Here is a 72,089-nt window from a genome sequence, read left to right on the forward strand (position 1 = left end):
ACTGGATTAGGTGCAGCATTGATGCAAGAAGGACGTCCAGTGGCGTTTGCCAGTAGAGCCCTAACTGATACAGAGACAAGGTATGCACAAATTGAAAAAGAACTATTAGCAGTAGTCTTTGGTTTGCAAAGATTTCATGTGTATACCTATGGAAGACCAGTAAGTGTGCAATCAGACCACAAACCACTTGAGATCATCACTACAAAACCACTCCATCTAGCACCAAAGAGATTGCAGAGGATGTTAGTGAGAATGCACACTTATGATGTGGTAATCAGATACAAGCCAGGAAAAGAGATGTACTTGGCAGATACCCTAAGCAGAGCCTATCTTCAGAGTGGCAAGACTGATGAAATGAGGGAGCTAGAGACTGTCAACTTAGCAATGCACATCCCAGTTTCACAGCCTTTGCTTACTGAGATCAGAGAAGCAACTAAGAGGGATGAGACTATGCAGAGACTACAAGAGATTATCAAGCAAGGTTGGCCCAATGACAAGAAGGATGTGGAGCTAGACTTAGTCTCATATTTCCATGTTAGAGACGAGCTGAGTACAGAGAATGACCTCATATTCAGAGGAGAGAGATTGGTCATTCCAAAAGCCATGAGACGAGAGATGACGTTACAGATTCATGATTCCCACATTGGTGTAAATGGATGCCTGAGAAGAGCAAGGGAATGCATGTATTGGCCAGGCATGAGTAGCCAATTGAAAGACTTTGTGCAGAATTGTGAGACGTGCCAAGAATATGGTAAAGAACAACCCAAGGAAACACTAAAACCCCATGATGTGCCAGAGAGACCCTGGGCAAAGGTTGGTGCAGACCTATTTCAGCTGGATGGACGCCACTACTTAATTACTGTGGATTACTTCTCAGGCTATTGGGAAGTCGACTATCTGGAGAAGACACTGGCCACCAATGTTATTAGTAAACTCAAGGGCCAGTTTGCACGATTCGGGATTCCGGATCAACTTGTCACAGACAATGGACCACAGTTTACTGCAGACGAGTTCAAGAGGTTTGCAAGGAAGTGGCAGTTTGAACATACAACATCGTCTCCCCATTACCCTCAAAGCAATGGGAAGGCGGAAAGCAGTGTGAAAGTTGCAAAATCTCTGCTGAAGAAGGCTAAGACAGCAGGAAGTGATCCATACCTCAGCCTTCTGGCATTTCGTAACACACCAACACCTGGTATGGGAAGCAGTCCGATACAGAGAATAATGAACAGGAGAACTAGGACTGTGCTACCAACTACCAAGAGGCTGCTCAAACCTGAGATACAAAAGAAGGTTGGAGAGGAGATGAGAGCAGCCAAGGAGAGGCAAGCATGTTACTACAACCGAGGAGCCAGAGATCTGACACCCCTGAAAATAGGTGACCATGTTCGTCTGAAATCAGCAGGGGGTCCAAAAAAGTCCTGGATGAGAGCAGTAGTGGTAAGCTTTGCTGCAGAACCTAGATCCTACAATGTCCTTACCCAAGATGGCGTTACTTATCGACGAAATCGACGCCATCTCAGAAAAGTTAGCAAAACAACTGATAATGCTAACAATGAACTAGACGACCTGGTGATTTCTCAACCCGAGCGAGAGATTCAGCCTGTGGCCCCCCCACAGGACCCTAACGAACATCAGGCCCAGACGACTAGATCAGGAAGGCGTATTCAACGACCTCGTTATCTGGACGATTATGTGACCAGATAGAACTTATAAATTCCGGACATAGCTAATAGAGTGGGAAACAACCAAAAGTTCTAAAGTTTGAAATGTCCACCCAAGTGTGGAAATACTTTTATTTGTATTATTTTTTAATTTGACGCAAATTTTGGCATGACAGGTTAAAAAAAAAAAAAAAAGAAAGCAGAAAGAAAAATAGATTGGCTACTCTGAAAGTATTTGATCTATCATATTTTGCAGGTTTTCATAATACATGTGTTACTATGAGGTAGATTGAGATAGTTGATATAACCATTATGTAGACAAAGACAACTTTCACAGCACATTTACAGAGATGCTGATGAGATATACACTATTTGACCAAATTTGTTATTTCCAGAATTTTTTTTTTCCAACTCATGTCGGATTCACAAATGCTGCCCTTGGATTATTCATACAGTAGGACAACATCTTGTACAAAAAAAATAAAAAAAAAATAAAAGTGCAGCAATTTTGACGATTTTTGAGGCAACCTGTGATTAGTTTTGTTCTCTTTCATTTCACTGAGGAAAGGATGATGTACTTAATTAGTTACATGAGTGAAGTGACCAAGCAGTTTGTTTATTGATATGTATTGATGACATGTTATATATGTTCAGTAGAGTTAGTTTTTAATTGTTATGTTTTAGAAAAGAGTTAGTATTGTTTGGGTAGCCAATCTAAAGCCTTTGAACAAACATACACAAAACAAACGACAAAAGAAAGTAATAAATCGGATATATCTTTAATAGAATTTTTGGTGGTCGCCCGGATGATTTCCCAATCACATCATAGATGTTTCGGAATCGACTGGAATAACACAGGAGTTTGATATAAAATGAAAGCATAATCCGTTCAAGTATGGGACTGTCGCAGATATACAAGACGAATGGAAGGATCAAAGAACTGTGATGAACTTTTATAAACTGTGACTTCCTGAAGTGATTTGGATTTGGATGGACTCCGTTTAGAAGAAGGACTCTGTTTAAACAATGGACTAATTAAATTTTGTAAACAAAGGGGGATGTTATGGAATAGCGCCATCTGTGGCGAGATACCAGAGAGTGTAACAAGATGGAATCCAGTAAATGGCTGAACCCAAATGTATTATTAGTTTGAAGCCTCCGTTATTTAGGTTGATACTGTAGTGAAGTTGATAGTAGGAGTAGAAGAGACGACAAGACAAAACATATATGTTTACCCACCTAGAACATGCAAAACGTTTACTAGTAACTAGTGACTATACTACTAGACCGATTTTTACTCAAACCCCTTTCCAATACAGAAATAACAAGAGAACATTCACCTAAGAATAGAAATCCTCATTTGTTCTGATAAATATCAAGAGTATCAGTACAAAATGTAAACAGTGTCAGTATAAAATGTAATTTGAAATTAACAGAAATGTCAAAGAAAATCGGTTATTCAATCTGCTCAGATCAAAGAATAATACTCTCAGTACTGCTAAAGTTATATAATTGTTGGCCGTGTACTCCATTCACCGTCCAATTGAAACATAGGACCTATATATAATATTATATTCCACTTGTTAACATTATATTTTCCAATCCGTTTGGGATTTAGTGGCTTAAGTGTTGCAAGCAATATAAAAACAACAGTTAAAATCAGACGCTTCTCATACATTTGTCACAGTGCAGAGTGCTTCCCTTCATGCAAGAAGAATTCACAACTCTTATTCATATTTTGTTTCTTAGCCTTTAATAAACAAGAGCGGCTTTTGTTAGGAATAGAGTTATGGAGTGCTCAGCTCGTGAAGCTTACGAATTACTCATTAAAATATTGACGAATTGCCTACGTGCCCCCTACTAAAACATGTTACAAAAGTCGCTATAGGACAGAACATATTTTTTGTCTCGCCTTCATAGCAGAGCGAGACAATAATTGGTGCCTCTTTTTGACGATGGGGACGGCGTCAACACTGAAATCTTAACCAAAGTTAAGTTTTTGAAATGTCATAGTTCATGAAACTTGGAAACAAGGGTAATAAAGTATTGCGGAATATCCTGACTACGTTTGTTTAAGGTAACATGACCAAGGTCAAAGGTAATTTAGGGTCATTGCAGGCCTGGCCGCCTGGGTCAATGAACTTAGAAAATGTTGGGAGAATCAACATCGAAATTAAAAACTAGAATAAGATATTCCAAAGCGTGTGTAAGATTAAAGCTAATCTCCCACATTAGATGTATTCAATTTAAAAAAAATACAATATAACAAATGTACGTCGTATTATATAAACTAGCAGATACACCCGTGTATGTGACAAGTTCGATGGTATAAGTAACATTGAGATGTTTTCTATCATGTAGTGTGTATACTTATAAAGTGTTTTGAATTGGAAACATGCGCTAAATGTAAATATTTATTTTTATATCAATATATGAATTAAGTAATTTGAATTTATTTGGCGTTATTGTGTTTATGTATTTAGCTTGTATGTAGATTTAGTTGTATGTGAAATAATATGTAGAGTTTATGGAGTTTTGAAACTTTTGGAAACCTACTTGAAGTAGATCTGATTTAGTTGATTTGGGATTGTGGGGGCCTAACTTAAAAATAACATTACCTGCGGTTGATACGGCGTGCTATGCATTTTTCTTTAGTGTTTTAGATCAACTTGACCCCCCCCCCCCCCCCCCCCGTAGGGATAGTAATTTTTAGTTTGCTTGTGAAAGAAATATGCACCAGTCGGTGACTGGCCGTTTTCTTTGGGGACTTCTCATTTAACAGCATTTTACCTAGACCAATTGAGAGTTCCCTCATTAACTGGTTCACATGCAAAGTACAAAATTAATGAAGTTAACTTTCTTCCGGTTCATCAGTTTCTACAGGGGCCGCGGCAGTGATGATTTTGCAGTGTACAAAGAAAACGTCGAATCCAATCTCGTTTGGAAAATGACCCCAAAAGCCGTTACAGAAATAGATTACTTGACTCTGTGAAATCATTAAGTCTAAAATATTTTTATGCATGTTTTTATTATGTATGTAATGGAAATGTTAATTATACATCATTAAAAATGTTTTGACCTTGTTGGCGAATAACGGCTCTTTTTTTTGGGGGGGGGGGGTTGATATTCGGTTGGCAAGCAAATCCACAGAGTGACACACGAAATGTTGACTTGCGCACAAAACTTGTCTTTCTTTTTGGTAAATGTCAAATATCATAGAGTCTATGTCAACTATTGTATGAGAAGGCCCCAAAGCAGAGTAGGAAATACACTGGAATTCAGCTCTAAGGCCGATTTTTTAGCTCCCCACATGAACTAAATAAATAGATCTAGCCCCCAAATAACAAAATAGCCGTCAGTCAATTATCCTCATAGCCTAGGGTTCAATGTATAACATACTGACATCACTAAGGTCGAAATACATTCATGACAATGGTGGTCAACTGGTCATGAGCTTTGAGCCATAATTCAAATGAAACAAATATTCAATTTGGCATAACTGAACATTTTTTGCCGTGAAATGTTTATTTTCCAACGATTCATCGAATAGGTAGGGAATCAAATATGTTTCATGCAACTTTTTCTCGACCGTGCGTCATTCATATTTTACGAAGAGGGTCTCATAATTATGAAAAAAAAAAGAAATGGATGTTTCAGTTATGAACTTTGATTGAATGGATAGCAGTAAAAGCCAGAAAAATCGTAAAATTGCACGAGCAAACGAAAATTTGGTAACACCATTTCCATTGTTCTAACTCAGTCATGCGTATTTTATGACCATTGATATATTTTGATTTATACATCACATGAAGAAAAATTATGATTATGGCAGCAAAAACTTTCACCGAATTACGGTTTCGTTTTTTTTCTGGGGATTCACTATATTCTAACTTCTCAATGAGACATCAAATTATCAATCGATGCAGTGGCGTACTGTGGATCACGGCATTGGGGGGCACCAGCAAAAATCTTGAGTCACTTAGTAAGCGCGCGAAGCGCGCCCAGTCGCCAGGTATACTGACCTAATAGAGACATTTTAAGGACAGTGCCATTAGACGGATATGTCTCTCACTGGTCAAATAATGCGAGCGCGAAGCGCGAGCTTAAATATTTGATATTCTGACCTAAAAGGGGACATTATAATTAATCTTTTGTAATCATGATGCGTACCTGTCTCGCTAAATAATGCGAGCGCGAAGCGCGAGCTGAAATTTTTGTAAATATTGACCCCCAAACAGGAAGATTTTAAGGACTATATTTTAGGAATTCATTAAGAGTATACACATCTCACCATAGTCATCTAACGCGAGTGCCAATAAGCGCTTGCTGATTTGTTAGAATTACATCTAAACATGCACATAAAGCACTTGTAATCAAGATTAACATATACCCATCTCACCAATCAAATCTTGCGAGCGCAAAGCGCGAGCTGAAAATTTAGGAAATTCAGACCTGAAGAGGGGCATTTTAAGGCTTGTTTGTAGGAATTCATGAAGACCATACGTAGTTCACTAACCAAATGATGCGAGCGCGAAGCGCGAGCTGAAGATTTTTGATATTCAGATTAGAAAAGGGGACATTTTAAGGACTGATTCTAGGAATTCATGGAGAGCAGACATATTTCACCAATCCACTTCTGCGAACGTAAGCACGGACAGGGAATGTTTCATATTAAGACCTTAAAATGGGGCAATCACTTTAAGTAGTCATGAAAAAGGAGCATACTATTGTACATAAAACAACAATAACTCGAAGTGCGAGGAAATATATTTGGCAGTTTGGTGTATATTGACTTTAAAACGGGAGGTTATAGTATAACAGGATTATATATCTCGGTAAACAGACAATGCGAGCACCAGGAACAATGAAGACATAGGCCCTGAGCAAATTATGTTTCATAAAGTTATGAAAAAAAATTCTTATGTAATATAACATAACATAATTATGATATAATATAACATTATAATGAACAATAATGTCTTTTTCCTTTCTCCCTCTTTTTCTCCTTTTCCCATTTTTTTATTTTTATTTTTTTATTTTATTTTATTTATTTATTATTATTATTATTTTTTTTTTTTTTTTGGGGGGGGGTCAGCCGATTGGGGGGGGGGGGGGGTGGGTGCACGTGCCCCCATGCCCCCCCCCCCCGTAGTCGAACATCTATTTGGCCTCCATAGGTCGAACATGAATTTGGCGCCCCCAGTTGGAACATCAAATTGGCGCCCCTAGTTCGAATATAAATTCGGCGCCCCCTATAGTTCAAACATCAATGTGGTGCCCCTAGTTCGAACATCATTTCGGCGCCCTCCTAGTTCGAATATCAATTCGGCGCCCCTACATGTACGCCCAACATCAATTTGGCGCCCCTAGTTCGAATATCAATATGGCGCCCCTACATGTAGGTCGATCATCAATTCGCCCCCCCCCCCCCCGTTCGAACATCAATTCGGCCCCCATTTCGAACATCATTTTGGCATCCATTCGAACTCAATTTGCCTTCCCTAGTTCGAATATCATTTCGTCCCCCCCCCCTAGCTCGAGTATCAATTTGGCGCCCCCTAGTTCGAACATCAATTAGGCGCCCCCCCTAGTTTGGGTATCAATTTGGCGCCCCCTCCCCTAGCTCGAACATCGATTTGCCCCCCCCCCCCTCCCCAGTTCGAGTATCAATTTGGCACCCCCAGTTCGAACATCATTTTAACATCCCTTCGAACAACAATTTGGCGCCCCTAGTTCGAATATTATTTCGTCCCCCACCCCTAGCCCGAGTCTCAATTTGGCGCCCCCTAGTTCCAACATCAATTCGGCGCCCCTACGTCGAACATCAGTTCCCCCCCCCCCCCCGTTCGAACATCAATTCGGCCCCCAGTCCGAACATCATTTTGACGTTCCTTCGAACATCATTTCGGCGCCCTATTGGTTCAAACATCATTTTCTTTCCTCCTCTTCCTTTTTTTTCTTCTTCTCGTCCTTCCCCCTCTTCCTCTTCCCTTTTCTTTCCCCCCTCCTTTCTCTCTCTTTTTTCTTCTCTTCTTTCTTCCCTCTTTCTCTCTCTCCTTTTTTCTTCTTTTCCCCTCTTCCTCTCTCTTCCCCCTCTTCTTTCCCCGCTTCCTCTTTTTTCTTCCCGCTCCCCCTCCCTTTTTCTTCTCTTTCACCCTCTTCCTCCTTTTTCTCTTTCTTTCCCCTCTTCTTCTCCTTGTTTTTTCTTTTCTTTTTTCTCTTCCTTTCTTTCCCCTCTCCTTTTTCTTCTCTTCTTTCCTCCCTCTTCCTCTCTTTCCTTTTTTCCTTTTCTTTTCCCCTCTTTCTCTTTTTTCTTCCCCCTCTCCCCCCTCTCCCTCTCCTCCCTTTTCTTTTCTTCTCTTCCTCTTTTTTCTCCTTTTCTTTCCTCTTTTTCCTCTCTCTCTTTTTCTACTCTTCCTTTCCACTTTTCCCCTCTCTCTCTCTCTCTTTCTCCTTTTCCTTTCCCTCTCTTTTTCCTTCTCTTTCTTTCCCCTTTTCCTTTCCCTTTTCCTTCCCTTCCTTCCCCCTCTTCCCTTTTTCTTCTTTTCTTTCCCCCTTTCCTCCCTCTTTTTTATCCTCTTCTTCCTTCCCCCTCTTCCTCTCTCTTTCCCCCCCTTTTTTTCCCTTTCTCTCTCTTCTCTTCTTTCCTCCTCCTTCCTCTCTCTTTTTTTTCTCCTTTTCCTTTCCTTTTCTCCCCTCTCCTCCTTTTCTTTCCCCCTTTTCCTCTCTCTTTTTTCTTCCCTTCTTCCCTCCTCTTCCTTTCTTCTTTTTCTTCTTTTCTTTCCCCTCTTCCCCTCTTTTTTCTCTTTCTTTCCCTCTCTTCTTTTTTTTTTAGCCGAAGAAGGGGGGGGGGGGGGTGCCAAGGCACCCTGGCCCCCCCCCCCATGGATCCGCGCCTGCAAACAAGTACCTAATTTAAAAAGAGGTAGGTATACAATTCGTGTCGTATTAAATAAAAAAAGTACAATTTTTTTTTTATCAAATTCTATTAAACTTCATTTATAGAGTGACCTATTACAATTAGCCTCCCACTCAAACAAAATTTATAAATGGAAGAGAGGAGCGCTAGCAAAAGTTTTTCGATGTACTGACCTGAAAGCAAGGCATTATAGGCCTACCTTCAAACAAAATTCATCAGTGCGAGTGCGAAGCACGTGCGAATTTTTTTTTGGACCTAACAACAAGCCATTTCAAGCTCTTTATTTCTTTAAATACCTTTAAGAAACATTTCGAAGTAATCATTACCCCCTACATTAAAACATGCAACTAATTTGTTTCTACATCGTGCCCTGAAAAAAAAAATTATTAGCCACCTTTTTGTATCTGAATCCTCACAACCGCGTAGCATGGATTTAATTTTGGAGGGGGAGTTTTCCCCCTCCCGCGCGGAGCGCTAAGTATTTGATATCTCATCAAATTTGAATCAAAAGAAGACGTCTCTTATACCCTTATCAACTCGAATTAATTTGACTTGCTGTGATTAAAAACAAAACCTGTTTTCAAAAGAAAAGATGAGCGCCCTTAAAATGGGAAAAGATTGAGGAATTCAAAATAATTTCTCTTACCGCGCAAAGCGCGAAAGCTAAGACGTTTATAAAAATAAAAATTGAGAACAGAAGTGGTATAGAATGCATACCTTAGTCACATCAGATTTGATTGTAAAAACTTTAGCCACATTAATTTCTTTAACTCGCAAACATAGTAGATGCGGGTATATGCAGGGAGGAAATATTTTTTCCCGCGAATTGCTTGAAGCTCTGAATTTTAGAAATTTCTTTGAAACTTTAACCTGCTCTAATTTTGATATTTCTATAAATAATACGAAGAAAAATTTTGCTCAAAATGTGAAAGGGATGATGCCCGGATGATGCAAGCTTGAAGAGGGACTTTTCCTTTCCCATGCACGCGAAGCGTGGAAACTTCTGTGAGTTATTTTGGAAGGAAAAAATTGTGTAATTTCGCTCATAATATTAGGCGCTTCCTTTTGTATAATTAAGAAACTTCTGTGATATTCAAAATTTCAAATCAATGGCGCAAAACAGGACAGGAGATTTAAAAAATACTTCTCATACTCTTTAGACCCATGTGTACTTTATAATTTCTGGCAAGAATGTGATTCCCATGGCCGGGAAGGAGAAAAACGGAGTAGTAAAAAAAGGTGTGAGAAACAAAGGGGAGAGGCAATTTTGATATTTTCACGCGCGGAGCGCGGAAGCTAAATTTTGTATGAAGAGAGAGAACATCTCGTTTAGGTCTTTATTCTTTTGACAAAAAAAAAAAAATAAAGCTATACCCTTCTTCCCTTTTCTCACTTCACTTTTTCTTTTTCTCCCTTTTCCCTTTTTTTTTTTTTTTCGGGGGCGTTTTTTTTTTTTTTTTTTTTTTTTTTTTTTTTTTGGGGGGGGGGGGAGCGACCGCTCCCACCGCCCGCTCCCCCTGGCTACGCGCCTGAATCCTCATATCAGTGATAACAAAAATGATATAATCATGAGAGCGTGAAGCACGAGCTGATTTTTCCCTCTACAATGACAGGAACTGGGCTTTTGGAGCTCTTCCAAATTTCTGTCGGCAAATGCGTCACTCTTTTCCTCCTTTTCTCCTTTCCTTTCTCTTCTGCTTTCCTTTTCCTTGGTTATAACATGGAATGGGCATGCATATATATAAATATATATGTATGCATGCACATATGCAAGCACACACTCGATCGGACCTATGGCTATACCCCGCATATATATATATATATAAAACGAGAAATTTGATTGGCCATTCCAACATCTGTGTTAAAAGTTACGAACCGTTGCGTACGTTATGACACAACCATACGTACGTTATGACACAACCACGCGTACGTTATGACAGAACCACGCGTACGTTGTGACAGAACCACGCGTACGTAATGACTATAATAATATGGTGGGCCGTTCCCGCCAAAACGCATGCCAAAACCATACGTGTGCAAGCCAGAACGTACGCATGGTTCTTTCATAACGTACGCGTGGATCTGTCATAACGTACGTATGGTCTTGACAGAACGTACGTATGGACATTTTCTATTATACTTCTATGACATTCTTAACGTACGTATGGTTTTGACATAACGTACGCGTGGTTCTGTCATTACGTACGCGTGGTTCTGTCATTACGTACGCGTGGTTCTGTCATTGCGTAAGCGTGGTTCTGTCATTATGCATGCTTAATATAGTCATTACGTACGCGTGGTTCTGTCATAACGTACGCGTGGTTCTGTCATAACGTACGCGTGGTTGTGTCATAACGTACGCGTGGTTGTGTCATAACGTACGTATGGTTGTGTCATAACGTACGCAACGGTTCGTAACTTTTAACACAGATGTTGGAATGGCCAATCAAATTTCTCGTTTTATATATATATATATATATATATATATATATATATATATGCGGGGTATAGCCATAGGTCCGATCGAGTGTGTGCTTGCATATGTGCATGCATACATATATATTTATATATATGCATGCCCATTCCATGTTATAACCAAGGAAAAGGAAAGAAGAAGAGAAAGGAAAGGAGAAAAGGAGTAAAAGAGTGACGCATTTGCCGACAGAAATTTGGAAGAGCTTCAAAAGCCCAGTTCCTGTCATTGTAGAGGGAAAAATCAGCTCGTGCTTCACGCTCTCACGATTATATCATTTTTTATCACTGATATGAGGATTCAGGCGCGTAGCCAGGGGGAGGGGGCGGTGGGAGCGGTCGCCCCCCCCCCAAAAAAAAAAAAAAAAATGCCCCCGAAAATAAAAAAAGAGAAAGGGAACAGGGAGAAAAAGAAAAAGTGAGGTGAGAAAAGGGAAGAAGGGTATAGCTTTATTGTTTTTTTTTCTTTCTTTTTTTGTCAAAAGAATAAAGACCTAAACGAGATGTTCTCTCTCTTCATACAAAATTTTGTACCGCGCTCTGCGCGTGAAAATATCAAAATTGCCTCTCCCCTTTGTTTCTCACACCTTTTTTTACTACTCAGTTTTTCTCCTTCCCCGCCATGGGAATCACATTGCCAGAAATTATAAAGTACACATGGGTCTAAAGAGTATGAGAAGTATTTTTTTAATCTCCTGTCCTGTTTTGCGCCATTGATTTGAAATTTTGAATATCACAGAAGTTTCTTAATTATACAAAAGGAAGCGCCTAATATTATAAGCGAAATTACACAATTTTTTTCTTCCAAAATAACTCACTGAAGTTTCCACGCTTCGCGTGCATGGGAAAGGAAAAGTCCCTCTTCAAGCTTGCATCATCCGGGCATCATCACTTTCACATTCTGAGCTACATTTTTCTTCGTATTATTTATAGAAATATCAAAATTAGAGCAGGTTAAAGTTTCAAAGAAATTTCTAAAATTCAGAGCTTCAAGCAATTCGCGGGAAAAAATATTTCCTCCCTGCATAAACCCGCATCTACTATGTTTGCGAGTTAAAGAAATTAATGTGGCTAAAGTTTTTACAATCAAATCTGATGTGACTAAGGTAGGCATTTTATACCACTTCTGTTCTCAATTTTTATTTTTATAAACGTCTTAGCTTTCGCGCTTTGCGCGGTAAGAGAAATTATTTTGAATTCCTCAATCTTTTCCCATTTTAAGGGCGCTCATCTTTTCTTTTAAAAAACAGGTTTTGTTTTTAATCACATCAAGTCAAATTAATTCGAGTTGATAAGGGTATAAGAGACGTCTTCTTTTGATTCAAATTTGATGAGATATCAAATACTTAGCGCTCCGCGCGGGAGGGGGAAAACTCCCCCTCCAAAATTAAATCCAGGCTACGCGGTTGTGAGGATTCAGATACAAAAAGGTGGCTAATAATTTTTTTTTCAGGGCACGATGTAGAAACAAATTAGTTGCATGTTTTAATGTAGGGGGTAATGATTACTTCGAAATGTTTCTTAAAGGTATTTAAAGAAATAAAGAGCTTGAAATGGCTTGTTTTTAGGTCCAAAAAAAAAATCGCACGCGCTTCGCACTTGCACTGATGAATTTTGTTTGAAGGGAGGCCTATAATGCCTTGCTTTCAGGTCAGTACATCGAAAAACTTTTGCTAGCGCTCCTCTCTTCCATTTATACATTTTGTTTGAGGGGGAGTCTAATTGTAATAGGTCACTCTATAAATGAAGTTTAATAGAATTTGATAAAAAAATAATTGTACTTTTTTTATTTAATACGACACGAATTTTATACCTACCTCTTTTTAAATTAGGTATCTGTTTGCAGGCGCGGATCCATGGGGAGGGCCAAGGGGGCCTTGCCCCCCCCCCCCTCCTTCGGCAAAAAAAAGAAGAGAGGGAAAGAAAGAGGGAAAAGAGGGAAAGAGGGGAAAGAAAAGAAGAAAAAGAAGAAAGGAAGATGACGGAAGAAGGGAAGAAAAAAGAGAGGAAAAGGGGGAAAAGAAAAAGAGGAGAGGGGAGAAAAGGAAAGGAAAAGGAGAAAAAAAGAGAGAGGAAGGAGGAGGAAAGAAGAGAAGAGAGAGAAAGGGGAAAAGAAGGGGGGAAAGAGAGAGGAAGAGGGGGAAGGAAGAAGAGGGGAAAAAAGAGGGAGGAAAGGGGGAAAGAAAAGAAGAAAAAGGGAAGAGGGGAAGGAAGGGAAGGAAAAGGGAGAGGAAAAGGGGAAAGAAAGAGAAGGAAAAAGAGAGGGAAAGGAAAAGGAGAAAAAGAGAGAGAGAGGGGAAGAGGGGAAAGGAAGAGTAGAAAAAGAGAGAGAGGAAAAAGAGGAAAGAAAAGGAGAAAAAAGAGGAAGAGAAGAAAAGAAAAGGGAGGAGAGGGAGAGGGGGGAGAGGGGGAAGAAAAAAGAGAAAGAGGGGAAAAGAAAAGGAAAAAAGGAAAGAGAGGAAGAGGGAGGAAAGAAGAGAAGAAAAAGGAGAGGGGAAAGAAAGGAAGAGAAGAAAGAAAAGAAAAAAAGGAGAAGATGAGGGGAAAGAAAGAGAAAAAGGAGGAAGAGGGTAAAAGAGAAGAAAAGGGAGGGGGAGGGGGAAGAAAAAAGAGGAAGTGGGGAAAGAAGAGGGGGGAAGAGAGAGGAAGAGGGGAAAAGGAGAAAAAAAAGAGAAAGAGGGAAGAAAGAAGAGAAGAAAAAAGAGAGAGAAAGGGGGAAAAGAAAAGGGAAGAGGAAGAGGGGGAAGGACGAGAAGAAGAAAAAAAAGGAAGAGGAGGAAAGAAAATGATGTTTGAACCAAAAGGAAGCCGAAATGATGTTCGAAGGAATGTCAAAATGATGTTTGGACTGGGGGCCGAAATGATGTTCGAACGGGGGGGGGGGGGGGGGGGGGAACTGATGTTCGACGTAGGGGCGCCGAATTGATGTTGGAACTAGGGGGCGCCAAATTGATGTTGGAACTAGGGGGCGCCAAATTGAGACTCGGGCTAGGGGTGGGGGGCGAAATAATATTCGAACTAGGGGCGCTAAATTGTTGTTCGAAGGGATGTTAAAATGATGTTCGAACTGGGGGCGCCAAATTGATACTCGAACTGGGGGGGGGGGCGAATCGATGTTCGAGCTAGGGGGGCGCCAAATTGATACTCGAGCTAGGGGGGGGGGCGAAATGATATTCGAACTAGGGAAGGCAAATTGAGTTCGAAGGGATGCCAAAATGATGTTCGAACTGGGGGCCGAATTGATGTTCGAACGGGGGGGGGGGGGGGTGTGCGAAATGATGATCGACCTACATGTAGGGGTGCCGAATTGATACTCGAACTAGGGGGGGGGGCGTCGAATTGATGTTCGAACTAGGGGCACCACATTGATGTTTGAACTATAGGGGGCGCCGAATTGATATTCGAACTAGGGGCGCCAATTTGATGTTCCAACTGGGGGCGCCAAATTGATGTTCGACCTATGGAGGCCAAATAGATGTTCGACTACGGGGGGGGGGGCATGGGGGCACGTGCATGAATTCCTAGAATCAGTCCTTAAAATGTCCCTTTTTCTAATTTGAATATCAAAAATCTTCAGCTCGCGCTTCGCGCTCGCATCATTTGGTTAGTGAACTACGTATGGTCTTCATGAATTCCTACAAACAAGCCTTAAAATGCCCCTCTTCAGGTCTGAATTTTCTAAATTTTCAGCTTGCGCTTTGCGCTCGCAAGATTTGATTGGTGAGATGGGTATATGTTAATCATGATTACAAGTGCTATATGTGCATGTTTAGATGTAATTCTAACAAATCAGCAAGCGCTTATTGGCACTCGCGTTAGATGACTATGGTGAGATGTGTATACTCTTAATGAATTCCTAAAATATAGTCCTTAAAATCTTCCTGTTTGGGGGTCAATATTTACAAAAATTTCAGCTCGCGCTTCGCGCTCGCATTATTTAGCGAGACAGGTACGCATCATGATTACAAAAGATTAATTATAATGTCCCCTTTTAGGTCTGAATATCAAAAATTTAAGCTCGCGCTTCGCGTTCGCATTATTTGACCAGTGAGAGACATATCCGCCTAATGGCACTGTCCTTAAAATGTCTCTATTAGGTCAGTATACCTGGCAACTGGGCGCGCTTCGCGCGCTTACTAAGTGACTCAAGATTTTTGCTGGTGCCCCCCAATGCCGTGACCCACGGTACGCCACTGCATCGATTGATAATTTGATGTCTCATTGAGAAGTTAGAATATAGTGAATCCCCAGAAAAAAACGAAACCGTAATTCGGTGAAAGTTTTTGCTGCCATAATCATAATTTTTCTTCATCTGATATATAAATCAAAATATATCAATGGTCATAAAACACGCATGACTGAGTTAGAACAATGGAAATGGTGTTACCAAATTTTCGTTTGCTCGTGCAATTTTACGATTTTTCTGGCTTTTACTGCTATCCATTCAATCAAAGTTCATAACTGAAACATCCATTTCTTCTTTTTTTTCATAATTATGAGACCCTCTTCGTAAAATATGAATGACGCACGGTCGAGAAAAAGTTGCATGAAACATATTTGATTCCCTACCTATTCGATGAATCGTTGGAAAAGAAACATTCCACGGCAAAAAATGTTCAGTTATGCCAAATTGAATATTTTTTTCATTTGAATTATGGCTCAAAGCTCATGACCAGTTGACCACCATAGTCATGAATGTATTTCGACCTTAGTGATGTCAGTATGTTATACATTGAACCCTAGGCTATGAGGATAATTGACTGACGGCTATTTTGTTATTTGGGGGCTAGATCTATTTATTTAGTTCATGTGGGGAGCTAAAAAATCGGCCTTAGAGCTGAATTCCAGTGTATTTCATACTCTGCTTTGGGGCCTTCTCATACAATAGTTGCCATAGACTCTATGATATTTGACATTTACCAAAAAAGAAAGACTGGCAAATTTTGTGCGCAAGTCAACATTTCGTGTGTCACTCTGTGGATTTTGCTTGCCAACCAAATATCAACCCCCCCCCCCAAAAAAAAAAAGAGCCGTTATTCGCCAACAAGGTCAAAACATTTCTATTGATGTATAATTAACATTTCCATTACATACATAATAAAAACATGCATAAAAACATTTTAGACTTAATGATTTCACAGAGTCAAGTAATCTATTTCTATAACGGCTTTTGGGGTCATTTTCCAAACGATATTGGATTCGACGTTTTCTTTGTACACTGCAAAATCATCACTGCCGCGGTCCTGTAGAAACTGATGAACCGGAAGAAAGTTAACTTCATTAATTTTGTACTTTGCATGTGAACCAGTTATTGAGGGAACTCTCAATTGGTCTAGGTAAAATACTGTTAAATGAGAAGTCCCCAAAGAAAACGGCCAGTCACCGACTGGTGCATATTTCTTTCACAAGCAAACTAAAAATTACTATCCCTACGGGGGGGGGGGGTCAAGTTGATCTAAAACACTAAAGAAAAATGCTTAGCACGCCGTATCAACCGCAGGTAATGTTATTTTTAAGTTAGGCCCCCACAATCCCAAATCAACTAAATTAGATCTACTTCAAGTAGGTTTCCAAAAGTTTCAAAACTCCATAAATTCTACATATTATTTCACATACAACTAAATCTACATACAAGCTAAATACATAAACACAATAACGCCAAATAAATTCAAATTACTTAATTCATATATTGATGTAAAAATAAATATTTACATTTAGCGCATGTTTCCAATTCAAAACACTTTATAAGTATATACACTACATGATATAAAACATCTCAATGTTACTTATACCATCGAACTTGTCACATACACGGTGTATCTGCTAGTTTATATAATACGACGTACATTTGTTATATTGTATTTTTTTAAATTGAATACATCTAATGTGGGAGATTAGCTTTAATCTTACACACGCTTTGGAATATCTTATTCTAGTTTTTAATTTCGATGTTCATTCTCCCAACATTTTCTAAGTTCATTGACCCAGGCGGCCAGGCCTGCAATGACCCTAAATTACCTTTGACCTTGGTCATGTTACCTTAAACAAACGTAGTCAGGATATTCCGCTATACTTTATTACCCTTGTTTCCAAGTTTCATGAACTATGACATTTCACAAACTTAACTTTGGTTAAGATTTCAGTGTTGACGCCGTCCCCATCGTCAAAAAGAGGCGCCAATTATTGTCTCGCTCTGCTATGTAGGCGAGACAAAAATATGTTCTGTCCTATAGCGACTTTTGTAACATGTTTTAGTAGGGGGCACGTAGGCAATTCGTCAATATTTTAATGAGTAATTCGTGAGCTTCACGAGCTGAGCACTCCATAACTCTATTCCTAACAAAAGCCGCTCTTGTTTATTAAAGGCTAAGAAACAAAATATGAATAAGAGTTGTGAATTCTTCTTGCATGAAGGGAAGCACTCTGCACTTTGACAAATGTATGAGAAGCGTCTGATTTTAACTGTTGTTTTTATATTGCTTGCAACACTTAAGCCACTAATCCCAAACGGATTGGAAAATATAATGTTAACAAGTGGAATATAATATTATATATAGGTCCTATGTTTCAATTGGACGGTGAATGGAGTACACGGCCAACAATTATATAACTTTAGCAGTACTGAGAGTATTATTCTTTGATCTGAGCAGATTGAATAACCGATTTTCTTTGACATTTCTGTTAATTTCAAATTACATTTTATACTGACACTGTTTACATTTTGTACCGATACTCTTGATATTTATCAGAACAAATGAGGATTTCTATTCTTAGGTGAATGTTCTCTTGTTATTTCTGTATTGGAAAGCGCTTTGAGTAAAAATCGGTCTAGTAGTATAGTCACTAGTTACTAGTAAACGTTTTGCATGTTCTAGGTGGGTAGACATTCATACCACAACGCATATCATATTCTGAAATAGGATGTGCAGTATACCAACATGTGAACTTAATTATATATGGATATATTAATAATATATTATTTACAGAAATGTTGAAGTTTACTTGCAATATATAAAGGAATAAATGAAAATTTCATTGTAATGGTGAAAGTTTCGGATGCGTTTTTAATTTTTTTGACGAATCGTCAAATACTCAAATAACTGAAATAACTCTATGGTTTATATCGTTCCTATATTTTTGTTTCAAGTAGTAATGCGTAAAAGACAGCTAGATACAGTTGATGATACGACACCTTTTCGTTTCCAACCTACAGTGGGAAATCACGTTGTAATTTTTTAAAACGAATTCCATTGAAAATATTACGTGGATTTACTCAGGCCTAAACTGCATTGCTATCATTTACATGTATTGTTACATCTTGAAATAGTTGATATATACAAGATACACGGGACCTTGGAATTCATGTTTCACGTGTATTGTATGCAAGGGTGTCGATCGGTATTCTTGGTTGGGGGGGGGGGGGGGCGAGTGATTGACACAAATATTCTTGTGGATGGGGATCTTTCAATATTACCCCCACTAAAATCACAAGTTGTGACATTTGGGAGTGGTTGATATGCATGGTGTTCTTGGAAATTCCTTCATTGTTGCAGTGTACTGTATTTATATAATTAAAAAAAAAATTAAATTTGTGTTACAAGTATTAAGCCCAGTGGCGTACCGTGGGTCATGGCATTGGGGGGCACCAGCAAAAATTTTGAGTCACTTAGTGAGCGCGCAAGTTGCCAGGTATACTGACCTAATATACATTTTAAGGACAGTGCCATATATTAAACAGATATGTATCTCACTGATGAAATAATGCGAGCGCGAAGCGCGAGCTTAAAATTTTTGATATTCGGACGTAAAAAGGGACATTATAATCAACTTTTTGTAATCATGATACGTACCTGTCTCGCTAAACAATGCGAGCGCGAAGCGCGAGCTGAATTTTTTTTACCCCAAACAGGGAGATTTTAAGGACTATATTTAAGGAATCCACTACATATCTCACCACAGTCATCTAATGCGAGTGCTAAGCGCTTGCTGATTTTGTTAGAATTACACATGAAGCACTTGAAGTCATTGTAATCATGATTATTAACATACGCAACTCAATAATCAAATATTGCGAGCGCGAAGCGCGAGTTGAAAATTTAGGAAATTCAGACATGAAAAGGGGCATTCTAAAGCTTGTTTGTAGGAATTCACTAAGACCATACGTATTTCATTAAAGACCCAGACCGGACTAAAAAAAGAAATTGACAAATTATATACCAATCGAAAGCTTATAAGCTACTAAATACAGCAATGTATGCTTTATGCATTTTCACAGCTTCCCAGCTGAGTATTTGCTTAAGAATATTCCAATTATCGGGCTTCGAACCCGGCTTAGAAAATGTGCTTTATTGTGCTTTTCACCTGCCTCGAGACCGTGACGTCACGTTGTGTAAGAAGCGTCGTGATTCCATAGGTTTGTACACAGAAAAACTGGGTGATTTCTTTGCTTTCCAGATAACGCATTTCATTCTCTTTACTTCTATCACAGAGGGATATCACATATATTTTTTCCCACTAGCTTGAATTTATGAAATCTACAGTTTTTATCTAGTTTTTGCCATATTTTATTTCCTGCTTATTTGGCGCAGATTTCAATTCTATCTGCATTTAAATTATGTATAACAACTTTTCCTGACATAGCACTTTAGGCCCAATAAGAACCAAACAAAGAAATCACAAAAAAGGTAGTGAATAGTTGTAGGTTTACATCAATTTGAACAGTGAGTAATTTTAAGTGCCATTTTCATCTGGAAACGAAAAGAAAATGGATTCATAACATGGAAATGGAAGAAAATACCCAATGCTTTTGTACACAAGCCTATGGAATCACGACCCTCCAGACACAACGTGACGTCATCATTTCCAGGCGACGTGGGGGTGCTAAATCGAAGCGTACTTTGGAGGAGAAGTTTCTTAAATTTTTATTCAATATTTTTAAGAAATGGAAGGAAATATTTGTAATATTTTTGGTATATTTGTATTCTATGAATAATTGCCTTTCTTTTGATATATGATTGTTTTTACACCGGTCATGGTCTTTAACCAAAAGATGCGAGCGCGAAGCGCGACCTGAAAATGTTTTATATTGAGATCAGAAAAAGGGATATTTTAAGGACTGATTCTAGGAATTCATGGAGAGCAGACATATCTCACTAATGCGAACATAAGCACGGACAAGAAATATTTTATATTAAGACCTTAAAATGTGGCAATCACTTTAAGTAGTCATGAAAAGAAGCATACTATTGCACATAAAATAATAATTCGAAGTGCGAGGAAGTATAGTGAAAACAGGAGGTTTTAGTACCACAGGATTATATATCTCGTTAAAGTTAAACAGACAATGTGAGCACCAGGAACAATGAAGGCATGGGCCCTGAACAAATTATGTTTCATAAAGTTATGAAAAAAAATGCGTCTTATGTAATTATAACAGAATTATAGTACAATATAACATCATAATGAACAATAATTTCTTCTTTCCCATTACATTTCCCTTCCTCTCTCCCTCTTTTTCTCCTTTTCCTCGTTTTTTTTTGTCAGCCGATTGGGTGGGCATGTGCCCCCCATGCCCCCCGTAGTTACCCCACTGAGTGAGCCTATTCTAAACTCATACGAAATAAAAAATTACAAAAATTGTCTGGACCATGTACAAAGTGATCTGTTTATTGAGCATGATGCATACAACTTCCCTCTTAAATCTAACCCCACTGGCAATATCTCTTTTCTTCGTTAATGCATGGTGACAAACATCATGCACTTGGATGTGGGGAGGGGTAAATCTGAGAAAAGTTGTTTGTACTTTTTCAAGATCTACCCTCTAGGATTTACGTCCATGGAGGTTTCCCTGTTTATCTTGCCACCCTTTTCCACCCGTTTATTTTCCACCCTTTTGAATTAATTGATTTCTTAAAATTAATTTATTCACCACTGGTGGGATGGAACACCCTATCAACAAAAGTTTTTTTTTCGTCGGGGTCCATTTATGTCATGTGTTAAAAAATATCATACACCGGTACATAAACATATCATTCTTTTTCATTTTGAACCTCCACCTATCTGTTTAAAAGTCCTGGAAAAGAATGTTTTTATTTAATATCAATATACACAAATTGCGAGGGAAACAAACTGATTGATGACATACTATAATCATCACTATAATCACCATTATCAAACTTTTCATATTTTCATCATCATTATTACAATTTTTCTACCCTGAATTATTGGGGGGGGGGGGATGATAATACAGGTCATCCCCCACTTGAAATATTGGGGGGATATATCCCCCCATCCCCCCGTGATCGATACCCATGATTGTATGAAAGAGATAGATAAGAACCTATCGTCCAAAATGATGCGAACTTAAGAGCATCATATTTATATAGACATTGCCAATAAAGTATATTTTTTACAGCATATTTATCTTTAGTATCTTGTATTTGTTTATTTACACCGTTTACACGCATTCTGTTTCTTTTGAAAATATATTTGGAGTATATACAATTTGAGCAAGATTATAAGATACATTTCATACATAACCTTTTGATACTTGATATGATTGTTGCAAGAGCGGAAGATCCAATGTTTGTTGAATAGGATTGACAAGACAACTCACTGTTTTGAATGGATTTCAAGCGAATAACACAAGATTATATAATATATCCAAACACTTACAGATCTAAAGTAGGCAGTGCACTCCCAATCAGTAAATGCTGAGTGCTGACTACTGATCTCATGCAGAATATGCAAGTTAGTTATTGCACAACCAGTGTTCATACGCGGCGATACAGGGGCGTCATCCCCGTAAGATTGTTCAAGCCCTATAACAAAACGTAGAAAAGAAAAAAATGGGGGTACCCAGAAGAACGAAGTATGCCTATACAATGCAAGATAGGTTTCTGTGTGAAGTAACTAGACATTACCCATTCGGCAATGGGAGTCAATATTTTTGGCACGATTATTACTTGACTTGAAATTAGGGCCCCCTAAGAAATCCTGGATCCGCGCCTGGCTCCCGCTCACATAATTCTAGCAGGGTCTATTCTGATGAGAAAATAAACGAGATTGGAAGCATCAAATGGTTAAAATAGAAATCGCTCGCGCTTCGCGCTCGCATTGATTCTTTTTAAAAGTGATATTACATTTATTCATGAACACATCATTATGAAACCATTATTAAATTCCCTCTTCTTCATGTGCCTATGAAATAAAATAGTTTAACATGCATTTAAGGCACTTATGATTGCCTGGGGGGAGGGAGGGGAAGGGGCCGCCATTTTTCCGAAAAGTACACAGGGGCGCCAAAATCAGGTCGAATTTGGGCCCCCCCCCCCCCCTCCCTACGAAATCCTGGATCCGCGCCTGCCTGTTTGCCCCCAAATTATAGTTGTTTAGTAATGAGCTGAAAAGCGGGAGAAGTTGCCTATGTTGAGGTGACGACAGAAATTGATATATAGATTTTACCAGACCAGAAGTTGTGCGATCAATTTGAAAAAAGAAGAAGATAACTTCATATAATTCGGACTAACCTTACCCTAATTCCATGGAGCTATAAAACATGTCTAATTCCATGCCCTAATGTATACATTTGAACTTTAACTGGCAAGAAAAACATATACCTGAGGTGGAAACATAGGGTTAGAGAAAGGGTAATGGGATACAAAGGAGAACTGCAATATTATATTTAACTGCGCGCAGCGCGGAAGCAAAATTCATATATATAAATTTAGAGCAAGAATGAAGGAGTTTTTTTTTGAGAAAAAAAAGAATAAAAGGAAAAACCCGCAAAGCTACGTTTCTTCCCTTTCCTCCCTTCTCTTTCCCTTTTCTCCTCTCTTTTTCCCTTTTTTTTCTTTTTTGGGGGGCGACCGCTCCCCCTGGCTACGCGCCTGCACTTGAGAAGGGGCTATGAGTTACAGCTCCCTATGCTTTGCTGCCAAGAAATACAGTATTTCATTTTGAGTGAAACCTAGAGCAGTGTGCAGAGTATTACATGTAGTTTGTCCCTCTCCGTGTGCGTGGCCACGACTAGAAGTACATTGTATCATAATAAAGGAAAAGGTAATATATTTATCAGAAGAAATAAGGTTACTAATTAGAGAGGAAAAGGGGAAAGGGGCACAGGTCAACATAGGTCACTTATCAGAAGTGAAAAGGGGCACTCATCACAAGAGATGACAAGGCAGTGGCGTAGCTAGAATTTTTTTCCTGGGGGGCACTGGGGGTCCTTGCTTTTTCAGGGGGGCACCATTTTTTCCGGTGTGTGTCACAAGGGCGGGTCCGACTTTCGCCAATAGGGGACGGGGCCCGAAATTATCTTCACCAATATTTTCCCCGATCAGTCACTTCTTAGTTTTATTCTTATAAAACAACATAAACATGAAATAATCTCATAAGCCTTTACTTTCATGTATTTTGTGCTGAAAATTTAATATTCTGGGCAATGTTATGTATGATCCTGAACAAGATACGTATGTAACTAGATGATTACTGCGAACGCCAAGCGCGAGCAGACATTTGTATTTACTGTTCTAGCATTATCGAAAAGGGACCTGTTATTTAAAGGACTGCTTACAGTTACCCACGAAGACGGTATATATTTCAATAATGGGAGCGCGAAGCGCGAGCAATTTTGTTGTGACATTCCGACCTAAAAAATGGTCATTCTCAGCACTTTTTGTATCAATAAATGGGATAGGTATGTAACCAAACAATTGATGCGAGCGCGAAAGGAAGAAAATTGAGATTTTAGACCTAAAGCGGGACAATCTATTCATATTTTATAAATCATAGACAGGATATAGTTAATTGGGTATCATTAGTATTGCGATCGTGAAGCGTGAGCAGACAACTTGTTGATATTCTGATGTGAAACTGGATAATTTAAGTACATTTTAAATAAAGAACATGCAGGCTATGGCGCATGTTTTAGTTTTAGACCTAGAATCTGGGCATTCTGAATACATTTGTTTAATTGAACTATATGGAATACACGTAGACAATAGGAACTTGGCAAACCAAACAATGTGACCACGCAGCGTGAGCTTAAAATGGTGATATGTCGACCATAAAACGGACATTTTACAGAGCACTTAAATTTGTAAATGAAAAAAATGAAAAATGAAAAAAATGAAAGCTCGATGTCCGAGCTAAAATATGTTTTGTATATTGACTTCAAAACTCGCTCCATATCAGCCTATTGAGCAAGATATGAATCTCATTGAACAGATAATTCTGGCGCGAAGCGCAAGCAAAAATTTAATATAGTAACATGATTTTTTTTGGCAAGTCTTCCCCTCATATTATTTTATTCACTCGTCCTCCTCTTATTTTCCTCTTCTTATTTTCTCTTCTGTCTTTCTCCTTTTTCCTGTTCTTCTTTCTCCCTTTTTTCTCCCTTTTTTGTTGCTCTGCCAATTTTTTTTAGGGGGGCACCTGGGGGGGCACACCAAATCTCAGGGCCCCCCCCCCCCCCCCCCCTGTAGCTACGCCACTGTGACAAGGGGCAATTATAAGAGCTAATGAGGCACTATTATCAAAGGTGGAAAGGTAGTTTGTACTTGAAAAGGGGCCCTCCCCAAGCATGAAAAGGCACTATTATCAAAGGTGGAAAGGTAGTTTGTACTTGAAAAGGGGCCCTCCCCAAGCATGAAAAGGCACTATTATCAAAGGTGGAAAGGTAGTTTGTACTTGAAAAGGGGCCCTCCCCAAGCATGAAAAGGCACACTTATCAGAATGGAAAAGGGGCACTCATTTCAAAGGAATAGAAGGGGCTCTTGATGCGAATAACTGAAAGGGACACTTGTCAAAGGAAAAGTGTCACTTTAAGCTTTAAATATGGGCATTTATGAGAGTTGAAAAGGGTATCATGCTGAGAAATGGAATATAAGCTATTACAAAAAGAAAAAGGGCACATAGAAAGGAAACGGCTAGGACACGTGTCAAAATCATGGGCGTATCCGAAGGCATCCTGCTAACAGCTTCGTTGAATCCCCGTTGCAAACGAGCAAGCATGCTCAGCAGGTTGCAATTGAAAGAATGGCGGGATCGAATTCAGCTTCATACGTTCAATTATACAACAAGCTTTCTCATTGGTTGTATGACTGTTGTACTAAAATGTACTGAATTACGTACGCGTGGTATTCTCATTACGCACGCATGGTTATGGCATAACGTACGCGTGGTTCTGTCATAACATACGCGTTGTTTTGGCTTAACGTACGCGTGGTTCTGTCATTACGTACGCGTGGTTTGGTCTATGAGTTGATTATTTTACCGGGAACCACGCGTACGTAATGACATAACCACGCGTACGTAATGACAGAACCACGCGTACGTTATGTCAAAACCATACGTACGTTAAGAATGTCATAGAAGTATAATAGAAAATGTCCATACGTACGTTCTGTCAAGACCATACGTACGTTATGACAGATCCACGCGTACGTTATGAAAGAACCATGCGTACGTTCTGGCTTGCACACGTATGGTTTTAGCATGCGTTTTGGCGGGAACGGCCCACCATATAATAAGCATGCACAATGGTATGGAAGGCCGATAGTGCCAAAAACGTGAACTACCATACCGTCATACGTATGCTCAAAAAAGAGTACGTGTTCTTTGTTAAGAGCACGTGTTCTCCGTTAAGAGTACGTGTGCTCTAATGGACCAATCAGCGAGCTCGATTTGGGTTTTATGCACGCGTATGCTTTTACCATACGTCAGCTGGTAGCATACGTATGAGCTGAGAACGCGTATGCTAATATCTCACGTCAGCTAAAAGCATACGTATGCTCAGTCCATTCTGATATTCGTTCTTATCACTTTGACCAATCACATGGAGCCTTTCATTGAAGTTTGGAAGCGCGATTGCTAGTGCGCAATGTATGTATGATAATGCATATATGCACATACTACTTAATAGCGATCTATTATTGTTAAAAGAGAAAATTGCGAGGGAGCAAAGCGACCGAGCGGGGGGGGGGGTGGTCTGGGAGGAGGGTGTCCCACAGAAGGGAAAATTTTGCATTGTATCTAAAAAATAAAAAAAAAAACAAGATTTCTGGTGCATATTTGTGATGTGATTATGTGGTGTGTGATGTACTACTCAATAGTGGAGGTATTGTTAAAAGAGAAAATTGCGAGGGAGCAAAGCGACCGAGCGGGGGGGGGGTCTGGGAGGAGGGTGTCCCACAGAAGGGAAAATTTTGCATTGTATCTAAAAAAAAAAAAAAAAAACAAGATTTCTGGTGCATATTTGTGATGTGATTATGTGGTGTGTGATGTACTACTCAATAGTGGAAGTATTGTTAAAAGAGAAAATTGTGAGGGAGCAAAGCGAGCGGGGGGGGGGTGTCCCACAACAGGGAAAATTTTGCATTGTATCTCAAAAACAAGATTTCTGGTGTATATTTGTGATGTGATTATGTGGTGTGTGATGTACTATTCAATAGTGGAAGTATTGTTAAAAGAGAAAATTGCGAGGGAGCAAAACGACCCGAGCGGGGGGGGGGGGGTGGTCTGGGAGGGGGGGGGGTGTCCCACAGCAGGGAAAATTTTGCATTGTATTTCAAAAACAAGATTTCTGGTGCACATTTGTGATGTGATTATGCGGTGTGTTAAGTACTACTCAAGAGTGGAAATTATCTGTAAAAAAAAAACAAATTGCAAGGGAGCAAAGCTACCAAGCGTAGGAGTGTGTGCAGGAGACGGTGTCCCCATTATGCAGGGGCAGGGAAAAATAATTTTGGCGTATCAACAATAAACCTGTTTGAACCATGTTTGTGCTGTGATTATATTGATATGAATTATGACATACTCTGTAAAGCGGGAATTGTTGGAAGAAAAAAATATGAGGGAGCGAAGGGACCGGGTGGGTGAGTTTCTGGGAGAAGAGGTCCCTCTCCCAGAGCAGGGGAATATTTTGTTGTCAGAAAAACATGCTTTCTGTGCATATTTTGTGTTGTAATTATGTGGTGTGTGATGTACTCCTGAAAAGAAGATATTATCGTTGAAAGAGAACATTGCCAGGGAGCAGAGTGAGTGTCTGGGAAGGGGTGTTCCCATCTCAGGGCAGGGAAAATTTTGCATTTGGGGTCTCAATAAAAGTTTTCTGATGCATGTTTGTACTGCGTCTTTGTGTGCGAATGGAATACTCCAGAATAGCAGAAATTTATTCCCGTTAACCAACAGCACAAGTAGTCAGTTTTATTGGGGGTATATTAGGCAAGAATCCATGCAATTTACTTAAATGTGCGAACGAGCGAAGCGAGCGAGCGCTTCGCAAAGTATAAATAGCCATGTCTAGTAAGGAAATGAAATGACGATTGAGAGACACAGAGAGTACATATAAGCCATGCAGTTTTCCGGAATGGAATATAAGTTGTGGATATTGTAATAAAGCATGACTTTAAAGTGGTATAATAAATGATCAATTTTTAGCAGATTAAGGACTGTTAAACTGCAATGCGACCGGGGGAAGAAATGTGGGCATTTCCCCTCCCAGGTCTGATAGAGATTCGGAGGATTTTTGGATATCAAAAGCAAGAGTTATAGGGAAAGCATGTTAATCTAAAATTACATTATGTCCTCGTGAACATTTCCTGCATATAAAAGTTAAATACAATGTCACAACTTGAAGAGAATGTACGAGTGCTAGAGAATGGAGGGAGCAAGCTTTGAAAATTGTATATTTAAAATATTTATATATATAGTTAAGTGTTTTTCCTTTATTTCATAAACAAGGGATTAGTGTGATATGGTATTGATTATTTGAGTTTATTTTGGCACCGACAAAAGCGCTACCCCTTCTTGCAAAATCCCCAAAGTAGTTTTGTGTACGGTGAGTGGGTACGGGCGTACGAGCACACCTTTGTGGAGGAGGGGGGGGGGGCGGGAGGGCTTAACAATATCAATGTTGCCAGAATATCAGCCTTTTAGATTTTGTTAAGAGCAAGTGAGAAAAGTTGGTTATAAAAGCGTATGAATATTAATATCTATTATTTCAAGTGTATATTGCGAGATGAGTAGAAACTATACTTTTTGTTTTTAAAATAATATATTTTCATTATACTTTGTTGTGAATTACTAACACTATTGAATAGAAAAAAAAAACGTTTGTTGATGTATAGACTTAAATCGAGACGAAATTATTCTTACCTACTTGAGAGCTGAAAATAGTCAAGTGAAAATAGTTAGGAAATATCTTTCTTTACTGTGGGTTAATGTATTTAGGACATTTCGAGAAAGGTTTGCCAATGCAATATATACATGATATAGTTGTATACAAATTACTGATCAAAACACCAATTATCAACCGATCTAACTATATCTTCACTATGGGTTATCTACTACATTTCGAGAAAAGCTTACCAATCCACAATCAGTTGTATGCACATTATTCATCTAAGAACTAAGTATCAACCGATCTGAATAAATGCTTAATATTTTTAAACTGATCGAAATCTTTGCAGTTTTTTTTTTAGTTCATTATCATGGTGATGGGGAGGGTGATTTTAATGCACAAACAATCATGTAATGTTATAATCAAATAATTTTGTCAGCATAAACGAAATTAAATGTAAAAAAACCCGACTCTATATGCAGTTCATATTTGTGATTTACAACTGATTTTATTGGACATGTAGGACTGATGGTAACAGACGAAGGGGGGGGGGGGGTGAGAAGATAAAGGGAAAAGAGAGGGGGTGGCAAAGTGGAGGGGAGTGAAAGATTTAAAAAAATGGAGAGACGAGGAAAGTAAAGATGGAAAAAAAGATAGAGAGAAAAATATATATATGAAAATAAAAGGATAAAGAGACGGAAAGGAAAGGGATAGAAAAGATGAGAGAGAGAGAGAGGGGGGGGGGAGATAGAAAAAGGGAAAAGAGAGGGGGTGGCAAAGTGGAGGGGAGTGAGAGATTTAAAACATGGAGAGACGAGGAAAGTAAAGATTCAAAAAAAGATAGAGAAAAAAATATATATATGAAAATAAAAGGATAAAGAGACGCGGAAAGGAAAGGGATAGAAAAGATGAGAGAGAGAGAGAGAGGGGGGGGGGAGAAAGATAGAAGAAGGGGAGAGAAAATAATGGAGAGACAGTGAGAATAAAGACTGAGAAAGAGCGAGAGAGAGAAAAGTGGAGGAGTGAGAAGGAGAAATGGAGAGACAAGGTGAATACAGATGGAATAAAAGAGAGAGAGAAAGAGAGAAGAAGAAGAAGAAGAAGAACTACCGAGAGACAAGGAATGATAGAGAGAGATGGGGGGAAGGGGACGGGGTGAATTTGTAATTAAGTTTGTATTTGTATTTTCTTTTCTTAGGAAACAAAGAAACATTACATTACAAAGTGAAATACATCACAAACCATGTCAATCATAAAAAAAAATCATAACACAATTGAAGAAAGGATGAATTTGAACTCCGAATAGATAGATCTGGCTTCGTCGAAATTAAGTAAAAGGAAACATAACTGAGGGGCTTGCCAAGAACGAATGAATTTAAGAGATTAAAAAAAAATCATAGAAAAGAGTGAGAGAGAGAAAGAGGGGGGGGGGGAACCAATCCGAACGCTACTTTTTTGTATCACTGGGAAATTTTGTACGATTAAATAATATTAAATTATATTAAAGGGATGGTCCAGGCTGAAAATGTTCATAATAACTAAATATAGTAAAATCCACAAAGCCAAATGCTGAAAATTGAATTAAAATCGGATAACAAATAAGGAAGTTATTGAATTTTAATTTGTCTAATTTTAAATATTTTGTGAAAACAGTTATTTGCATATGGTCATGATTATTCATTAGGTGGGCTGATGATGTCACATCCCCACTTTCATTGTTCTTATGTTATTACATGAAATCATACACTTTTCATTTCTTCATACATGTGCAAATGATGTGTCTCTATTACGATAAAATAGGTTGCAGCTATAAATAACTAATGCACTTGATCAGTTGCCATCCAATTGTTTTAGCTCTTGGTAAAAAAAGTTTAATAAATCTAATTTCATATAATACAATACAAAAGAACTGGCGGGGATATGACTTCATCAGCCTACCTCATGAATATTCATAAAGACATGCCTAGAACAGTAGAACTCAGTGTTTCACCGGAATGATAATGCAAATCTTTAAAATTCAAATAACTTCGTTATTTTCTACCCGATTTTGATCAAATTTTTAGCATATTGCTTTTTGAATTTTATTCTTTTTATTGAGTTTTAAATATCTCCAGCCTGGACCATCCCTTTAAATGTGACCATTATGCTACTTCTAAAAATTCAAAGAACTACGCCACTGTCATATTGAAATTATGTTCAACGCTTCACCAAAACAATATATCAAAATATAATAACACAACACCCAGTAATGGCTTCCATAAAGTGACAGTGATCTGGAGTCGGGTATCATCGATCGGGAATCCACCTTCATGTCTATCCATTCTACGTCAAAAGATGGCGCTCTTTCAAGTCTACATTTGACACACATTGAAACACTTGATGAAGATGTGATTTCTGACATTAATAAAATCAGTTGAAATCAGAAGTCCTAGCAGTCTACAATGAAGCTGAAATGAAACGATTGATTTCCGTAATGTCAATACGCTAAAGATGCACTCCCTTACTCCTCACTTTTTTCCTTGCACAGAGCAAATATGCAACTAAATAGCTCATGAAATAGATTCGATGAGATTGAGGAATTACCCCCCCCCCCCCATTGCCCAATTGGCAAGCATACACTGTTACTTTACAAACATGCAAGTCAGGTCAAAAAAATTTATGCAAAAGGAAGATCAAATGAAATATTTTCAAACTGAGAATGTCGTCTTCCATTATAATCGTTAGAGTAATCATGTCGGGGTTTTTTTTTGGTGAGGCACCGATCCCTCAGATATGACGAATAAGCTGGAGGTTTCGTGTTGAGATAGAAAGGCCAACGCAAAAAGCAGGGTAAAAACACGGTGTTGTGATCACGTATCAAGATGCTCAAAGCTACCCGTCACATGCTGAAAATAATATAGAGTGATACTCAATTACCTAAATGCTGAAAATTTTTATTAAAATATGTTACAAAATACTGTTGTTAGGGTATTTTAATGGGCTGGTGATATCACGTCCAGTGCCATAGAAAGGACTTAAAAAAAAATTGTTAACTAGATAAAATAAAATGAAAAAAAGAATAAGTGCGGATTAGTCTGCAGGCACAGACCCTGATTAGAACTTCGACCAACCAGTGTGCCTCCACGCAAAGACTAGCACATACAAAACTTGCTGTTCCAAGATAACCTTCAGTACACAAGGCATATAAGTAGGCTGCACATATAGACCCTTATCTCGAGTGAAGGGTTTTCCCAGCAGACTAAGTGCGGATAGACATCATCAACTTGTTCATTGTATATTCATGAAGACATGCAGATACCCTTCTTATCAGAACAATGAAGGTGCTTAAAATATCAAAAATCTATCATTTCTTATCCGGTTTCAATGACATTGTCAGTATTTTAATTGTCTAATTTTACTTTTTCTATTCAAATCATATTATATCCAAGCCTAGAGTACCCCCTCTAAGCTTCCTTTCTTAGGCACGTCAACCCACATGAAATAATAATATTTGTTGACAACGAAACTACATAATTTTTATCATGTCATCTCTGCCTTCCAGAAGGTGTACGTTGTTCATTGAATCACATGGATCCTTTTAATTTATACAGTCTTTTATATATCTATATAATACACTGAAATATGAAGAGTTAATGGACGAGGTGTAATGTTTAATACTTAATTCTTATATTGCCCCCTTTCCTGTCCAAACGACGGTGTAATATTCGCAACAATCACCCTCATGAACATTTGGTATTTGCATACTATACCAGCATGCTGACAATCACCATGTAGAAACATGCTCATTATAACTGTAACGTTAAATATTTTTTAAATGATATGTTATTTTTCCTGTTTAACCATCCTTGTGATCCCATACAGAGTGTTGTGCATATGAAGAGTTTAGTTACAAAAGGGGTTAGGTCCACTATGGACCATTTCGAGAAAAAAAACATGTTTTTTATTCTCACTTATGTAATGTTAAGTTGGTGGAATGACACTGTATATCACTGAGATGGACACGTGACTGATTGAACTCTCAAATAACAAGTTTATTAACAACAACTCGGAGCCGTAGTTCTTACATCTCGGTTACATGTAGCGTTGCCTAGCAACCCATAGCAACCACTTAGCAACCACGCGCATGCGTAAACATATATCATAACATGACAACTTGGTGCAATATTCTTATGAGAAACTAAATTATCATGATGTACTGCTCTATCACGTGAACATAAAATTGGGTATAAAAGAAATCTACCTGCCTTCAATTTTTTTCTATATATTCTTTTAAAAATCATAATTGTGGACCTACCCTCTTTTGCAACTAAACTGAAATGAATCCAATCTATTTTGACTAAAGAAGTGATTGTTTCATTGCCACTTTTATTCACGTTTTCATGAAAATTTCAAATTTTCTTTGTTTTCATTAGAGCAACAAAAAATTTAGAGGTTTTGAGACAGAAAACAATAAAATTTATGAAAAATGGACCTAACCCCTTTTGACAAATGAGCTCTTCAGAAGAGTTTGTTTGCATAAGGGGTTAGGTCCACTCCAAAAAAAAAAATCATTTTTTAAATTCTTCCATATTGCAATATTCTTATGCGAAACTAAATTTTAATGATACCCTACCATGATAACATAAAATTGGTTATAAAAGAAATCTACCTGTCTTCATCTTTTTCATGATATTCTTTTCCCCAAAAAAAATCTGTATGGACCTAACCCCTTTTGAAAAAAAGTGTAATTTTTCTTTGCCATTTTAATTCGATTTTTAATAGGAATTTCAACTTTTCTTTGGTATCATCTTATAGAGCTACTAAAAATCTACACATTGAGACATAAAAATCAAATTTGATGAAAAATGGACCTAACCCATTTTCCAAGTGAGCTCTTCATATACATTGGAAGTGATCGACGGAAATATGCAAATAAATGTTCAAGTTGAAAGTTGTTCATTCTAGGGACTGATACAGGATGTAAAACTGCATGTTCAAAACTTGTAGATTATATTCACATTCGTCCACAAAGTGAACAGAGACAGAGGGTGTGAACTTGAAATTATCGGTAAGTTTTGATAATTAGGAATACCCTAATCCGTATTTTCTTTTCATTTTTCCGTATTGATAAACTGGAGAACATGTAAGCTAATACTACATAATCCTGAATCATTTCATATGAATTTATAGGCCTACTTTATTAACACTTGGGATACGAGAAATTTCCTAGTCAATAGAAAATCGAATCTAAACATGATCTTGCTGTAGCCTATAACATTGACACTATAAATGTTAGAGGTGAGATAATTCAAAATATAAGTATGATAAGAGATGAAGAAGGACAATTTTATTAGGACTCGAACATTTGTTAATAGAGATAATGAGGGTGACTCTTGCATGTGGTAAACGAATGTGGTGAAAGAAATAATTTTTGTTCTCGCTGATGTATGACTTTCTGTGATAATACAGCACCCCCCCCCCATGGTTATGCACGTGATCAGGAAATTACAAAGAAACATGTTTGAAAGTCTCCGCTTCTTTAAATTTTTCGTTGTTCTTCCTTAATTGGAGCCATAGTATAATATAAAGTTCACTATCAAACCGTATTAACAAAAAAAGAAGTAAAGATTGTTTTATCTTGTCAATCTGAGACACTGACTACACTCAAAGCAAAATATACAAAATTAGAAGAGATGTATTGTCTATCAACCTGATAATTGTAAACTGATGTTACATACATATTTTGTACATGCAACCAGCTAACTGTGACACCTCATCCCTCTCTTTCCCCTCTCTCTCTTTCTTGTATCACTTATCAATATCATGTAAAAGAGAGAGCTCTGGGGCTAGACCCACCCCAAAAGTTCAAGCACCAAGATAAAATTGAGAAAGAGAAAGAAAGGAAAGGAAGAGGTGTGAATTATATACACATATTTTTCTTAATTTTCTTATTATTTTTTATCCATCACAAAATAAGCTGTCTTCTTTTGCTCGCTTTCTTAAAGGTCAAGTCCACCTCAGAAAAATGTTGATTTGAATCAATAAAGAAAAATCAGACAATCACAATGCTGAAATTTCATCAAAATCGGATGTAAAATATTAAGAAAGTTATGACATTTTAAAGTTTCGCTTATTTTTAACAAAATAGTTATGTGAAGCCAGTTATATCCAAATGAGAGAGTTGATGATGTCACTCACTCCCTATTTCTTTTGTTTTTTATTGTTTGAATTATACAATATTTCAATTTTTACGAATTTGACGATAAGGACCTCCTTGCCTGAAGCACAAAATGTTAAAATAATGGAATTCCACGTGCTCAGGGAGGAATGATACTTCATTTCACATGACAATGACGAGAAAATAAAAAAAATCATATTTCATATAATAAAATACAAAAGAAATAGTGAGTGAGTGATGTCATCAGTTCCTTATTTGCATACTGACCGAGATGTGCATATAACTGTTTTGTGAAATGAAGCGAAACTTTAAAATGCAATAACTTTCTTATTTTACATCCGATTTTGATAAAATTTTCAGTGTTATGCTTGTTGAATTTTTCTCTCTTTATTCAAAACAAGTTTTTGTTGGGGTGGACTTGTCCTTTAACTCCGTTTTATGAACCTTTTCATCTTTTGGACAATGTTTGGCCCCCTCATGTTTTTGTTGGTTCATCACCGCATTGACACAAGGCTTTTATATTTGACAAAAGTTTCCGAAACTGTGATCAAATTTACCATTTTTGTTTTAATATCATTCAGACTAAAAATATTCCTTCTGGATAAAAATGAAGGGAAATTATAAAACTAATCTGCATTTGTAATAATTCTTTTCTGTATTATCATAATAGTACAAAACAATTGAATTATATTGGATGGTTCAGAACGGAATATCAGAGATATTTCAATAGTTTTGTATAGTAGCCTGGTATGCGGAGGATATCAGTCCTTTGTTCAATGTGCTCTCATATTGAACAGACAACTGATTCAGACAAAAATAAACATTAAAAATGCATCGCTAAAATCATGGACCCTTGTAGGGTCCATGCTAAAACACTCTGTAGATTACAATTCTTGATATCAGTATTAATAGTATATAACCATTATTGTCAAAGTCATGGTCAGTTATTAAATGTTATTATCATGTACAACATTATTATCATTCTTATTATAGTTATGGTGATTTAGATTTTTCGTTATCATAATCAAAATTATTATCATAAATGGTGACAATTATAATAATAATAATAAAGTAGGTGGCCCTAATGGTACTATTATTATGGTAATATTCACCATCAACGTTATCTAACATACAAAATAATAAAACATTTAAGTTTTATGCAGAAAATCTATAGAAAGTTCAAATAAAAAAAATGAAAATGCCTTGAAATTTCAAGGCTCAAAATCCTCAAGGCCAAGGCTTGACAGTCCTAGGCCAAGGCTTCGAAAAAATTGGCCTTAAGGCGCTTTAATAATAATAATCATACCAATCATACTGCCTAATGCGTCCCTATATGCGCTTAATTGGATATTATTACCCTGGCTTTAGCCTCGCAGCCTTTTACAAGCGCGATGGCATTTAAAGGAGTAAATTCCTGCCATTTATATCACCTGGGTCGAGTGCAGCACAATGTGGATGAATTTCTTGCCGAAGGAAATTACGCCATGGCTGGGATTCGAACCCACGACCCTTTTTTTCAAAGTCCGAAGACTAATCCACTGGGCCACAACGCTCCACATGGCAATGGTCGAATATCAAGGCACTATAACACTAGTTCTTGATTACAAAAATTTTTTCTATACTTTCCAAATTTTAGGTCAGGGTATCATTTTTTCAGCTTGCGTTTTGTGCTCGCTTCAATAAAGTTTAGATGTCCATTTACCAATCCCAGTTTAAAAGTCAGAAATTAAAAAAAAATCACAGCTTTCTCTCTTCTCGCTTGTATCAGAAGTTTAGTAAAAATCTATTTTGTTCACAGTTAGAAAAAGGTGCTAAAAATGTCAAGGTTAAAACTCGGAAAAAAAAAATTCAGCTCGCGCTTTGCGCTCACGTATTTTGTGTAGTTAGATACCTATCCTCTTAAGGGTAACAAAATATTAATTTCCTATTGCTTAGTTGGAAAATTACAATTTCAAGCTTATGCTTCGCGCTTGTATTAATATTGTTTGATCAAAAACATATCATGTTTATGTTTACAAAAGTGCTTTATTGCTCACATTGATTGGTACATGTAGGATATGTATTCTTCTCATGTGTTACATGGAAACATTCATTAACAGGTAGCTTTTCAGATCAATATAGTAACATTTTCAGCTCCCGCTCGCAATATCCTCTTCATGAGCCACTGCAAAACTGTTATTATTAGCTCCCTTTTTAGATTAGTGTATTGAAATTTTGGCTCGCGCTTCGCGCTCCCATAAATTATTTAGTTACATACGCATATTGTTTATGAATAAAAAAACTGCTCAGAATATCAAAGTTTATATCACTATACATGAAATATAAAAAAAAGATAGCTCGCGCTTTGTGCTCGCGTTATTTCTTAATGCCTTATTCTACTATCTTGTGTGGACGCACAAACCTGAGATGTAGTTAAAACTTCGGTCTTTTGAGAGAAATACCCCCTAGAAATTAGATCATGGCGGCCAATCGGAAAAAAAAAATTATAATTTGTTTCTGCCGATCATTATTATTGTAAGATATGTGTTCTTTTCCCCGGATAACAAAAAAAGTATTAAGCTCTTGCTTTAGCTTTAGATTCCCATCATCCATTAGTGAGATAAGTATATCCTCTCAACAATTTTCATGCCTCTTAAAAAGTGTTCAAATGTTTCCACTTCTGGTCAGTATAATAAAATGTTCACCCTGGGCTTTGGACTCGCATCAATCATAAAATTAAGATACATAAATTGTTCTTTATTTTAAAAACGTGCTTATACTGTCCAATTTTCAGATGGGAATATGAAAATATCTCGGCTCGCACCTCCTGTTTGTATGGCTTAATTAATCATGCTTAAAAATTGAAATTTTCAGTATAAATTATTAAAAAAAGAATCAGCATGTGCCTGGCACTCGCATCTTATCCTGAATGATTTTAAGCGACCGCAAAGCGTGAGCTGCATTTTTTTTTAATTCTAACCTGAAAAACGAAAATGATCTTTTTCATATTATTATAGAAAATTTCAGCTCGCAATTCGCGCTCACATTTTTTGTATTTATCCCTTGTAAGACACCTTACCGTGTTTTTGAGAATAAATCTCATGATTTATTTAACTTCGGACGGTTTCTACAAAACAAATTTATTTTGGTGCCCCCTACAAATGTTCAAGCAGCCCCCCCCCCCTCCCAGCTGAATTAAGTGTCAGATACGCCATTGCCTTCAAGATTACATTACTTCCAAGAGATGTTATCAATAATATTTCTAACCTCCCGCTCACACAATTCTAGGCCTACTCTGATAAAAAAATACATGAAATTGAAACCCCCAAATACCTGAAACACAAATTACTCGCGCTTCGCGCTCGCATTTATTCTTTTTGAAGAAAAAGTGACATTCCATATATATACATGCATGTGGATTTGGAGGGCGCAATTCATCTTCGCTGGATAAGGTCACGACCGTTCCCGGAGAGTGATTAAACCCTCTATTTCTAACGTTTTTGGATATATATTTTGAGAAAGGACTAGTGGAATCTGAGGTAAATATAGTGACATAACATATATATCTATTTGGAAACTGGATGTTGTTGCATGGTCTTGATATTTTGAGATTCCAACTTTGAGGTTAACGCCCAGGCTATTTTTGAAAGATGGCGGCCTACGCAGAAAAAGCCCGGTTTAAACCTCCAATAGACTCAACTGACATTAAACCGGTGTTTGTGAAACGAAACACAAGGACATCCCCTCTAGTAATGACAATACAGATGTATCAAGTGAAGAACTTTTCATGTGCATTGCTCGTACAACAAAAAGTAGCGGCATTAGAGGGATTCAAAAAATCGGAGGTTTATGGCGTTCATATCTGACGTCCCAAGACGCCCGTATAGAGCTCATCACAAAAGGCATGAACGTTAGGAATGTCAATATCGCAGTATACGATAAAAATCCATTTCTAAATGATGGAATGGATGGATGTATTCGCCTCATAATTAAGGACATACCCTTGTCAGCCCATGACTCCTTGATTTGTGACGAACTAGAGATGAGGAAATATAAAACTGTTGGGAAACCCACCTACCAACGGCTCCGTGTTGACGGGCAGTTGACAGACTGTCTAACCGGAGATAGGACTGTTTACATCCAGCAACCATCCCAACCCCTCCCTCGTTTCATGACCTTCGGCCTCTTCAAAGGGAGAATCTTCCACCCAGGGCAAATCACAACCAACACAAGCAAGGTGGTAGTATGCTCCAACTGCTTGAACGAAGGGCACTATCGTTCAAGTTGCATTAACCCGGTTGTGTGCTGCAGTTGTAAACAACCCGGGCACATTCAGCGTGATTGCAGTTATACGACCACGCCCACCTCGCAACAACAGGCTGATAACACCCGCACATCAGATATCATCCCCGATGCCCAGGCGACAATTGACCAGTTCATCGCGTCCAAGCGAAATGCAGCTACATCCGTCACCGAACAGACGCATCACCCTGACGACCCCATACCTATGGAACCAAAGATTACACGATCTAAAAGCAGCCGCCAATCGCAACAAAAGAATGCGTCGTCATCCAGGCAACCAGGCATATCTGAATACCTACGTAGCGAGAAAGCAAGTTCGCGAGAGTCGGCAGTCACAGAGGAAGAAACAAACACAGATGCAACAGCTTCAGGAAATGAAGAAGAATCCGACTCGTATCTATCTCCCGAAACACCGAGCCCTAAAAAAACAAGGGGAAAAACCCGTCAAGCGTAGGAGAAAACAGAAAAAAATGAAGAAAAAAAAATTGAACAGTAATTATTCCTGAAAGGTGCAGAGATGGTCCATATCTGTTCTAACTTGAAAACGCAGAATCTACACCTCATTTCTCTTAATGTCAGAGGCATTCGGAATAAAGTAAAACGAGGCGTTATATTTTCATGGTTATCTTTTCAAAAAGCGAATGTAATTTTATTACAAGAAACCTTCTTAACAACTGAACTGGAATATGCGTTTAGATCAGAATGTGGTGAACTGTGCTTTTTCAACCATGGAACAAATCATTCTAAAGGCGTTGTGACTATAATAAAGAAACAGGATAACATTGAAATACTCGAAACTTTTGTGAAATTCGACGGAAGGGCAATTGCTGTAAGATTAAGTGTTCAGAAAAAAATATACTTTCTTCTAAATGTTTATGCCCCAACTATAAAATCTGAAAAATAAATATTTTTCAAGATAATGTATAACTGGATAAAAGATATGAAACAAAAGGGTGATTTACTCGTATTTGGAGGTGATTTGAACCGTGTACAAGATCCCAAGCTTGATACCCAAGGTTGTTCACAGGCTTATAAACAAATGAAAGGGTTACAAAATATTCAGAATAAATTTAGTCTAAGTGACGTATGGCGAAAATGGTATCCACTCGGAAAACAATTTACCTGGCGTCAATTAACGTTGATTATATCATCTCGACTTGATTACTGGTTGATTTCTTCATCATTGTATTGTAATGTTCAAAGTACTGATATCAGACATGCAATCAAGTGTGATCACTGTGCCATATCACTAAAATTAAGGATAGAAAGTGTTACGAGAGGAAAGGGGACATGGAAATTTAATAATTCATTATTACATGATTATGTCTATAAGAAACATATTAAGTATAGTATAAACTCTACATCATTTCAATGCTATATGAATGCAAGGACCAAATGGGACATTATGTGAAAAATAAGGATTCTAGAGTTTACCATGAAATTCGCCAAGCAAAAGCAAATTGAAAAGATGGAATGGTATAAAAGAACGTACGAAATGTACATGTTATTGTGCAGGAATGTTGACAGTGGTAATTACGAAAGAAACGACATAGCAAGAATGAACGATCTGAAAACAGATATTGAAAAATGGTATGCACATAGATGTAGGGGCGCATTTGTAAGATCTCGCGAACGGTGGATGGAATCTGGCGAAAGATCTAACAAGTATTTTCTCAATTTAGAAAAGAAAAATGGAAAACAAAAAGAAATTGACTGTATAAATAAAAATGGAAAAATTGTTACTGGTAATGGAAACGTTCTTAAAGAAATAACAAATATTACAAAGACTTATACTAAAAAAAAGTCTTTAAGTGTACATTCCGAAATAAAAAAGTACCTAAAAATACAAATTTAACTACTCTTTCTGAGGATGATGCACTGGCTTGTGAAGGCTTAATAACAGAAAAGGAATGTTTTGAAGCGTTAAAAACAATGAGAAATAACAAATCTTCCGGCAGTGATGGACTAACTGCTGAATTCTATCGGTGCTTCTGGGATGATTTAAAGTATATGTTGATCGATAGTTTGAAAGTCAAGAGTTGCCTGAAAGCCATAACAGGCTGTCATTACATTGTTGCATAAAAAAGGTGACAAGAGAGTAATAGACAACTGGAGACCAATTTCATTGTTGAACATTGACTACAAGATCCTTGCAAAGGGTGATTGCATACGTGTCGTACGGGACATTTAGAGAACATTTGACAGTTTTTTGACAAGAAAAACAAAAAAATATTCCAGTAACTAAAGGTGATCATCAAGTACTACCAGAGTGTTAGAAAAACCAAGAGTTAACATGACTTGAATTCACATCCTGTATAATACAGATTTAAAGTAGTAATGCGTCGTACGGACGCAGAAAAGGTGGCTTTTTTAGAAACCTCAAGTTTGTACTCTAAAGTCTGTGAGTTGGACAGATAATTTTCATAGAAACTGAACTAAAATTGATATTCAATTACCCAAGAACAAACACATCTATGAAAGAAAGCAAAATAATCCTTCATGAATAAATAAAGCAAATTGCAATTTTCGAGAACATTGTGGGGTACGGGACATTTCTAAATTGAAGCCAAACTTTCTTACTTTATGTCTCTTTGACTTCTTCAATCATTTTATTTGGCTGATGATAATGATAATCCTATCAAACTAAAGACATTCATTATGTTAGAAACCGCTATTGGCTGAATATTTCTTTCAATTATCATAAACAAAAAAATGTGTCGTACGGGACACTTGTGTGTCGTACAGGACACTTCTGCGTCGTACGGGACACTTGTGTGTTGTACAGGCACTTGCGTGTTGTACTCGGCAGCCTGAATAAAACAATGATCTTTTTATTAATCAGAAGGGGAGCATTGCCCCTAAATTCTTCGTTTTTAATGAAAAGTCTTTTAATAAGTAGTCATTCAGGACAATATAATTAAGTAACCTCAATATATACAATCGGGAGCAATATGTTATCATTTTTTCATGATGGGAAATGTACAAGGGTTCACAGCATTTTTACGAGCTGAAAAACTTGAGGTTTTGTGTGAAGTTATATTTAGTGAATTAATTGATGATTTCCAATACACTATTTAAACAATGAATGAATGAAACTCTTTGTGTAAATTATGGGGCAAAAATGTTATAATTTTTCATATAAAATGTATATACACTAGCGTACCTACGGAGGGGGGGGGGGGCACTCTGCCCCCCCTGACGAGCCACAACCCATACAAAAGACATATACCTGCCCCCCCCCCCCTGACGAGCTTGAAGACATTTATAGGGTGAATCAATTTTAAAGGTTTTCTTTTCATGCTCAATGACATAGAAATTAACCTGCTCTGACCAGTGAAAATCACCAGTTTAATTGGAGGGATTCACAAAAGAATACGCCTACATGAAATCAATTAAAATGGTTAGAATCACCTATTTTATGTTCTATGGAGATAACAAAAGTACTTTTTCAGTTCACTTTACGTCAAATCAATTACTTGAATTAAAATAGGTCTACTATTTATAGTTTCTGAATCCAAATCATGTAATTAAATGTAGTATATATTGTGTGTCGTACGGGACATGTCCCGTACGACACAGTGTGTGTCGTACGGGACAACTATTAATAGGACGATTATTGACAAATGAAGAACAGTAATTAAATCCTTATGGGATAAATCGATCACCCATGGGTCAAAGATAGAGAAACTGATTTGGTGAAATTGCATCATCAAAAATAAAATTGTAAGAAAAACTTTTGCACTTTCATGTGTCGTACGGGACATTGCCAAAAATAGGTTCGGAAAAATCAGGGCTGCCGCTATTATGGAACATGAAAATGCTGTAGATATTATTTGGAACATTCAATGATACATTATTCCATTGACCTGCAATATTTTCAGTCTTCTCGTGCTTTGCCAATAGTTGTTTCAGGCAGTGTTTGTACTTGACTATTTAATCAGCAAAATTATTGAAAATTGAAAATTCCATTTTCCCCCTAAAAAAACTATATCTGACTTCACTTTTGGTTAAAATTCATTATTTTCATAAAATTTAGGTATCATAGTAAAATATTACACTACTTATGACTTATTGAAAGCATGTTGAAATTTATGATATTTTTGAAGTTTTAGTGTGGAATCGCCCAAAAGCACTTTGTAAAAGATTGTATACTGTGTTAGAAAACATAGTCTCCGCAGATCAGACTGGTTATTCAAAACAACGTTCCTCTGTACAAAACATCCGCCTTGTTTTAGATACTATTGAATATTGTCACTACAAGAACTCCCCAGGGATTCTAATTTTTCTAGACTTAAAAAAGGCATTCGATAACATTAGTCACGAATTCCTTTTTCTGTTACTAGATAGACTGAGGTTTAAAGAAACTTTTAAAGTTTGGGCTAAAACTCTTTTTAACAATGCGATAGGGAAGGTAATTAATAATGGTTGGGTCTCCCAAGAATTCAAAATAGAGCAAGGTGTGAGGCAGGGTTGCGCTTTATCAGGTCTCCTCTTTATACTGGTCACCGAAGTCATGGCAGTGAGTATAAAGCAAAATGCTTACATTAATGGAATTCGAATTCCCTCAGAAAATCCAGTCATGCCAGTTGGTATTGTTCAAGAAAATGTCGTTATGTCACAATCAGACAATTGGCAGACGACGCTGTTATTTTTGTAAACTCTATAGAGTCGGGAAATTTGGCTTTGAAAGAAGTTGAAACGTTTGGTCTTTTAGCATGCCCAAAACTAAACTTAATGAAAACAAATGCTATGTCTACCTCTTTCCAAGAAAAGGAACTGGACAATTTAGCATGGACAAACCAGCCCATAAAATACCTCGGTGTATACATTTCCGCCAAACAAAAAGAATGTGAAAGTTTAAATTGGGATTTTAAAATTGAGAAGGTGAGATCTCTTTTGAGGGTATGGAAAATGAGAAACCTGATATATTATGGAAAGATAACAATTATAAAAACACTTATTGTTTCTCAATTTGTATACATTGGGACATGTTTACCAATTCCAAAGAATACTATGACTAAACTTAACAAATTAATTTACAGTTTTCTTTGGGGTTCCAAAAAAGAAAAAGTCAAGAGAGCGGTTGTTACTCGCTCTCCAGCAAATTGGGGGTTTAGATATGGTAAACCTAAGAACCAAATTTTAATCATTACAATTATCTTGGTTCACAAAATACCTTAAAGGTGACAAGTCACAATGGAGACTATTTTTTAAATTCTGGATAAACCTTATCGGAGATGTATCGGAGGTTTTGAGAATGAACTGTTCGAATAAAGATATGCCTTTTTTATGTACGAAGTTCAAATTACCAGAGTTTTATGTCAACCTACTTATGTACTGGAGTGAACTGAGATACGTTCATTTTAATAACGTTAAAGACGTGTTCGATCAAGTATTATGGTACCGCATACATTCGTAATTCCGAAGCTTCGTTATTCCGAAGGTTCGGATATTCCGAAGGTTCGTTATTCCGAAGGTTCGTATTTCCGAAGGTTCTTAATTCCGAAGGTTCGTTAGTCCGAATACGAAATTAGGTTCGTAATTCCGAAGGTTCGTTAGTCCGAAAACGAAGTGAGGTTCGTTAATCCGAAAAAGAAATGAGGTTCGTAATTCCGAAGGTTCGTTAGTCCGAAAACTAAACCTTATTTCGTTTTCGGACTAACGAAACTTCGGAACAACGAACCTTATTTCGTTTTCGGATTAATGAACATTCGGAACAACGAACCTTATTTCGTTTTCGGATTATCGAACCTTCGGAATAACGAACCTTCGGAATAACGCCCCAAATGTTCGGATTAACGAACCCTTTTACGTTTTCGGATTAACGAACATCGAGGTATAGGTAGTTTGCGTGTTTCGGAATTACGAACCTTCGGAATAAAGAACCTTTGGAATTACGAACCTTCGGAATTACGAACCTTCGGAATTACGAAGTGTAACCTTATGGTACAATAGCAATATTAAACACGGAAATGACCTCTTATATTTTAAAGAGTGGAAAGCTAACGGGATTGAAAAAGTCAGTGACCTTTTTGAAAATGGGCAGTGGATATCGTGTGACTCCTTACAAAGACGATTGGGCACAAATTCATTGTTAATACATTTCAAATTTTCTAAATTGAAAAAGGCATTTCCAAAAGTATGGGTGAGTGAAACAAGAAATACAGTTTACACCAAAGATGAAACAGAAAATGAACCAGAAATGTTTGAAATATCATCTGGTGATTTCATTAAAGTTTGTTGCATGAAAGCAAAACATTTTTATTTATTACTAAATGAATCAGAACAAGAGAATCCCTCTGTTTCAGGGTGGTGGGAGGAAATTTGTCAACTACCAGTAGATTATGAATGGAAGCACGTATTAGATTTTAAGTTGAAACATATCAGAGATAATAAAGTGAGACAATTTAATTTCAAATTATTGCACAATATTTTGCCCTTTTAGAAAAAAATCTTTAAAAATGGAAGATCTCGTCAAACATTATTTGCTCATTTTGTAACGAACCTAAATCATCTATTTACGTTTTGTTAAAATGTCACCAAGTAACTGATTTTTGGAAAAAGGTTCACATTTTAATACTAGATTGGTTTCAAAAAGACATTTATTTAGAAGAAAAGAATATTGTAATTGGTTTTAAAATCAGTGAGTCTAAATCTAATTTGATTAACCTATTATTAATTTATGCACAATATGCAGTGTACAAAGTATATATGTTAAATTACTTCAAGAATAAATTGTTCAATAGTCAATCAATTTTGGATGGTATTTAAAAATGATTTCAGGAATTATGCTCAGTGGAAATAGAAAAATAAGAAAGATGTTTCAGAAGAACTTGAGAAGTTTCTGTTTTAGATACTCTTACCATTTCTGCATCTGTATTTACTCTTTTTTTTCTATACATGTTGATTAATTTTGTATACATGTGATTATATTGTTATTTGATTTGATTTTATGAAATAAAGTACCTCAGAAGAGGAAAAGAAAAAAAATATATATATGTGGATTTATTTCCTTTATGAAAATATGATTAGAATTAGTGGTCTTCAAATGCCGTGTTTTATGTGACTAGGAAATAAAATAATTCACCACGCATTTAAAGCACTTTTCTTGCTCGGCAGGGATGGACGAGGCGCATTTTTTTCTGTCTAAAAGGGCGCCAAAATCAGGTCAGGTTTTGGCCCCTCCCTACGAAATCCCTGATCTTATTATCATTATTCTATACATGAGGAATTTCGTATAACATTTTTTTACAATGAAAAGAGCCTTTAGTCTTTTTCTCTTTGAACATTTAAATTTCGCTGTAAAGTATGCTCACTGCATATACTAAATGTTGGCCCTAAACATACAAGACATCTTTTTGACATTGTTTGTCGTTTTCTCTACGCACTATCATAATTTATTTCCAAAATTCTTTGCAATTTGAGCACTGATCCACGTTTATCATGAGCTAAAAATAAAAACCATACCTCCTAATTTGTGTATACACTGCACCTTTTCGTGTATCCGTGTTTAATAATACATTATACAAGGATCTTAATTCAACTAAAGAGAAAAAAAAAGTATTAAATTAAGCGTTGTTTTATCGGTTCACAAAACAAAGCAAGAAAAATTAAGATTAAATCTGAGAACACTTTCACTGTAAAGGTTTCTGAGAAAGCGAGATAATGTTTAATATATCCTCGTAATTTTTTGTTCAAATGTTTCTTGAGTTAATTTTAACTTTTCTTGCGTTTTTTGTTTTGTTTTTTAGGTAGGCTACTGTCCCCATTTTCTCTTCGTCATGGCGTCTAAGTTCCCAACAAAGAAGGGTGGAGAGGTAGAGCTTCGTACAAGGAAAGGTCATGACATGACCTGGTCATGTGACAAGCATGGTGAGCCAATCAAATTTTACTGTAAGAAACACAAAATTCCCATATGTCATCCATGCGCTACCAAAAATCACAGCCAGAAACCATGTGAGCTAGACGACATCGAGGATGTTATCTTCGAAAGGAGAAGACAGCTAGATGAAAAACGGCCAAAAATACAGGAACTTCAGAAACAAATGGAAGCCCTCAAAGCGAAAATAAAGACTACATCAACGTCTGGAAGTACTCATCTTCGGAAAATTGACAACAACATTCAAGCTTCATATTACGACAAGATCGAATCTGTTGGAGAAAAGGAGAACAGGATGATTAGGGTTATTAACGAGGAGGCAGATGAGGAAATAAGACTAGTAAATGAGAAGAGAGAAAAACGGATCAAAGACTGCAACACCGAGAGAGAAAAGGAGCGACAAATCATCAGAGACCAAAAAGCAAAACTTTTATCAGATGCAAAAAAAATCAGCGAAGTTGTTTCTAAGAAGATCAAAGATCTTGCTAATAAGAATCAGCATGTAATAAACACTGTAGAGAACATTGAATCAACCATCAAACGTATAAACCAACATGATGAAACATTGGTGAATGAAGCTCCTCAAGTACTTGCATCTATTGATGAAAATTTAAGTTTTAATGTTCATCAAGATGTTAGCGATTGTCTTGACCGAATACAGAATGAAGTTGAGAGAGTGAAATTTGTAGAGGGGGAAGTAGGTGGAGAATACTATGGTAAAATTGATGGGTATATCGGTAAATGGGAACTTGTCAAGTCAATTCACATTCCATCGGTTGTTAATTACCCGTATGTGCATGGTTTAGTCAGTGATGATGAGATATGTGTGCGAGACGTAGGTAACAATGTCATGTATATTACAAACATCAACACTCAACACACAGAGAAAGTCATTGATGGAGGTGTGTGGATTACATCATGTGCGCCCATAGACAGTAACGTAATAGTATGTGGTAAGGAGAGAGATGATCGCACGGGTGACAGGTTGAATGGATGCATCACTCTCTATGACAGACAATGGAAGGTGATTAGATACATCAGCATACCAGGGAATGGAGACGATTATAATAGTGTGTATGTTGATGTTGACAGGGATGGGATGATCATCGCTGCTCAGTTCTATCAGTCTAATATCTACGTCATCAATCCTGCTGATGATAAGATAGTAAACACTATTACGATGCAGGGTAAGGTGGTGTGGGGTGAGATACAAGCCTTGTCATCAGGTGATATCGTTGTGAACACAGGTTATAATGAATACACTGTCATCTCACGATCAGGAGAAGAGAAGGCTGTCATACACTGTGATGGGTCGGACTGGCCACAGTGTCGCGTTGACAAACTGACAGACACACTCTACATCGCGTACTGGGATGGAGCGCGTAATCCCATCGCAGTTGATCAGGTGTCACGTGATGGTATCATCCAGGCAAGGAAGATCGTGGAATACGAGCAATCAGATCGCACTAACTTAATGAGCCCTTGTCTCGTTACTCCTACTGGTAACTTTATAGGGTGTGATGGAAACAAACTTCTTCTCTACAAGAAGACATTAATCTTGTAAATCATCTAGACTATCAAAGGAATAATATCGGATTTGTAAGAGAAATATAGACCAGAGATTTGTTTTCACTTTTACTTCCATTTCAATTTACGTCCTTCTATCTCTATATGTACGTGACTACATTCATATACACATGGCCATGGTGTGTATAATGTTGTATCAATCCATATCAAATAGAAAACTGTCGCTAATGTCCACTCCGTCTAGATTTAGGTCTGTAATGAATGCACTCAGATCCAAATGAATAGTTTACTCGAAACCTGAACAAAATAAATGCAAAATGTGTTAACGAATTGCCTACTTGAACCAGATGGTTATTGTAGAAAGTCTTTTAGAATGGCTGAATTCAGAATTGAACGTGTTAATAACTGAACTGATGTTATTCTCCTAATAGTGATCGGATTATTCCTCGATTAAAATTGCTCTCAGCTTTTAAGGTATTTGATTCGAATCAATTAATCAGGACCCCATTTCATAAAAATGTTGACTATGATAGCAACTCATGCTAAAATGTCAATTACCATGACAACAATAACGATTCTGGTTCCTGATTGGCTGATCCAATGAAATTTGATATTCAAACTGGAGTTGTTATCATAGCCAGGTTTTATGAAATGGTACCCTGGTTGATTTCATTGTTTTTTATTCTGTGGTAAAAAAAAAAAAAAAAAAAAGAACGGAAAGGGGTCAAAACTGCATGAAATTTAAGTTTCGTAATGTACACAATCCCCCCTCATGAAGTTAGATTAAAATAAGATAAAATCTCGTAAATAATGGTGTTTAATAGGGTTCTTGTTTAGTCTACATTCATATGTCAATATAAAGGGAAAGGGATAATGTTTCCCGTATAATTCTTTTTTTGCCAATTAAATATTCTCTAGTCATGTATAACAAAATAGGTGAGATTTTTTCAAAAATATTTAGCACACGGTATATTCATCAGATTCCTGAAAGCATTGCATCATATTGCTTATTTCAATCAGTGCATTTTTCTTCGCTTGTACAACTTTTACTTTATCCTCATATCGCTTAATATTTTCAACATAGATTACTGATTAATTGTTTCCCAACACGAATAATATCATCTTACACATTGGCTACCTGACTATCAAATCTTAAGTAACAATAATATGGAAGTGAAACATTTTTTTTAAATAGTTATTTGTGTCGACGTTCTGTAATGATGTATTCGCACCTACTACGTTCAGTTATGTTTATCAACATCATGAAATTATGTCAAATTAATTTCATTATAAAGATCATATGTCAATAAAAAAAACACATGATAGGCTAGCGTACCATGCTGTAAATAAATAAAACAGGAATCTATTTTTGTTTAACAGACAGAATTAGATAATTTGTCAAATATCTGCCCATAATGTAGCTTTTGTTCGTGGTTTCATGTTAATATAATATTTAACTCGATTCAATCCATTTGTTTATTTCGTTTCTATTTTAAATTGTGTTTAGTGTGTAAACTGGAAGTCTATTCCAGAGGCATTAGCTAAAGTGAATATTCTTAAGATGAAAATGGTTGTATTCTTCTGATCATAATTGATTCAAATTGTGTGGTTATTCTTATACATCTACCCCCCCCCCATCTCCCTTTTAACCCCTAAATTACCCCCTTGTACTGTGTAATACGACACGGATATCCATGTTGCTGCAATAAGTTGTATATAAATCGTTATTGTCTAGGGTGTGTTGTTTTAAGTTAGGAGTATATCATTTTTCAAAAGAAAAAAAATCCAACCGAATTTATTCTTACAATAATCACCTTTGTACAGGTTAAGTTTAGCTAGGGTTTATGCTTTATTTCAACTATCAATTCAATTGCCCGTTATTGTCTATATAGTATAGGTTATTGAAAGTTCGTTCCTAAAAATGGAACGGGATATAGTGCTATATGTCTACATTTTCTTCCGGTGATATGTCAGATCTAACGATTTTTCTTGTTTTTGATTGGCTGAGAAGCGCTGTTACTATGGGTAATGTCAAATGAAACGCTTGACAATCCAAACTTCTTTTTTTTTTGCTCAATATTTGTTGTTTGATCTTATACAGCTAATTACAATTTTCTTCATACAACTAGGAAAACTAATGTACATAATGAACATTTATATTATGATATAACATGTATAATGTGATGATGTTAGTATCTATTATTTCAAGTGTATATTGCAAGATGAGTAGAAACTATACTTTTTGTTTTTAAAATAATATATTTTCATTATAATTTGTTGTGAATTACTAACACTATTAAATAGAAAAATAAACCGTTTGTTGATGTATATTACTTAAATCGAGACGAAATTATTCTTACCTACTTGAGAGCTGAAAATAGTCAAGTGAAAATAGTTCGGAAATATCTTTCTGTATTAATGTATTTAGTAAATTTCGAGAAATGTTTGCCAATGCAATATACAGTGCGTCCCACAAAAAACGAAACCGAAATTTATCGATGATTTATCATAACTTAATCATAAATAAAATAGACAAATGACCTATCATTGTAAAGCTTAGAATCTTCTCTTTCATCTGCAATTACTTACATTATTTTTTATTCACGCATGAGTGAGTAAAAACAATTTGAAGAGGGGATACTAAAAAGTCATTTGGCGGGCTGTATCTGGATCTCAAAAAAGAAAACCGCATTTTGAAAAAGTTAAATATCTGCTCTTTAATTTGATACCTCAATTACAGAAAATGGTCAAGAAATAACAAAGTTCTGGTTATTTGAAATAAGGTTTGAATTTCAATAATTTCATAAAATGAAGAGGTTTTACAGGCTAGCGTTCAAAATCACTCGACACTCCGTTTTGTTGACTATCAGCCATGCATTAATTCTTTTGTTAACTATGCGATAGCTTCTGTGGGAAACCGGTGAAAACACGTTTATTTAATGAAATTATGGAAATACAAGCATTGTTTCGAGGGAACATAACTTTTTTACTTCTTGACCATTTTTTGTGATTAAGGTATCAAATAAAAGAGCAGATATTGAACTTTTTAGGCATGTGATTCTCGTTTTAAAATTCAGATACCCCCCGCCAAATGAGTTTTTGGTATCCTTTCTTCATATTGTTTTTGCTCACTCATGTGTAAATAAAAAATAATCTCAGTAATATCAGATGAAAGAGGAGATCCTAGATTTACATTGATAGGTAATTTGTCTATTGTATTTATGATTAAGTTATGATAAATCATCGCTAAATGTCGGTTTCGTTTTTTGTGGGACGCACTGTATAGTGATATACAAATTGCTGATCTAATTATCAACCGATCGGAAGAATATCTAAGATTTTAAATTGATCAAAAATACATGGTGTATTTTGAAGTTATTATCATAGTTATGAAGAGGGTGTTCTTAATACACAAATAATCACGTACTATATAATCAAGAAATTTTGTCAGCATAAATGAAAATAAATGTCAAACAAAATACCGACTTTGCTCAATGTATGATGTTTAATATATACAGCTGATTATAATTCGCTTCATAAAACTTGGAAAACTATTGTACATAACATGCATAATGAACATTATTATGATATAATGTATATCATGATATCTATTATTTTCAAGTGTATATTGAATGATGAGTAGAAAGTATACGTTTGCTTTTGATATAATATATTTTTATTATACTTTATTGTGAATTACTAGGAAAAAAAGCAAAATTATTGTTGTTGGATAGACTTAAATCAAGACGAAATTAATCTTAAATACTTGAGAGCTGAAAATAGTCATATGAAAATAGTTAGGAAATATCTTTCTTTACTGTGGGTTAATGTATTTAGTACATTTCGAGAAAGGTTTGCCAATGCAATATATACATGATATACCGGTAGTTGTATACAAATTACTGATCAAAACACCAATTATCAACCGATCTAACTATATCTTCACTATGGGTTATCTACGACATTTCGAGAAAAGCTTACCAATCCACAATGAGTTGTATGCACATTACTCATCTAAAAACCAAGTATCAACCGATCTGAATAAATGCTTAATATTTTTAAACTGATCGAAATCTTTGCAGTTTTTTTTTTGAGGTCATTATCATGGTGATGGGGAGGGTGATTTTAATGCACAAACAATCATGTAATGTTATAATCAAATAATTTTGTCAGCATAAACGAAATTAAATGTAAAAAACCCGACTCTATATGCAGTTCATATTAGTGATTTACAAATGATTTTATTGGGCATGTACACTCTAAATTACAGGGATTTAAAATAAGTCCAGATGGACTGTAGCTAGGGACCAATCGATTTCTGAATTTAGTTTTAATCCTAACGACTTAAATTTAAATCTCAAATGATTTAAATTTAAATCTTTCGAGATTTAAAAATGAATCTTAAGGATTCAAACTAAATCCGGAATTCGATTGGTCCCTAACTACAGTCCATGTGGACTTGTTTTAAATCCCTGTAATTTAGAGTGTAGGACTGATGGTAACAGACGAATGGGGGGGGGGGGGGGGGAATGAGAAGATAAAGGGAAAAGAGAGGGGTGGGAAAGTGGAGGGAATGAGAGATTAAAAAAATGGAGAGACGAGGGAAGTAAAGATGGAAAAAATATAGAGAAAAATATATATATGAAAATAAAAGGATAAAGAGACGGAAAGGAAAGGGAAAGAACAGATGAGAGAGAGGGGGAGGGGGGGGGGGAGAGAAAGATAGAAGAAGGGGAGAGAAAAGAATGGAGAGACAGTGAGAATAAAGACTGAGAAAGAGCGAGAGAGAGAGAAGTGGAGGAGTGAGAAGGAGAAATGGAGAGACAAGGTGAATACAGATGGAATAAGAGAGAGAGAAAGAGAGAAGAAGAAGAAGAACTACCGAGAGACAAGGGATGATAGAGAGAGATTGGGGGGAAGGGGACGGGGTGAATTTGTATTTGAGTTTGTATTTGTATTTTCCTTTCTTATCTAGGAAACAAAGAAACATTACATTACAAAGTGAAATACATCACAAACCATGTCAATCATAAAAATTCATAACAAAATTGAAGAAAGGATGAATTTGAATTCCGTATAGATAGATCTGGCTTCGTCGAAATTAAGTAAAAGGAAACATAACTGAGGGGCTTGCCAAGAACGAATGAATTTAAGAGATTAAAAAAAAAATCATAGAAAAGAGTTAGAGAGAGAAAGAGGGGGGGGGGGGGAACAATCAGAACGCTACTTTTTTGCTTCACTGGGAAATTTTGTACGATTAAATAATATTAAATTATATTAAAGGGATGGTCCAGGCTGAAAATGTTCATAATAACTAAATAGAGTGAAATCCACAAAGCCAAATGCCGAAAATTTAATTAAAATCGGATAACAAATAAGGAAGTTATTGAATTTTAATTTGTCTAATTTTAAACATTTTGTGAAAACAGTTATTTGCATATGGTCATGATTATTCATTAGGTGGGCTGATGATGTCACATCTCCACTTTCCTTGTTCTTATGTTATTACATGAAATCATACACGTTTCATTTCTTCATACATGTGCAAATGATGTGTCTCTATTACGATAAAATAGGTTGCAGCAATAAATAACTATTGCACTTGATCAGTTGCCATCCAATTGTTTTAGCTCTTGGTAAAAAAAGTTTAATAAATCTAATTTCATATAATACAATACAAAAGAACTGGCGGGGATATGACTTCATCAGCCTACCTCATGAATATTCATAAAGACATGCCTAGAACAGTAGAACTCAGTGTTTCACCGGAATGATAATGCAAATCTTTAAAATTCAAATAACTTCGTTATTTTCTACCAGATTTTGATCACATTTTTAGCATATTGCTTTTTGATTTTTTTTCTTTTTATTGAGATTTGAATATCTCTAGCCTGGACCATCCCTTTAAATGTGACCATTGTGCTACTTCTAAAAATTCAAAGAACTACGCCACTGTAATATTGAAATTATGTTCAACGCTTCACCAAAATAATATATCAAAATATAATAACACAACACAAGAAATACATTTAATTATAAAATTATAAAGAAGATTATGGCAATGGCAATTAATGAAAGTGAAATGTATATCTAACACAAAATAATGTATACACTGACAGAGCAACGCACGTTGCTTATTGAATCACCCATTGAAAGTGAATTTCTTCTTTAGAAACCACCCAGTAATGGCTTCCATAAAGTGACAGTGATCTGAAGTCGGGTATCATCTATCGGGAATCCACCTTCATGTCTATCCATTCTACGTCAAAAGATGGCGCTCTTTCATGTCTACATTACACACACATTGAATCACTTGATGAAGATGTGATTTCTGACATTAATAAAATCAGTTGAAATCAGACGTCCTAGCAGTCTACATTGAAGCTGAAATGAAACGATTGATTTCTGTAATGTCAATACGCTAAAGACGCACTCCCTCACTCCTCGCTTTTTTCCTTGCACAGAGCAAATATGCAACTAAATAGCTCATGAAATAAATTCGATGAGATTGAGGAATACCCCCCCCCATTGCCCAATTGGCAAGCATACACTGTTACTTTACAAACATGCACGTCAGGTCAAAATTTTTATGCAAAAGGAAGATCAAATGAAATATTTTCAAACTGAGAATGTCGTCTTCCATTATAATCGTTGGAGGAATCATGTCGGGGTTTTTTTGGTGAGGCACCGATCCCTTAGATATGCCAAATAAGCTGGAGGTTTCGTGTTGAGATAGAAAGGCCAACGCAAAAAGCAGGGTAAAAACATGGTGTTGTGATCATGTATCAAGATGCTCAAAGCTACCCGTCACAGGCTGAAAATGATATAGAGTGATACTCATTTACCAAAATGCTGAAAATTTTGATTAAAATATGATTACAAAATACTGCTGTTAGTGTATTTTAATGGGCTGGTGATATCACGTCCAGTGCCATAGAAAGGACTTTTCAAATAGCGGGTGCTGGGGGATTCGTTAAAAAATTTTTTAACTAGATGATGCCCGAGGGGATTTCGGTAACTAAAAAAAAAGAAGCAAAAAAAAAAAAAATAATAATAATAAATAAATAAATAAATAAATAAATATATAAATAAATAAATAAATAAATAAGTTTCTGCTGCCAAATGTTCCTCTATTTCAATCATTTTTTTTCTTGTCAACTTGATGGCAATGGAGTGCTTCCTATGTGATAGCATACGCAACACCCTCTGAAAAATCATGAGGGGTGCTTCCGCATTCACCCCAGTACCTCCGCTTCATATTTTATTAAGTTATTAGATTAAATCATATTCCTCTACTATCTGAAGACTTGTTTGCATGATAAATATATTACACATTTAATCAGTAGTCAATTCATGTTTTCCGACCTTGGTGGACGAAATTTGACGAAATATAATTTTCCAAAAAAAAAAAAAAAAGAATAAGTGCGGATTAGTCTGCAGGCACAGACCCTGATTAGAACTTCGACCAACCAGTGTGCCTCCACGCAAAGACTAGCACATACAAAACTTGCTGTTCCAAGATAACCTTCAGTACACAAGGCATATAAGTAGGCTGCACATTAAGACCCTTAACTCGAGTGAAGGGTTTGCCCAGCAGACTAAGTGCGGATAGACATCATCAACTTGTTCATTGTATTGTAGCGAACCCGTCCGCTACGGTTTTTAGTTATAATGCAGTAAACGTAGATGGCGCTATAGCATTTGGTGCGTTAGAATTCAATGATCGACTTATAGTATCCCGTAATTAGTAACCAACTGGAATAAAATTATTGGAAATGGTTTTTTGACTGATTTGAGTAGGTATGGGTGTCAACATTTACCCAAAAAAAGTTAGAAGGAATACGGGTTGGGGAAAGTGCTTTTTTTCAAGGTCAAAGGTCAATGACCTTTTTAAATATACTGTATCATGGTATCTCCCAGATAAATATTACAGGTTGGTGATTATGGTGTCAAAATGCACAGATTCTTTTAAGAAGATCAAATAAAATAAAATCAAGTACCTACAATGCTCATTCACCCATGAAATTCAAGGTCAAAGCCCTTCAAAGTTCAATGACATTTATTACATTATATACCATATACGGTATAATGGTATATCTGAGATGAAAAGGTGCAGGTTGGTGATCTAGGTGTCAAAATGCAGAGGTTCTTACAGGAAGATCAAATAAAATCAAATTAATTACCAGAATGCACATTAAACAATAAAATTCAAGGTCAAAGCCTTTCAAAGGTCAATGACCTTTTTTCTACATCAAATACCATATACGGTATAATGCTATCTCTCAGATGAAAAGGCGCAGGTTGGTGATCTTGGTGTCAAAATGCACAGATTCTTACAAGAAGATCAAATGAAATCAAATCAAGTACCTACAATGCTCATTCACCAAATGAATGAAATTCAAGGTCAAAGCTTTCAAAGCTCAATGACTTTTTTTTACATTGTATACCATATACGGTATAATGGTATCGCTGAGATGAAAAGGTGCAGGTTGGTGATCTTGGTGTCAAAATGCAGAGGTTCTTACAGGAAGATCAAATAAAATAGAATTAAGTACCCAGAATGCATATTAAACTATAAAATTCAAGGTAAAAGCCTTTCAAAGGTCAATGACCTTTTTTACATTATGTATCACACTGTATAATAGTATCTCTGAGATGAAACGGCACAGGTTGGTGATCGTTGTATCAAAATTCCCAGATTCTTACAGGAAGGTCAAATAAGATAAAGTTAATCACCTAGAATGCATACTAACCCATAAAGTTCAAGGTCAAAGGTCAGTGACCTTTTTACATAGGCTATATATCGTATAAAGGTATCTCTGAGATAAAACGCTGCATGTTGGTGATTTTGATGTCAAAAAGCAATTTTTGCAAGAAAATAAAAAAGACTCAAAATAATCCAATATCCAAAGTCAAAGGTCAAAAGTTGATAAATATTTATATATCCATGTATGATTCCCCCAAAAAAGACATTTATCCATTATATTCACATTTTATTTGTGAATAATAAAAAGAAAGATAACTATTTGTAATGAACACTTGGAAGTCTAATAATTTCACTCTGAAAGAAATAAGGATAAAAAATGGCCATGGAAAATATATTTAGGAGTTAAAGGTCAATCAACTATGTAAATAGCGTCAGGGAATTTAAGTAAATAGGTCGATATAACGTGATTGTGGCATGTAGGTATAGTGATTCTGATGGGAAAAAGACTGACCTGCGTGGAAAAAGAACACAAATGTAATAGTTGAATCCTTGACCAATGATGATGTCAAAATACAAGTTCGAGGTAAAATTGGATCAAATAGCACTTTTTCTTTATAATATATTGTAATGCATTGACAAAAGTGAAAAAAATAATGTGTGATATAATTTGAAATGGTGACAATGGTGAAGTTACCTAAAGTAGCAGCATTTAGATATGCATTTTATAAATCTAAATCAAGGTACTAATTTCTCTGTAGCAATAGGTCACTAACCTCAAATGCTACAATCAATACTATAACGCTATAACTTAATCTGTAAATGGAAAGGATAGGCCTAAGTCTTATGGCAAGCATCATCCGAGAACATTTTCATATAGCCAGGGATAATGACGAAGAATTAAAATAAGGCAATCATTAGAGCTGCAGCTTTTTTGTCATAGATGAAGTTAAGTGTCTCAACTTCAGCAAAGAGTAATTGAACTCTTGAAAACCTTCTGACATTTTCAAGACTTTGATCTGGCCCATTCATTGAAAGCCTAACGTTCTGTCAAGGGATATCAGACCAGGATCTATATTATTACTGATAATTGCACAGCTTGATTCTCAAGAACTGGAAGTGGTGCTGTAGGAGTTTTGTTAGGTCGATGGATGGGTTACAGCCCGATAGACCGCGGGTCCGATAGACCGCGGGTCCGATAGTCCGCGGGTCCGATAGACCGCGGGTCCGATAGACCGCGGGTCCGATAGACCGCGGGTCCGATAGTCCGCGGGTCCGATAGTCCGCGGGTCCGATAGACCGCGGGTCCGATAGTCCGCGGTGTGTGTAAAATTATGATCAGGATATAGTGAGATCCAATGCCATCAAGAGGTCAAAAGGCCAATGATACGAGTCCATGGGGTTCTATAACGATGACCCAAAGGACAATCGCCCCCTGACATGTACATCAAGGAAAATATTATCCCCATATTTTTATCGTCAGGGACTGTTACCCCCCCCCCCGGAAATTTACCCTCTAGACGCCATACGGAGCCTCTAAAATGCCATCGACTTGACGACATGGCGAGATACTTTATCTTGCCATGTCGACTAAATAAGCTTATTATGTCCGCATGGCGCGATACGTTATCCTGCCAAGTCAGTCGACTTAAATATGTTACATGTCAACATAGCGATATATCGGGATTCTCGCCGGGACTTGTACACTTCATATCTTGCCATGTGGACATATCGACTTGACAAGATAGAATATATCGCTATGTCGAAATAATAAGCGTATTAATTACTTAGGCGGCGGAAGCGGGGGGGGGGGGGAGGGACCTTTCCCCAAAAAATTTGAGGTGGGGTACGGTCCCCCCTAGATTTTTAGTTGAGAACCTTTTTTTTTGCTTGTCAATTTGTTTTCTACGTCCCCCCCCCCTAAATTTAGGTGGACCCCTCCCCTAAAATCTTTTTGTCCCCCCTAATTTAGGTTGATAACCTTTTTTTCTTGTCAAAAAATTTTGATGGTCCTTCCTATAAATTTTGGTTGATTTGCTTGTCAAATTTTTTACCTGTGTCCATCCCAAAATTCCAGGTGGACCCCCCTAGATTGTTTTGCCTTCTGCCGCCAATGTTTAATTAAGACATGGCAAGATAAAGTACCATGCCATGTCGTCACGTTGATGGCATTTTCAAGGCTCCGTACTAGGGGTAATTATCCGGGGTAATTGTCTGGAGGGTAAATTTCCGGGGGGGGGGTATTACTCCCCGGCGGTAAAAATATGGGGATAATATTTTCCTGGTAGTAGTTGTCAGGCGGTGATTGCCCTAATTGGGTTATTGTTATCGAACCCAGGCGCGGATCCAGGATTTCGTGGGGAGGGAGGGGGGTGGGGCAAATTTGACCTGATTTTTGGCGCCCATATGTGTACTTTTCGAAAAATGGCGCCCACTCCCTCCCGGCCAGGCTAACTTAAGTGCCTAAAATGGATTTTGAATTATCTTATAATCACATTAAAAAAAAACACCAAAGACCACTTTTTCATGTGTTCTTGAAAAAAAAATCCGTGAATATATAATGTAATATCAATGGGAGCGCGAAGCACGAGCGATTCTTTTTTTTTTTTGGGGGGGGGGGGGGGGTTCAATTTGGTTTAACTTCTAACCAGAGTAGGCCCTACTATAATATTGTGTGAATGGGAGCTGTAGTTTCTGTACTGTTGTGTTAGAATAACCTTCAATAATATTAATGATAACCTCTTGTGAATAATCTCGACGCAATCGACTAATTCTCCTCATCAGTGGCGTATTTATTCAGCATGGGTGCACAGGGGGGGGGGGGTGGCGAGGGCACCAAGTTAAAAAAAATAAATGAAATGGGGGGGGGGGGGTAGACGTCAAAGAAAATCTGAGATTTCATTCTTAAAAACAAATCGAGGTATCTCACAAGGCCTAAATAAATAATAAGAACGCGAAGCGCGATCTGTTTTTTTTTTAATAGATTTTTCATGTATTATATCCTGAAAGCCTAAGTCAGGGGCGGACCCAGCTTCCGCCAAAAGGGTGTGGGGCCATTTTTTCACCCATATTTTCCCCGATCGGCCGCTCAAAGTTTATTTTTTATTTGTTTCTTTGAAGGGGTTGTCCCAGTGCCGTATTGAGCCAACAATTTCGAGGGGGCTCGATATGGTGTATCGCATAAAATTAATAAGAAGTTGCCAGTGAGCGAAGCGAGCAAGCAAATATGCTAACATTTTTATTACAAAAATACAAGGTTGTGATAGATTTTGACATAATATTTGGAAAATAATATTATATTTCATCCTAATCCCTTTCCCTTTCTCTCTATTTTTTCTTAGTCTTGATTCTCTCTTTTTTTTTTTTTTTTTTTTTTGGGGGGGGGGGCAAAACGGCCATGCCCTAACAGTCATTTCCTAGCTTTACTTTATAAGCAACATAAATGTGTAATAATCTCTTAAGCCCTATCTAATCTAAAAATGAAATTTCATGTATTTTTGTCCGGAAAATTGAACATTTTGGGCAATGTTTGTGAACCTGAACAGGACGTGTATGTAACTAGATAATTACCACGAGCGCGAAGCGCGAGCAGAAATGTTAAATATTCATTCTGGCCTGGTCGAAAAGGGACCTGTTAAGGATGTTTTGCAGTTAGCCATTAAGACGATACATATTTCAACGATTAAATAATGCGAGCGCGAAGAGCGAGCTGAACATTTTTGATATTCCAACCTAAAAAGATGAAATTTCAAATCCCCCAATGGAACATTCGATTCATGTTTGTCAATCATGAAAAAGGATGGGTAATTTTTGGTATCTTCCTACAATAATAATGCGAGTGCAAAGCGCGAGCAGAAAATTTTTGATATTCTGATTCGAAACTGGATAATTTTAGCACGTTTTGAATAAGATCAAGCTTTGTATCTCAAAAACATGCGTGCGCGTGTTTTAGAGTTAGACATAATCCTAGCAATCAGGCTGAATACATTTCATTTTTTTATCATAAAAATCAATAATGCGAGTGCAGAGCCCGAGCTGAAAATAATATTTGAAATTCCGATATGAAAAGGGTCAATTTAAGCACTGTTTACAGCACTGTGTATAGAGGGAAATTTGATAACACTATACAAATAATGCGAGCGCGAAGCGCGAGCTGATATTTTATTATTTATTTGACCTAGGATCGAGACATTTTAGGCCTAAGGACATTTTGTCATCATATAAGAATGAGAACTATCTTCTATTTCTTTTCCTAAAACTTGTTGATATTTATTTCTGAAAAAGGGACAATTCAGTTATTATGAATTCATACCAATTTTATTTCATATTTATTAATCTGCTAAGCCTAATGAGTGTGTGAAATTTGCTGACAGTGCATGAGGCCTGAAAACTGGATATTTTAAGTATTTTTGTAATCATGAATAGGATTCATTGGTTGATACATTTTTAGCAAATAATGCGAGCGCAAATTGCGATCCGGATTTTTTTAATTGGGGGATTTAAGTAGTCTGTTATAGAATTAATATATAGGTATACATAACTCACCAATCAAAATACAAGCGCACAGCGCTAGCTCATAGGCCTTTATTATTATTTTTTTTACAATCGAGACACCTGAAAAGGTATATTTAGAGAATCTTATATGAAATATAAAAAGACAATAGGTAGGCCTACTTGGCAAATAGTGCGAGCGCACAAAATGTTGCAGATTTTTATTCAAACCATAAAACGGACATTTTCCAGAGCACTTAAAAACATAAATTGGTAAATAAAACAAAATAATTAAAGATCGATGTCCGAGCTGAATTATGTTTTGTATATTGATATCAAAACTTGATATTTTAAACTACATATCAACCTATTGAGCAAGATATGTATTTTCATCGAACAGGCAATGCGAGCGCGATGCGTGATCGAAACTTTAATATAGTGACTTTAAATATTTTTATAAATTGTTTTCCAAGTCTTCTCCTGACCTTATTTTATTCGCTCGTCTTCCTCCTTTTATGTTTCGTCTTCTTTTTCTTCTTTCTTTCCCCCTTTTTTTCTTTCCCCGTTTTTCACAATGTATTTGCTCTGTCAATAGGGGGGAGGTTGCCCTCGGGCCGTCTCGATCTGCCTATGTTAGTAGTTGTTATGATGAACACGATGCATATCTATTAAGAAATTAATGCGACCGCGAAGCGCTAGCTGAAAACTTTTATAATGATGAAATGAAAAATTCATTTTCAGTTGTCAGGTTAGAATATCAAATATTTTCAGCTTGTGCTTCTCGTTCGCATAAAAAACTGTAAGGTCGGGATGCGTATATAACTAAACAATTTATTGATGCCAGCGCGAAGCGCGAGCTCAATTTTTTATATACTGACTTAAGAAGGACTAAGGTATAATTCCTATTCTAATTGCTTGTCCTTTTTCTGTTTCTTACCCCTTTTTTGCGCCACCATGGGAAGGGGGGCAAAATCTTTGCCCCCTGGATCGGCCTATGTATGTTGACTTGAAAAACAGTAACACTTACATGTGGGATTGAAGCAGAGGATGCATACCTCATTAATCAAATATTGCGAGCGCCTAGCGCGAGCTGAATTTGATAATAACCTTTTTTTTGTGACCATGAACAGGGTATCTATCTCGCTAAACAGACTTAAAACTCGAAAACATTGTTGTTTTTTTGTTATCGTAAAAACGGGATATTTCAATTCAGCCGCATTAATTTAAGTTTTTGGGGCAGGACATATATTTTACTATATACAGGCAATACGAGCAATGTTGCGCCCCCGGTCGAAAATGAATTTGCATGAAGCCCTCTAAGTTCAAGGTCAATATGGCGCCCTCGGTTGAACATAAACTTGGCGCCCCCATGTAAAATATAACTTTGCCCTCCCTCCCCCTCTCTGAAACATGTATTTGTCGCATTATGGTCAAAATTCAAATTAGCGCTCCCCTAGTTCGAACATCAATTTGGTGCCCCGCTAGATCGAACATCAATTCAGCGCCCCATAGTTCGAACGTCATTTTGGCGCCATCAAATCGACGTCCAGGTCAACATCTCCCTCTTCCGTTTCCCATCTCCTTTTCTTTCTTTTTTCTTTCTCTTATCCTCATTCCCCTTCCTTCCTTTCTCTCTTTCTTTCCCCCTCGTCTTTTCCCCTTTTCTTCTCTTTTCCCCATCTTTTCTTTCCTCCTTTTCTTCTCTTTTTCTGTCTTTTCTTTTCCCCTTTTCCTTTCTCTTTTCTCCTTTCTTCCCCCCTTACTCTCTCTTTTTTTCTTCTTCTCTTTTCCTCTCTCTCTCTCTCTTTTCTTATCTTTCTTCCCATCTTCCTCTCTCTTTAAATATTATTCTCTTCCTTCCTCTTTTTCTTCTTCTTTTCCCCCTTTTCCTTACTCTTTTCTTTTCTTTTCTTTTCTTTTTTTTCCCTCTTCCACTTTTTTCTCTTTCCCCCTTTACTTCGCCCTTTTTCTTTTTATTTCCTTTCCCCCTTTTTTCTCTTTTAGTCTTTTTTTCTTCTCTCCCTCCCCTTCCTCCCTCTCTCTCTTTCTTCTCTTCTTTTCCCCTCTTTCTCTCTCTCTCTCTTTTTTCTTATCTTTCTTCCCATATTCCTCTCTATTTGAATATTCTTCTCTTCCTTCCTTTTTTCCCTTCTTTTTCCTCCTTTTCCTTTCTCCTTTCTTTTCTTCTCTTCCTTTTCCCTCCTCTTTTTTTCCTCTTCTTTCCCCTTTTCTTCTCCCTTTTTTTCTTTGTCTTTCCTTTCCCCCTTTTCTTCTCTTTTTTTCTTCTCTTCCTTTCTCCTTCTTACTCTCTTTTCTATTCTCTCCCTTTTCCCCTCTTCCCCCTCTTTTATGAGCTGGGGGGGGGGGGGGTGAGGTAGTTCCCCCTCGGCCCCCATGGATCCGAACCTGTTAGAACCCCATGGCCTCGTATCATTTGACCTTTGGACCTCTCGATGACATTTGATATATCTGATCATAATTTTACACACACTGCGGACTATCGGACCCGCGGTCTATCGGACCCGCGGTCTATCGGGATGTCCCCGATGGATGTGTACTTGTAAGCTATTATCTCCTTTTGAACTTCATTGTTATATGCCTAATTTGTGCATGATAATAATCAGTTGTTCTGGACCAAAAACATGATCCTTGTACAAACTGATACCTAGTAGAAATAGCATCATGGGTGACGTACGGCAGAGAGCAGATATGAAGTTCTGTCTTGCAGCATTAGCATCACAAGAGATTCTGGCAGCTCGCAATGAACTGATGAAAGGTACTAATAATACGGGAATTCACCTTTGTTGGAGTTGATATATATATAATTTACTACATGTATATGACAGAAGCTGCAGCTCTAATGATGGCCTTCATTTCATCATCATCATCATCCCTCTGCTGTTTGGAAATGCTCTCAGATGATGCTAGCTGTGACATGAGAGTTAGACCTGTCCTATCCATTTTCAGAAGATTAAGCTAATAGTTTATAGTATTTATTATAGCATTGAGGTGAGTGGCCTATCGCTGGAGAGAAAAGACACGACAACCTTGATTTAGATATAATGATGCATTAAATGCTGCTACTTAAGATAAAAATCATTTCAAATTATATACTTGATTTCATTTATTTTTCAGTGCTTTTGGCAATGCATCGCAGTATACGAAAAAGTGTTATTTGGTTATCAACTTTTTTAACTTAATTTCCACTGATATTTTGGAAAGGGCTCATTGACCTCTGACCCCTAAATACATTCTCCATGGCCTTCACTATTTCAGACCGAAATTATGAAACCTCCATGTTTTCATTACAAATTAGCCATGGTTATTAACATTATTCAGATATCATAAAATATGAACACAAAAGATATTGTTTTTGGTTATTTTTATATCATATAGATTATATATTTCCTCTGATCTATGATTTCAAGGGTGAAAGTTTATTCTTTATACTTATTTTAGTGACAAGTCTTTGGATTTTGGCACCAAGATCACCAACCTACGGTGTTTTATCTCAGAGATACCATTATTATTATCTAATGTTAAAAAGGACATTGACCTTTGTCCTTGAATTTTATGGGTGAATGTGCATTCTCGATGCTTAATTTTATTTCATCTTCCTGTAAGAATATGCGTGTTTTGACACCAAGAACACCAACCTGCACCGTTTTATCTTAGAGATACAATTATATAATATGGTATATGTAGTATAAAAGGTCATTTACCTTTGGCCTTAAATTTTATGCGTGAATGTGCATTCTAGGTACTTAATGTTATTCCATTTGATCTTCTGGTAAGAATCTGTGCATTTTGACACCATGATCACCAACCTGTGCTTTTTCATCGCAGGGATACCATTATACAGTATGGTATATAATGTAAATAGGTCATTGACCTTTGAAAAGCTTTGACCTTGAATTTTATTGGTGAATGTGCATTCTAGGTACTTAAGTTTATTTTATTTGATCTTCTTGTAAGAATCTGTACATTTTGACACCATGATCACCAGCATGTACCTTATCATCTCAGAGATACCATTATACGGTATGGTATATAATGTAAAAAAGGTCATTGACCTTTTGAAAGGCTTTGACCTTGAATTTGATAGGTGAATGTGCATTCTAGGTCATTAGTTTTATTCTATTTGATATTCTGGTAAGAATTTGTGCATTTTGACACCATTATCACCAACCTGCGCCTTTCCATCTCAGAGATACCATTATACAGTATGTACGAAAAGGTCATTGACCTTTGACCTTGAAAAAAAGCACTTTCCCCAACCCGTATTCCTCCTAACTTTTTTTTGGTAAATGTTGACACCCATAACTACTCAAATCAGTCGAAAAACCATTTCCAATAATTTTATTCCAGATTGGCTCTTTTGGGGTCTAATTTACCCAGGTAACAAGCCAACGTTGGCTCCACGTTGGAAACTTGAAAGTCGTTGGACGTTGGAAAAACTTGATGGATTAACGTTGAATCGATGTTGGAAACTAGTTTGATGGAAAGATGATGGACAATCAACAATGACACGACGTTGGCAACGTTGGAAACTTGTTAGTTGGAGAGTTGTTGGACGGTCGACAATGTGACAACGTTGGAAACACGTTTGATTGGATAGTTGTTGAACAGCCAGCAAAGGCACAACGTTGGCAACGTTGGAAACTAGTTCGCTGGAAAGTTGTTGAACAACCGACAATGGCACAACGCTGACAAAGTTGGAAACTAGTTTGTTGGAGATTTGTTGGACGGTCGACAATGGCACAACGTTGGAAACTAGTAAGTTGGAGAGTTGTTGGACGGTCGACAATGTCACAACGTTGGAGACCCGTTTGATTGGATAGTTGTTGAACAGCCAGCAAAGGCACAACGTTGGCAACGTTGGAAACTAGTTCGCTGGAAAGTTGTTGAACAATCAACAATGACACGACGTTGGCAACGTTGGAAACTTGTTAGTTGGAGAGTTGTTGGACAGTCGACAATGGCACAACGATGGAAACATGTTTAATTGGATAGTTGCTGAACAGCCAACAATTACACAACGTTGGCAACGTTGGAAACCAGTTCGATGGAAAGTTGTTGATCAACCGACAATGAGACAACGTTGACAAAGTTGGAAACTAGTTTGTTGGAGATGTGTTGGACGGTCGACAATGGCAAAACGTTGGAAACTAGTAGGTTGGAGATTAGTTGGATAGTCGACGATGACACAAGGTTGGCAACGTTGGAAACTAGTTCGATGGAAAGTTGTTGAACAACCAACTATGGCACAACGTTGTCAAAGCTAGAAACTAGTTCGATGGAGATTTGTTGGAAAGTCGACGATGGCACAACGTTGGAAACTGGTAAATTGGAGATTAGTTAGATAGTAGACCATGACACAACGTTGATAAAGCTGGAAACTAGTTAGATGGAAAGTTGTTGAACAACTGACACTGGCACAACGTTGTAAACTGGTAGGTTGGAGATCAGTAGGATAGTCGACGATGACACAACGTTGGCAACGTTGGAAAGTTGTTGAACAACAGACAATGGCACAACATTGGAAACTAGTGTGTTGGAGATTTGTTGGACAGCCAACAACGTCACAACGTTGGAAACGTGTTTGATTGGATAGTTGTTGAACATCAGCCAACAAAGGCACAGCGTTGACTACGTCGGAAACTAGTGCGATGGAGAGTTGCTGAACAACCGACAACGGAACAACGTTGAAAACTATTTTCTTAGAGATTTGTTAGACAGTCGACAATGGCACAACGTTGACAAAGTTGGAAACTAGTTTGATGGAGAGTTGTTGAACAACGGACAATGGCACAACGTGGACAGCGTAATTGGAATAGTTTATTGGAGAATTGTTAACAGTTAACATTGACACAATGTTGGAAACTATAGTTTGTTGGATATTTATTTGACAGTCAACATGATATCCTGGCATATTATACACAGTGTTGAGAACATGAGAAACTGGTTCATTGGAGAATTGATATACAGACGACTACTCGCATAATTTCCAATGGGGCCAAGGGGGGGGGGGTCGATCAAGTAAGTTTGCTTGTCTATCCTTGTCACCCTTGGTATCCCCTAGCAATAAGGGGAAAATAAATCGAGAGAGAAGGAAAATAATGGGAAGGGAAAGAGGAACTAAAACTAAGGGGAAAACAAAAATAAAGATGGGGTAGAATAGAGAGGCTGCATGCACCGGGGGATGCAAATGTGTCGATTAAAGGACAAGTCCACCCCAACAAAAATTGATTTGAATAAAAAGAGAATAATCCAACAGGCATAACATTGAAAATTTCATCAAAATCGGATGTAAAATAATGAAGTTATGACATTTTAAAGTTTCGCTTAATTTCACAAAACAGTTATATGCACATCCTGGTCGGTATGCAAATGAGGAGACTGATGATGTCATCCACTCACTATTTCTTTTGTATTATATGAGATATGAAATATTCTAATTTTCTCCTCATTGTCAAGTGAAACAGTGATTAATTCCTCCCTGAACATGTGGAATTAGCATTGTTTAATACTTTATGGTTCAGTCAAGTCGGTCCCTATATGCAAGTCTGTAAAAAATTAAATATTTTATAATTCAAACAATAAAAAACAAAAGAAATAGTGAGTGTTGATAGACATCATCGACTGACTCATTTACATGTCACTGAGTTGTGCATATCACTGTTTTGTGAAAAATAAGCGAAACTTTAAAATGCCATAACTTTCTTATTTCACATCCGATTTTGGTGACATTTCCAGTGTTATGCTAGTTTGATTTTTCTCTGCTTATTCAAATCAATTTTTTGTTGGGGTGAACTTGTCCTTTAATATAGAAAATAAAGGAGAAAAACAAGAAAATAAATGTAGTTCAAGACCAGAATTTCCAGAAACGCCCTCGTCCTTTGCAGCTGGCTAGGCCTCTTACAGTAAGTACGAGATATATATAGGCCTACTGTCACGAAACTAGAAGAAATTGAAGAAGGAAATACAAGCATCAAAATGTGCCTATTTAAAAATACCATACTATTCTGATGCGCAGCGCAGAATTAGTCGCGACGTCGGACTCCTTCTAGTTCTATGTAGTCTGCTTCCTTCAATTTTGAACTTGAAGAATCTGGCAGAATCTGGTTGGATATAGACAATTAAATTCCTGAATATCTAGTGATCTGGAACAGTACTTATAAGCTGCATATTTAGGACCTACAATCTACAGTGGAATTTTCTTTGCACTTGCAGATAATCGGTAACTGCAACCGTTGATCCCCTCCGAAAGATCCCGGAGTCAGCTTCTGTGCGCGTACTGTCCGACGCTAGGATTTTCGTGTAAGTACTTAACAGTCACTGCTCAGTATATATATTATAACATATTACCTCGTACTTGTGTGAGTGACGAATACTAACCTCGCAATACGTGTGAGTGGAAACGAGTATGCGATACCAAGGGCAAGACAACAGTCATTGGGTGATTTCAATAATTTCAAGTACAGTGTTGAAATCTGGTGTTGGTGTTGTGACAACACCGTACTTGAATCAGGCTGGTGTTGAGATTGACCTCGGAAAATATTGTGTATTTCCGGCAGTTTGTGTTGAAGGCTGGTGTTGATTGTCATCTGCTGAACCCAACACTGCACTGCGGCTGCATGGTGTTGATGATCTACGTGCAATTTCCCCATTCAGCGACACCGACCCCCAGGGATCGATTGGGAGAATCGTGATTTAAAGTTCAGTGTTGGTGTTGATAAACTGTAGCTCACGAACAGGGGGCGAACACGACAAACCATCTCCATAAAATTATCTTTTACATTTAAGATGAGAGCAAATCATTAGAGTTTTAATACATTTCAATGAAAAATAATATTACGCTTGGTGTTGGAGCTCAGTTCAGCAGCCCTTCGCGTTCTCAACACCGTACACCGTACTTGAAATAACCCAATGACTTGCTACCTGGCATTCCTGCCTTAGTTATTGTACGCTGCCTTGAATTGACCTGGTCGGTCCTGCCTGGACCGAGTGTTTTCCAACTGCAGTCAAACCTGTAGTTGCTACGTGAGGCATGCTTACACTTGACGCTGAAATATCATTTAAGAGTTATGGCATGAGCGAGACTAGGCCATGGCCATGCATATTGAGATATCACTTGACTTCTATCTTAATCAAAAAGAGGCGCTCTTTAGTTACAGTAGGCAGTAGCTACGTTACTCTGAGTGAGGCCAAGTTACGCGACCTCCTGAGAGACTGCAATTACACATGTGAGTTTTTGTGATGATTACTGACGTTGCAATTGGCATTGCATACCAGGTCATTAAACAGTTGTAGACAGAAGCATAGATTGCAACTCGCAAGAAAATGTAATACATCTTAATTCTTATTACATATGCATATGTTTTTTTGGTATTAGTCTTGTTTGAGAAAAAGAGGATGTCAAAAAAGTTTGAATGCTACAAAGGCCTCAATAAATATCACACGTAATTCTCTTGATTCCTCTTAATTATGTGAAGAGACTTGTAAAAGAAAGAATGAAAAGAAATGAATAGCTGTAATAATAGTTGTAATGTTTTTTGACAGAATCATGAACAGGTTACAGATGATGATGGCACAGTGTTGAAAACTGTTTGATGGAGATGGCGCATCGTTGGATTTGTTTAAAATTAGACCAACAAAGAATCAACGTTACAATAACATTTAACCGATATTAGACAAACATTGAATCAACGTTTACGCCAACATTGGACCAACATTAGACCAACGTTGGATCAACGTCACCCAACGTTGGACCAACATTGGACCAACGCTGCCATACCTGCGTCATCTGGACATAATGATTATGCACTCATGAATATTCATTACATCAGTAAATGACAAAAATTTTAGGTAATATTGCTATAATAATTAAAGTATTTATGTTTATTCAATATTTCCACCATGAAAAGTTTTAGAAAAGTATGTGGCTCCATTACCATATCATTTATAATCAAAACATATTATTCTAAGTGAAATTTTCAAGGTTAAGTGTGGAAAATGATATTAACTGTATTCTGCCAAGTATAGCAAAGTTGCTCTATATATAGGAGTCATGACAGGATTCAGTGGATAGGTGTAGGATGATAGGAATAGGATTAGGATGTAGGATTTTAGGATAGGATAAGACATGATGTTAAAGATTAGAGTGTAGAGTTGTAATGGTGGACTTCACCTTGAAACCAATTAATGTTTTGTTAATTACTGCCATACGTTGGAATAACGTTGGAGCAATGTTGGAGCAACGTTGTGACAACGTTGTAACAATGTTGGAGCAATGTTGCCAGACAACGTTGGAGCATTGTTGCTGGACAGCGTTGAACCAACGTTGTAAACATAGTTGGACTGACGATGTATGCACGTGCACGTCCATCGCTGATTCAACGTTGCCCATCAACGTTGCAGCAACGCTGTTATTGATGACTCAGCCGACATTATACCAACGTTGGAGCATTGATGGTGGACAACGTTGAACTGACGTTGGAAATGTTGTTGGTCTGACGATGTATGGACGTGCACTTCTATCGATGATGCAACGTTGCTTACCAACGTTGTAGCAATGTTGTATTTGACTATTTAGCCAACATTGGATCAACGTTGCCAGACAACGTTGGAACATTGTTGCTGGACAACGTTGAACTGACGTTGGAAATTTTGTTGGTCTGACGATGTATGCGCGTGCACTTCTATCGATGATGCAACGTTTGCCTGCCAACGTTGAGGCAACGTTGGGAAAAAAATTCCCAACGTTGATCCAACGTTGGTCCAACGCTGTATTGTTACCTGGGTAGGGATACTATTACGCAACGCACTGCGTAAGGCAGCTCTCGGAGACTATAAATAGCGGAGTTTCGCGGTGATCTCGTCACTTCGACGCGCTGGCAGAGGTCGGAGTCGGACGAAGAACTCCCTGAACTCCCTGCGCTCCTCTCCAACTGGGCTGAATCAAGAAAATGTTTGGAAATGAACATTGCTCGCTTAATTTCTACTACTGCAAATACAATTCTGGATAATTGGTGACGGTGTTAAAGGTGATAACATGTAAGAGATGCTGAATGTATAATTAAATTATGACCGTTGTCATAAACCAAATGTAATCATCGTCTCCAACCTGTGTGATCTATGGAATCCGATTGACTTCTACAGTATAAGCCTTCCCATAGAGATTATACAGCTCCAATAGAAATCCCCTGTAATTCTATATTTCACCTGTTCACACTACCTCTCAACACTCCACCCCCATATATTTTGGGAAAACGGAACACGCCCGGGTCTCTACATAACGCCATACGGAAACCGCTCGCATTAAGGATGGCTAGCAATTCATCAACAGATGAAGGTGATAGAGGCAAGGAACAGGCCGGTGTACCGGCGGATCCTGCGCCTGGCAGATACTGTTCTAGGCACAAAATCCGCCGGCGGATCGTGTTCTACTCCGGCGGATCCAGTACCAAAAAAGGCCACTCTCTTCGGAAGATATCGTTCTTGGGCTATCGCGATATCCTTCATTCACATACGTCACGTAGTACGAGAAAACTAGTCAAAAAGCGGTAGATTTCATCAATTAAAGCTTGCAGAAAAAGATATTTATGATATCTCTATGTGATAGAAGTGAAGAAATAAAATGCGTAATCTGAAATTGGAAAATAACCCATTTTCTTGTTACAACTCTACGGGAATTACACCACTTCTAACACTACATGACGTCACGGTCTCGGTGCGAGGCCGGTGAAAGCATATTTACAAGAAAGTATATTTTCGAAACCCGATAATTGGAGTTATTCTTAAGCACAATATTCAGCTGTAAGCGATGACTGCATAAAACTTGCATTTCTGTTTTTAGTTTGAATTAATAGCTTTC

The 72,089-nt window shown here is 37.2% G+C and overlaps 2 protein-coding genes across 2 annotated transcripts in view; both read left to right on the plus strand.

Annotated features, from left to right (window-relative positions):
* Positions 1-1,704, plus strand: part of LOC129274154 (uncharacterized protein K02A2.6-like) — a 3,984-nt gene extending 2,280 nt beyond the window's left edge. The window contains exon 1 of the mRNA XM_064100514.1: positions 1-1,704. This exon is cut by the window's left edge and continues 2,280 nt beyond it. Coding sequence (XP_063956584.1) covers positions 1-1,704 — 1,704 coding nt within the window.
* A 44,659-nt stretch (positions 1,705-46,363) lies between these two features.
* LOC135154454 (uncharacterized) lies at positions 46,364-51,154 on the plus strand. The gene has a single exon (XM_064100598.1). The coding sequence runs from the start codon at positions 46,394-46,396 to the stop codon at positions 48,053-48,055; it is 1,662 nt and encodes a 553-aa protein (XP_063956668.1). The 5' UTR covers positions 46,364-46,393; the 3' UTR covers positions 48,056-51,154.
* Positions 51,155-72,089: the final 20,935 nt, after the last annotated feature.

The sequence above is a fragment of the Lytechinus pictus genome, chromosome 6, assembly GCF_037042905.1.
Source record: "Lytechinus pictus isolate F3 Inbred chromosome 6, Lp3.0, whole genome shotgun sequence".
Lineage (NCBI taxonomy): Eukaryota > Metazoa > Echinodermata > Echinoidea > Temnopleuroida > Toxopneustidae > Lytechinus > Lytechinus pictus.

Excerpts from the sequence above, each read along its gene's own strand:
- LOC135154454 (XM_064100598.1), top strand. The coding sequence starts at position 46,394 with ATGGCGTCTAAGTTCCCAACAAAGAAGGGTGGAGAGGTAGAGCTTCGT.